Genomic DNA, 72,089 nt, shown 5'->3' on the forward strand with positions numbered 1-72,089 from the left:
ATTGAACTAATCAAAAAAAATACACTGGATGCAAATGCATTGAACTAATATCAAGAAATAATTAATGGAAAATCGAAAACTGGATGCAAATTCATTGAACTAACCTTAAACAATAATTAACAAAAAATCGGAAACTAGATGCCAATGCAACCTTATCGAATAATAAACGAGAAATAAAAAATTGGATGCAAATACATTAAAATAATCTCAAATAATAATTAACGAAAAATCGGAAATTGGATGCAAATGCATTAAACTGACATCGAAGAACAATTAATAGGAAATTGGAAATTTGATGTAAATGCATTGAACTAACCTCAAAAAATAAATAACGGAAAATCGAAAAGTATATGCAACTGCATTGAACTAACATCAAAAAATAAATAATGGAATTGAAAATCAGAAACTAGATGCAAATGGATTGAATTAACCTCAAAACATAGTTGTATTATATGTTGTGAGAATATCTCGATAAGTATAGTTTTGCATTTAAAATAGTGTTTACTTTATCTCTTTTCGTATGATTGAGAACGCCTTGCTATTCAAGTAGCTCCAATATGAACTTCGCCTTATTAGGCAATCTCACAAAACTTTAATCAAACTTCTATTATTAAACAACAAAATGAAGTTGAAGGGTTTTATCAAGAATGAGTTCTTTTTTTTTAATGGATAATGGGCTTTTCACGTTATAAGAAATTTGAACGAGTTATCAATATAATATTCATATATAAAAATTCTGCATATATAGTTGCAAATATTTTTTAGAATAATTAGTATAACATCACACGTTCGTAGATAATATTTAAAGATCCCACATAGTGAGTCATGTATAATTTAAAGAATAATTAACAGAAAATCGGGAACTAGATAATTTTTTATGATCCCACATAGTAAATGAAACATAATTTATTTTTATGTCCTGTTTGAAGTTGGTATTACACACCACAATGGATAATTAAAAGAAAATTAAAAACTAGATTCAAATACATTGAATTGAGTTCAAAGAGTAATTAACAGGAAATTGAAAATTTTATGCAAATACAATAAACCAGACTCAAAAAGTAATTAACTAAAAATCGGAAACTGGATGTAACTGCATTAAACTAACGTCAGAGAATAACTAACGAGAAATTAGAAATTGGATGCAAATCCTTGAAAAATATTTAACATAAAATTGGAAACAACATGCAAATACATCAAACAAACTTCAAATAATAATTAACGGAAAATTTAAAACTGGATGCAAATGCATTGAACTAATCTCAAAAAAATAATTAACAGAAAATTAAAAACCGAATGCAATTGCGTTGAACTAACCTCATAGAATAATTGGTGGGAAATCAGAAACTAGATGTAAATGCATTGAAATTAAATAACCTCACAGAATAGTTAACGAAAAATCAGAAACCAAATGTAATTGCATCGAACTAACCTCAAAGTATAAATAATAAAAAACTATATGCAAATATATTAAACTAACCTTAAAGAGTTATTAACGAGAAGTCAGAAACTGTATGCAAATACAATGAACTAATCTCAAAACTAATTAACGAAATATTGAAAAATGGATGCAACTGCTTTGAACTAATCTCAATGAATAATTAACGGAAAATCATAAATTTTGATACAACTACATTAAACTAACCTCAAAAAATTATTAATGAGAAATCGAAAACTTGATGCAAATGCATTGAACTAACCTCAAAGAGCAATTAACTAGAAATCGAAAATTGGATGCAACTACATTGAGCTAACTTCAAATAATAATTAACGAAAAATCAGAAACTTGATGCAATTGCATTAAACTAAAATTAGATATTAACTAATGGTAAATCAGAATTTGGATGTAATATCTTGAAGAATATTTAACGGAAAATCAGAAACTTGATACAAATACATTGAAATAACCTCAAAAGATAGTTAACAAGAAATAAGAAATCAGATGTAACTGGTCGAACTAACTTCAAAGTATAAATAACTAAAAATTTGAAACTAGATGCAATGCATTGAACATCGAACTAACCTCTAAAAATAATTAACTAAAAATCAGAAACTGGATGTAGATGTATTGAACTAATCTGAAATAGTAATTAATGAGAAATTGAAACCTAGATGGAAATGCAATGAACTAATCTCAAAAACTAATTAATGAAACATCGAAAACTAGATGCAACTGCACTAAATTAACTTTAATGAATAACTAACGAAAAATCATAAACCTGATACAACTGCACTGAATTAACCTCAAAGAATAATTAACGAAAAATCGGAAACTTAATGCAATTGCATTGAACTAACCTCAAAGAATAAGTAATAGGGAATCGGAAACTAGATGCAATAACTACATTAAACTAACCTCAATGAATAATTAACAGAAAATCGAAAACTTGATGCAAATGCATTGAACTAACCTCGAAACATAGTTGTATTATTTGTAGAGGGAATATAATATCTCGACAAGTATAGTTTTGCATTTTAAATAATATTTATCATAATTATTTTATTATGATTGAGAGTGTCTTGCTATTCAAATAGTTTCAATATCATTTTCGCCACATTGAGCATTCTCATCAAACTTCAATTATTAAAAGAAGTCGATAGGTTTTATCAAGGTTTGGTGTTTTCTTTTTATTGAGAGTTGTACAAGAAATTTAAATTAGTGATTAATATAATTTTCATATATATCTTATAGCTTTGTATAATTACTAATATTTTTTAGAATAATTTAATATAACGGCACCCGTTCGTAAGACGGGTTTGAAAACTAGTGTTAGAACTAATGTTTGTAATAATATATGTGAGTCCATTTGTACAGTAAAATTAAGCCGCTTCTCCCTTGATTTATCACACTGCTCTCTATTTTACAAATAATTACAAATTTGCCACTGACCAAAAGTTGTATTTTTGTGCTGCCCCACCCAAACTAACCGCACACGTGGCGTAGACACGTGCCAGTTAGCTAGTTACCTTTTAACACACGAGCTAGCATAAATTGTACAGTTCATCTCCCGAAACATTTTTTAGCAGCTATAGATAAAATCATAGTACAAAATATCAGGATATGAGTATTTATCGATATTCAATTTCTGGATATGTATCGTGGATATATCCTCTTCTTTGGGAATATTTGACATTAGTTCACATGCAAATATCGTGGATATATCCAAAATATCAACAAATATCGTAGATATTATAGATATTTCTTAATATATCATGATACATTATTTATATTTATTTAAAATATAATGGTAAATATTAAATAAGATTGTTATATATACAAAATATCGCCATATATCGCCAAATATTTTCAAATATCACAAATATCATAAAAATATCACCGATATTTGCAATCGATATATCTCTAAATATATCGTGATATTTATATATCTTTTTCTGAAATCTGGATAGATATCCCCAAATATCATGATATATCGGGATATTTTGTACTATAGATAAAACCACAAATCACACTAGCCAAATTAAGAAACCTTCTACCAACCCCGTTAGAATGGCCATTTGGTGTTTGGGATAGGCCTCCCATTGGACTTGCTCTAAGTGTTGTTTGCATGTATGCCACCGACTTTTTGCGGCTGTTGGGGCTGCTATAATTACGAAATTGGGCTTGTGGGTTGAGAAGAATTGTCAACTTGTACCTGACAGGTGAGGCCGAGTTCTGACTTGTCAGTGGGTGCGGAGGTGGAGGGGAGGTTTGTGTAGTGAGTTTTCTTACTATTGCGGAACAGACTAGACCTTTGTAGCCGGCTACGATGATTTTTGAGTTTTTGCCTGATAATAGGAATGAATCCATTTGGATTTTGAGATTGTAGATATGATGATTTAAAATGTGCAACAGTAGTTAGGCTGGTGGTCAATGGAATTGAAATTTTCCAGGGAACACCACTAAGCATTGGTTTCGATTCTGATTCTTTTGCCTTTTCAATTTTTCATTTTGAAACTCCCCAGTTTTTGTACCATGGTGCATGTATGTCTACAAATTCACACACACTCAGCTGATTCTGAGCTTTTGCCTTTTCAATTTTTCATTTTGAAACTCACCCAGTTTTTGTACCATGGTGCATGTATGTCTACAAATTCACACACTCAGCTGAGCTGAGTTATTATCTGAATGCAGAATATGCCCACCTGCTTCATTGCCAATAGTCTTCTTTCAGCAAGAGATTTATGAAATTCACGGACAGTTTACTATCGTCGCATCCCGACATTAGTGGATCAATAGTCTATAATACAGAGTCCGGATTTGTTCACAGCAATTATGCTGGTAGATTCTACCAGCACCGTTATTGGTCCATGTGTTAACGCTGTTATTACCAACAATAGCTACGCCTCTAGATTATAATTATGAAATTTAGTAGTATGAAAACACTAAAAAGTGCAATAAAACTTTGGCAAGTCCATAAATACGTTATTGTAGGAAGGTCACAACCACTGCTAAATGTAAACCACCTTAAATGATTAGCTCAATCTAAGAAATGGGAGAACATTTAAACAATCTAGGCCCTATCTGTAGATCCTAACAGCTGAGACATCCTATAGAGTCTCACTTATTCTTAAAGAACTCCAAACAATGCTCTTGATCCAAGTTCCTGCTCCAAAACTTTTTGTAATACTCATCATATGTAAATTTCCTGTAGACAGCTGGAGATTCATTGGTTGTCGCCGGGCAGATAATTGCATCATTAGCAGGGCATAGGAATGAAGCGACCGAGATTCTTTCAATTTCAGTGTTGACAATGGCTCGATGCCAAACGCTTTTGTACCTCCCATTGCTTAGTGCCTACACAATGGGAAAGTAACAGCCTTAGAATAAACTTGGTTCGAGTTCCATTACTTGCACAGCAACGAAACTAGTGACCTGATTCAAAAGTTGCTGTTTGCTTTCATCAGTTGCGTGTGCAGGTGAAGAAAACTGTTCTCACGTAGATCACACCTAAGAGTTGTTATTTTATCAAAGCTACATCTAACGTGTTTTAAACAACCACATCCAGATGAAAACCGAGTTTTCCCTTGATGTTGAAAACGAATCGTTTGTATTTTTGTATGTTACTTTGAGTAGCCATCGAGTCGTTTATACAAGAGTAGAAGTTATCCTCCATCTATCTTTGATCTTTCCATACGACAAAAAGTGAGAATTATTACTTTTGATCAGCGTCCATTATTGTATATATTAATCCAAAACTTGCAATGTAGCACGCGTTTTCCACCTATACGGGCATGAACCTTTTGCTACATTATACTTTAGATGAAATCAACCTGATTGATTGGTGATTGCTAAGTATAATATTTTGTTGATGACGTTGTGAATACAAAAATGCATCTTTCCCCGATACAATGACAAAATGTGTAAAAGGCTAAAAGACTACACTAATTTATGTGAAATTTTCAAAGGCGTTCGTTACCTCAAAAGATGCTTCCCCAATTGTGCAGGGAGAGATTATCAATGCGAACGAAGTCACCAACCACCATATACATGTCGGGACATAGAGTGAATATGTCAACAAGGTAAGTTGAATATTTAATCTATTGATTAATGTTGGATGCGAGCAACAATGCTGTATGTATAACACTTTATACCTACAGATGCCCATGTTCTAATCCCTATCTATATAACCATATCGGCCGATCAAATAACGTTACAAAAGGTCGACGAATTTTGCTTGCAGGTCTTGGTTCCTTGGTCGAAAAACTAAATTGACATCAAGGTGCATGGGAATGATTTTGTTCATACTGGGATTATGCTGGATGGATGTAAGTAGTTCAATATCTATTTTACCATACTGATGCATGTAAACAAAAAACAAATATAGCAAATGTTACCTGTACTTGATCACCAATGTTGACGACAAATGCACCTGGGTGTGGATTTACGGCCACCCATTTTCCGTTATGGAGTACTTGAAGTCCTGGTACTTCTTGACCTTGGAGAAGGATGGTAATGGTGTTAGGATCTGTATGGTGTGGTAGTCCATATGTCAGCTCTGGTGCCGGACATGGTGGATAGTAATTCACAGCCATATGTTGGCCCTGGTCACCCAATACCTTCTCCATGTAATCTTCTTCAAGGCCCAAGCTCATTGATACAAATCCAAGCAGGTTAAACCCAAGTTGGCGTACTTCTTTGCAATATGTACCGACAACATACCTAGGTAACAAACAAACAAACAAACATTTTAGGCTCCGCTTCCTTGTGACTCCAAAAGGTAGACACGACCAAATAGCATCAGGAGTCAATGTATGAATGCTTTGGTTTCATGTTTGATGGGTCTTGAAAATATCACCTGATTGTACATGTATCTCTGATACCTTAACGAATCGTATATGTGAAGGTACTTTAACACATATTTAAAAAATAAGTACATAAAAAAAAATAATAATAACGTGAAGGTACTGAAGATATAGTGCCAATTTGTCTAGAAACACAACAACTATGACTTATGATACGCCCTTAATTAAATCTTAGACAAATTGAAAGTAACGCGGAAAATTCAATTCTATTTTCCTAATTTGATTTTGATACGTTCTTTGCGTAAGATGATCAATAATTCAATACAAAATCCAACAAGTCATAATATAAAGAAAAATGTTTTTTCTAAACTGTTGTTTTTAACAATGTAGTGCACCTGGGCTAAAACAATTTTCCAATAACAAGAGCACTTGTTTAACATCTCTTAAAATATCAATCAGTTCAAGTATCTTATTTTGTAATTATCTTTACCCCAAAAAAAGGTGTCTTATTTGGTTCATTTAAGCTTCTTTCACACACAGGGCGTCAGCAACTAAACAACCTGGTAGGCGATGATGTGGTATGACTTGATTGTGGTGGTGGGTGAGTGAAGTCAAAACTTGAAAAATTGTAGACATTGCGCGAATGAAATTCTAGCCTTTACTTCAGATTTTTGTTTCATGTTTGCCTTGCAGGATCCAGATTTGACGTGATATAGAATCCTTTTAGATAGTTGGGAATTTGGGATTTGTGAAATGGGTGTAAAATTTGCCCACACCCCTGCCTTAAGACATATTAACAAATCCCATGTAGTCCCATTTTCTGTAAGGTGTCATAGTGTGTTCCCAATTTGCACTGCATATAATATTTGCTTGGCTACAAAATGATTAAAAAATGGGTGGCTTTTGAAAGGTGCCTTTTACTGTAGCCTCAATGACTAATGTTACTATTGCCATGGGACTGGTTCATGGTCATTTGAAGTTTTCAAAGCTCGCAAACATTACACTTTTTACACTTTCTTTCCAATTGGTGCTAAGTGACAAACTTTAAGAAAGTGATGGAATTGACCTCATTGAATCCATGTAGCCTTTTTATACTGTTCTTTTTAGCACAAAACAGTAAACTTTATGCAGTTTTTTTGTGTACGATATCACCCGTTCACCCCCAAACAAATAAAAAACTATGTACCCCTTTACTGTGATCTAATGGTATGAAAATCAAGAACAAAAAGAATAAAAGAGAAAATGAGAAGATGTTGTATTTCTAGACTGTCAACGGTTGGATGCGGCCCTCGTCCCTATGAAGACATCTTCGGAGTAGACAATCTCTACACGAAATCATATTGGCTGCTAGATACTTCAAGTCTTCAACGAAAATTCTTGCTTCCCCCAAAAAAGCTCTTAATTAAGCATTTAGACTTTAGAGTAATCTTCTAAGTTGAATCTCAGAATTCTGTCAAATATTTCAGTTGTTGTTGGACGAATGGAAATGGTGCCTAAATGACAACATAGGCTTGAAAAGTGTAAATTTCGAAATTTAGTCGGAAGATATCGAAAATCCGGTTTTTGGACTTTCGAAATTCTGAGATTCCCGCAATCCTAAACCATATGATGTAAATCTCGAGATCTGCATAGATGGTAAGTTGTGTGCTCCCCACCACACAAACTAAGTTTGAAAAGAACGTGTGTCTCCCAGGGTCATTTAGGAGTAAGGAGGCACTATTGTGTGTTGCATGTGCGGCGTCAATAAGGACCACACAATCATGCGTGATCCAGTCAGAATCCAGAAAACGGTTCTTCATAATCTTAATTCACAACTTTTAGAAAAAGTGAGGGGGGCTTACTTGAAAGCTGAGGGTACTGAAGGCCAATCTTCGACGTACTTCTCTAAAGGATGACAATGAAGTCTGAGATAGTCTCTCCAGTTGTTAACAGTTTCCTTCTTCAAATTGAAACTTGTTGACAATCTCATTGTCTTAGTTGGATCGTCAGAATAGAACTTCATCTTCACATCCAAGGGTAAATGAAAGAATTCATGAGCAATCTGCATCATCCCCTCCACTAGTTCACTGCTTATTCCATGATTGATCACCTGGTCAATATATTCACACAAACATATCGGGTACATAATTTTCAACTTGCAATACACTATAAAATTAAACTAATTTCTTGACACCATATCGACATATCGAATGAACATAGAAAAAACAAGGGGTCACCCCCTCAGCCAGAGGCTCGGCCCAGTCTTCATTTGCTACCACTTAAACGGCCACAAGGGCTACTAGGTGCCACATGCATAAGACTTGGGAGTCATTTGCTCTTTTTTTACCAAATAATTGAAGCATAATATACCTGGAAAAATCCATGAGATTTACAAGCATCCCCAATAAGTTGAGTAAGTTTGGATCTATCGAGATCATTTAAGTCGATAATTGGAACATTTTCGCAATCCGTGACCTCCAAGAGTCTCGGTCTCTCGGATTCTGGTCGAACATAATTTTCTGGGAGATTTGTGTGTTTAGTTCCGGAGGATAAAACCACAGACTCCATAGATAAATAAATTAAGGATCGGAAAAGGGGTTGGATGCTACAGATTTGTGTGCTGATAGAACTTCAAAGCAGAAGATCTTTATGTGTTAAGAGCAAGTGGCATGAGCGAATATATATAGAGAAGTAGAGAACAATGAAGTTGATGCCTTCATAATTGTACAGGTGACGTCTTATATATATAGATGGAAAACATCTTGTGATAGGAATATATCACAAAAGCTGACATATGAAGCAAATGCACAGATGACATAAGCATATTCGTTCAAGGAATTGCAATGGATGACATAGCCATGGTACATTGCGTTTGAGTTATCTGTGACTATTTTAGATAACAGGGTCTGACTGTTTTTGTGGGTACGTCAATGTAATCCACAGCCCCTTTATACGTGAAGATATAGCCAATATGGGATGATGGGGCGGTGCAGATGGGGTATGGTTTGATACTTTTATTTAGATATTTAGATATTTTGCTTGGAGTTCTTATCCTCCAATACAACAAACTAGAGGATAGAAACTCCAAACAAAGATGGGATTGGAATGAACGAAGGTTTTCCTATCGCCATAAAATCCTTAATGTTTAAATTAAAGCATTACTTCAAAAAATATGTGACACTGATTTTAGGCCGTTAGTAATGATATAGATTTCCTTTTCTTCAAAGATAACACCTCAGGAAAAGTTAACATGAGGTTACACATCATGGTTCTTACCTTAAGACAGGAGCAGCCCTGAGGACAGGCAACACAAGGAAGCGTCTTGGCCCCAAAGTTTTGTCCAAGATAAGCCCCCAATTTCACCAGTTCTATTTGACCATAAAGACTTATCCTGGAAAAAAAATTAACCAGTAAAGCCTATGCGACACAAAATCCATCCCATCTAAGTCCAATAGCCAATTCAACTTGTAACAAATCAAATTTGTTCAAACCCGAATGTGTGATCCAACAGTCTAGAAATATCCAACAGTCTAACTATAGATTGAATTAATCATGCCCCCTATTTTTTTGTGCTTTATATTTTTGGTTCTTTGCACTCTAGAAATATAAGTTGCAGGCTTCTTTAGTCGTCTTCCATTTTATTATAGTTTTTCTCATTTGTTTTTGGGTTTCTTGTTATTCCGTGAAAAAAAAAAAAAATTGGCAGAGATTCCACAAGACAAATCCAAAAACCGGAATTCCGGCCCATATTCCATTACATTCTGATTACATTTTGAAATTCAAGTTTTTTCGACTCTTGATTTGGAATTCCAAATTTCTCATAAATTGAAATATTCAATGGAATTCCAAAAATTCCATTGAAATCACAAACTATGATTCTACCAGGAAAAATGGCCCACACTTTTGAAATACACCCCTCCCTCCCAAAAAAAAAAAAAAAAAAAAAAATAAAAAAAGATTAATATTAGATCTAAACTTTGAGATCCAAATCAACTCGTTAATACTTCACCGTCGCATGGTTTTTTGTGAGAATACACGCAACAACTACGTATTCTTGTAAGAGTAATAGTGTCTCTCATTATATCATATACTTCAATGTAATGTATTGGGTGATGAACTGCGTATAAACATATAGTTATATATGCAGGGCTGGCTCAAGGGTGGATGTGGCCTTAGGCGACGATCCAAAGTGAGGCCTTTTTTTCTAAGCTCATTGACAAGTTGACTAAAATGTAATAGCAGAAGAAATCTATGACAATCAAAATGAATATCAGACATTATGCATCACATTAGACAATGTCTTATCTACTAAACAAGTGTAATCTCCTAACATAGAAATTGTCCAACTTAACAAATATTAAAATCGCCCTATATATGATAGAATCTACAATAAAGTATTTCAAAGAGCCATGTGATGTCCAACACAAAGAAAATAATATGTAAATAAACATATCAAAAAAAAAGTTATCAATTCCATATAAAAGAGTGTTTGATCACCTTCCAAACACAAAAGATTAAATACTAGTTTGTGAGATTGTGAAAATGTGATTTTAAGATATCAATGGTTGGGGTGAAATTGGAAGTTCAATGAAAAAATGGGAAAGAGATAATTGGTAAATTTGTCTTTAATTAACTTTAGAAAAAGTGAAAAAAGACACTATAGAATGTGGAGATTTTGCATTAATTGTGGGATTTTCCATTTTTATTTATTCTTTCTAGTTAAGAGGTTTAACTAGATGAGGACACTTCCATAAAAATTGAGACTACTACTATCGTTTGTAAAAATATAATTTTGAGATGCAAATTATATAGTGGACTATTGGATATTATTTCTTTTAAACCAATTCAATTCCCGAAATTTAGTGCGGTAGGGAGATTTGGAGAAAACAAATTGACCACATTGTCCCTTTTTGTGTTTTGTTTGACTTTTAAAAAAATGGTAATACCAAACATATAAAAGGAGAAACAAGGAAATTTTGAGGCTTTCCAAATCCGAGGCTTTAGGCGGCAGCCTAAGTCGCCTAATGGATGAGCCGGCACTGTATATATGTTTGATCCGTCTGATCACATTGTATCAAAATTATTCAAAATATCTCACCAAAGAGATTTCGTTTAAACTCAATGTGCTACCAATTTTAGGGCCCAACTCCAATATTAACATTGGCTTCATTTTGTTTCTTGTTTTGCATATATAAGAGCATCATCAACGCACTGTTAAAAAAAATTGCGACACATCAGCATTTTAACTCAGTCGAAATTGTTAAAACCAGTTTATGTACCAATGTGTTTTGTAGAAATTTTCGGTTTCCATTTCGGACAGCAGAACTTGTCCCATGCAAGTACAATTTTTTGTTAAACGGGACAACTTCTCCTGTTCCTTATTCCCTCTATTTTCTTGGCGCCAATTCATTTTGGCATCCATCGGTTCAAAATTCAGCCGTTTTAATTTTTTATTAAAAATAAAATTGAAAAAAATTTGGACGACAAAAGTTGACCTGTTCAACATCTGGACGGCTAAAATTGTCCCATGCGAGTGGCTGTTAAATTTATGAGTATTTTAGTTGAGAATTTAACAATTACTGAAATAGAAACGGCAGTTTAGCAATGTGTTGGTGAACGAAATTACTATAAAAATTGCTACATGTCACATTGGCAATAAAAAATAGTTCTGCGCGTTGATGATGCTCAAAGAGGATTATTAACGCATTGCTAAAACCCATTCTAATATGACAGGTGGCAATTTATTTAACAATTCAGGTCTTCAACGCATTGCTATAACCTCATTTCTAACTCAGTAATTATTAAAATCGAAACTATTTTCTTCAAAATTATAGAAATGGATGGAATGGAATAACTTTAGCCATTTCATTTTTTTGGTAACAAGACAAAAAAGGAAATCATTTTATATACTTAAAAAATCATCTTAGATATTATTTTAAAAAGGAAATAAACTTGTTTCTATGTAAGTTCTACTCATACTCCCTCTATAACTCTCTTGGGACTCCAATTCCTACGTGGCATCAAAATCATATTCTCTCTTTCCAAAATTAAAAAAAAAAAATATACATAGAAACAAATTAATAACAAATAACTGCCTAATTAAATTACTAAAATCTTAAATTAATTAATTAATTAATTTAAAAAAAATGCTTGATCAAAAAAAAAAAATTTACCTATATTTTCACAGACAAATCAAAGAAAGAAAGAAAGAAAGAATAAACCTTAATTAACACAAAAAAAAAGTTGAATTGAGTGCCCAAGTGCAAAACAAATCATTATTTTTTTTTTACATTTATATACACCATACATATGAACAATTTGTTCAAGTAAATAGATAGAGAACCATATGAATATTTTTTCCTCCATTCCAAATTAATATAAACTAAGTAATAAAAAGTATAATTTGTGACAACAAAAAAAGAGATGGAATTGAGAATGAGGAAGGTGAATTTTTTGGGGCGTTTTTATTATTGTTATTATACATTTTTTTCGCTTGATTTGTTTATGGAAATATAAGTATATTTTTTTGTTACATTTTTAGATTTTAGTTATTTAATTGGATAAGTTATTAGTTATTTGTTTGTTTCTATTACTATTTTTTGATTTTTGGAAAGAAAAATATAATTTGTATACCACGTAAGATATGAAGTCCCTGCTCCCTAGAGAATTATTAAGGGAGTCTAAATAGATTTTTTGATATTTCTCCTGACCAAAATTAAAAACATAAATTTAGACAAAATTGCATTGAAGCTTAAGATTAAAATAGCAATTTTTGGCAGCTATTTTTGCTGATGTGTCGCAATGAATATGGAAATTGCGTTAAGATTAAAATGGCAATTTTTGGCAGTTATTTTTGCTGATGTAATGAATATGGAAATTGCGTTGATGATACTCTAAATCAACTCATCATATATACATGACTTTAAATTAGAATATGTTATTTTGGTATCCCACATTTCCTACCAATCAAGAGGAGGTACTCCATAATCTGGGAGATCCCCACTAGTTTCTATTCTTGTGAGAACCCGTGAGGGGTTTCATTCTCTCAGTTTATCATCACCTCAATGTAGAGTTGTAGACACCAATAACTATCTTTATCAAAAAATAAAAAATAAAAAATAAAATATATAGAGACACCATAAATATGATTGTTGATGAGTAGTCGAGTTTAGGGTGGTGGTTATCGAAAAAAAAAAAGATGAGTAGTCGAGCTGCCAACTTTATATGATATCAATCGTATCATGATATGACTGTCGACGAGTACTGCCAACTTTATACATGAGTATGATATCAATCGTATTATGATATGACTGTTGATGAGTATTCTGTTGTCGAACTGCCAACTTTATACATGAGTATGATATCAATTGTATTATGATATGACTGTTGACGAGTATTCTGTTGTCGAACTGCCAACTTTATATGATGAGTATATCATAATATACTCCTCACCATAAACTAATTCCGGAGGCTATAGCGTCCAACAAGCGAATATGAATTAAAAAGTTATAATAACTAACACAATTAAACAGTTATTATTGTACGATAACTAAGGGTCAAACTAACCCAGGAATTTTGGCACTATCACAAGTTCTAATCACCTTATAAAAAAAAGATTAATTTAGCTAGAAAATTCAATGTTACTTAATTTAGCTAGATTAATTCAGTTTGCAGGGGCGGCCCTGAGTTGACGGCCCTAGTCGAATTCCTAAAGTAGAGGCCTAAATTTACACAGCATAAATTAAAACTTACAGAAAATTAGATTTGTAGGTGAATTACTATGGCTGGTAATGCTGCTATTAAAGAAGCTTGAGCTGTTGAACATGGTAATGGTGTGTGAAATTTATAAATGTGTGTCAAATGGACTTATAGTTTGGGACCCTTTTTTGGGTCAAAATTTGGGGCCCCAGACCCCTTCAGGGCCGCCCCTATCAGTTTGTAGTTTGTACACTAGTTCAGAATTCAAATTTAATTATTTTTTTATATATTGAGGTGTTACAAGCCGATTGTCGCGCACATACTCGGCAAAACTTAGGAAATAATTAAGAACAAACAAACGCATACTTACGAGATATGGATGTCGATTTGCCGACACGTATCACTAAGCAAAGTGTGTATGCCGACAACCAATTTCTTCTAGTGATTAAATATTTACTACGCAATAAAGAGGCTTTGCCGAGCTAGCCAGATAACCTGTCATGGTGTCCGCACTTTTTGTCTCTTTCTACTTTGGTTTTTTGTTATTTTTTGTCTTTTTCAGTTTTAATATTGGGTTTGTCTCTCTGGCCACGTGTGTAACACGTGCTCAATGCTAGTCACTACAATAAAAACGGGCTTCATGTTCGAAAATGGAAGTACGAAGCGGTGAATGTGGGTCATTGCCATCAATTTGCGGAAGACAAACAATGTAAGAAAACTTATTGCACAATGTCAGTAACTTTTACTCAAACTCTTAGGGACCTTGGCTTAAGCTAAGTCTAGTGGTTTTGTGTGCTATCCCACTATAGCACAGGGATAGTGTTAGCGGAATGGTGTAAGTCACACCCAATAGTTTCTAAACCATCCGTCAGTACGTGTTAAATGCTAGGAATTAGAGATCACACTAATCCCGACTGACGACAATTATCCTCAAGATTTTGGAAATCAATGACAAAACAAAAATACCAACATAATCACTAAAGCAATAATGAAAAAAAACAAATAATAAACGAACCACAAGAAACTTACGTGACTTGGCAATTCTCTATGTCCACAAGCGCACCAAAATCCACTATAATCAAAAAGTTATTTACAATATCATGAGCCTCACACAAACATCAATCTATCTCTCACATGTAATTTTAGTACTCACAAATTTATATTATTGCACTATCACAATGCACTCTCAAATTTGGCTATTGTCTTACACTAATTATTGCTCAAATAATATACTTGTTACGTGCTCCGTACACTATAAGCTCTCTTAGTTGTGTCTTTAATTATCATATACCCTGCAGTATTTATAGACTCATGGACGTGAGGAAAACCAAGCAATTGGTTTCCAAAACCAATTTGGAAATCCCATACGTATTGGACAATGAGAGATTGGTGGTAGTTTCCAATACCGAGTAATTCAACTCCATATTGAATTAGTAGTTGGCGGTTAGTACTTGGTTTCCAATTCCAAGCATGAACCACATCAGGCTCCACATACTTAACAATATCCCACTTGGACTGATAACCACTGTAAGTCAACTCCATGCATTTCCAATGCATAAATGGTGTGCTTCATCCACGATCTTCAAGCTAGAAGACCAACTGAAACTAGACACAGCTTCAGTTTCTCAATAATCATTGTCTTTGTCCATTGTGAGTCCGAGCTCACTGACAGTAGCTCTCACTGTAAAGACATAACCAGTAGTGCATTTCTTGCGATCAACTTCACCTCTAAAGTCTGTATCAATATACCATTGCAAGTACACATCATCCCTCACATAACAAATGTATTCATTAGTAGTACCTCTTAGATATCGCAGTATCCACTTCACCACTTCCCAGTACTCCTTGCCACGATTGGTCATCAACCTGTTAACAACTCCCACTTCACGTGTAATAGTTGGACACATGCAAACCATGTACCATTGCCTAAGGAATTGTGTCAAACTACATAAGCTCTTTCTCAGCTTGCATACCATATTCTCTCTACCCAATTTAATGAAACACTTACGTTGATGTACATACATCTTTTCCTCTTGATTACCTTGGAGGAAACCAATTTTCACATCTAAATCCTCAAGGTATAAAACTTCTATTGCAACAATACTCGATACTGACATCGTAGTATTCAGTTTTATAACTAGAGAGAATATTACTGTGTAATCAAAGATGAGGGACTTCATCTCATTCTTTAGTGCAAGCTCCCACCATCAACCTCCAATGCTTTATCATAACACTGGGGCATACCGCCATTAGTACGTAGCAATGATACTGGCGGTTCTCTATCGATCAGGTAAGCTACTGTGCTAATAGCCTCTGCCCAGAACTGCTTGGGCATCCCTGCTAGTGTATGCATACACTTAGCTCTTTCTGTCAGTGATCTGTTCATACACTCTGCCACCCCATTCTGTTAAGGCATCCCTAGCATAGTATATTCTATCTTCATTCCATTATTTGCACAATCAATCTTGAAACCTGAATAAACATACTCTCCTCTTTCACTGGATCTCAGCTCTTTCACCCTTAAGCCTATCTTATTTTCAACCTTGGCCTTACACTTCATAATCCTTCGATTTATGTCTCAAGAAATATGCACACACCTTTCTTGTGTGGTACGATCATCAATGAAAGTCATAATATATGACTTTCTGCTATGGGAGGAGACTGTAGCTGGTCGCCAGACATTTATATGGACTAACTTAAGCTTTTCTGCTTTCAGAGTTCCACCCATGTTCTGAAAACTCACCCGCTTCCATTCTTCAATGCAATTCTCACGAAAGCCAAACTCAATCAATTGTAATATGGGTAGCTTTCCAAATGAGTGTCTGAGTGAAGCGCTTGCATTCCTTTCTCACTCATGCGACCAGGTCTGTGATGCCACACATCTGAATCATCTTTGTTATACGCAAAATCAATTGAACCAGATGCATCTATGGTCCTATAGAGAGTATCATTCTTCTTTCCTTTTGCTACTATCATAGAACATCTAGAGACCTTCCAAGCACACCAGTAAAGGTTGTCACATAACCTTCATCTGCCAACTGCCCCATAGAAATCAAGTTCTTCATCAAATCAGGGACATGTCTCACATCCCTCAATTTCCATGCAAACCCTTTCAATTTGATATGCACATCACCTTTGCCAACAATGTTACAAGGTTGATCATCACCAAGAAACACCTTGCCTAAGTCACCTTTGGTGTAGTTCTTAAAGAACTTTTGATTTGAGGTAGCATGGAACGATGCGCCATCGGAATTTATCACCCAAGACTCCCAATTGTTCTTCTCCATAGAACATATCAATGCATCATCATCCACTTCAACAATATTAACATTTTGATTCTTGTTATTGTTATTATTTCTTGGTGTTTTACATTCATAACTATAATGGCATGACATACCACAATTGTAACACAAATCATCATTTGTATCTCTAGGTTCTTGTTCAACATCATCAAGGCTATGAGATTTTCATCTCCCCCTTCTATGTTCTGACCGATGTCGGCCTTTGTATGAACTCCTTCCTCTACTCTATGTGATCAATGCAGACTCTGAAATAGAGGCACTATCTGACTGCCTTTGAATCTCCTCGGTTAGTATCATACTAACAACTTAATCATATTTCAATTTAGATTTATCGGAAGAACTACTAATTGCAAAATCGTGGCTTTCCAACTCGGTTGCATCTGTCCAAAAATTATGCAAGCCATCACCCCATCACTAAAAGTGATCTCAATTGACTCAAGTTGGTATTTGGTCTCATTAAACAAATTGAGATGTTCTCTGAAAGAATCTTCCTCAGACATTCTCAATGTAAAGAGTTTAGTTATAAGATGCACCTTATTTGCCGCAGAGGGTTATTCATACATACTTGAGAGAGCTTTCATGAGAGATAATATAATTTTCTCGTTCTTAATGGTGAAGGCTACAGACTTTGTCAAACTCAATCGGATTGTCGTTAATGCTTTTCTGTCAAGCAAATCCCATGTTTCTTGTTCCATCACTGCATGCTTCTTTCCTACCAACGGTTCATAGAGATCTTTCTGATAGAGATAATCCTCTATTTTCATCTCCAAAAACTGAAGTTTAATTTGTAACATTAAACCTCTCAACCATGGTTGTCGTCTTCTCGGTTGTCATTGCTCCCACTTGAACCAAACTACAATGGAGTAATCTTCACTCAAAAAATTTCTTCAAACACCTTGTCTCAAACAATGGCGGAGTTCACCACTCAAAAATTTCTTCAAACACCGTCAATAATTCGATTCATAAACTAAAGCTATGATACAAGTTGTTAGGAATTAGATATCACATTAATCCTAACTAACGACAATTATCCTTAAGATCTTGGAATCAATGACAAAACAAGAACACCAATACAACCACTAAAACAATAATGAAAAATACAAAAAATAAATGAACACAAAAAACTTAGGTGGTTTGGCAATTGCATACATCCATAAGCGCACCAAAATCCACTATAATCAAAGAGTTGTTTACAATGTCACAAGCCTAACACAAACACCGACCTCTCTCTTTCACACACAATTTTGGCACTCACAAATTTATGCTATTGCACTATCACAATGCACTCTCAAATTTGGCTATTGTTTTATACTAATTATTACTCCAATAATGTATTTGCTATGTGCTCCGTACACTATGGGCTCTCTTAGTTGTGTCTTTAATTCTCATATACCCTGCGGTATTTATAAACTCATGAACGTGATGAGAACCAAGCAATTGGTTTCCAAAACCAATTTGGAAATCTAATACGTACTGGACAATGAGAGACTGGTGGTAATTTCCAATACCGAGTAATTCAACTCCATGTTGAATTAGTAGTTGGCGGTGCGGTAGTTGGTTTCCAATTCCAAACATGACCCATATCAGGCTCCACATATTTAGCACCAAAGGTGTCAAAAAAATATTTGAATTTCTAGCCACCTCTTCTAATGGCGTGTAGCCCAAATCAAGCAAGTAGTGGAGCCTAGTGGCATGTAAACACTTTTTATCCGCCATTTGTAGTGGCTTGCCAACAAAATATGTTTTACCCGCTTTTTAGAATAGTGTATAGATCATATGCCATTCCGCTAAAATTTGCACTATGTATAGGTAAATTAATAGCGGTGGCATTAATGAGTTAGTGTTTTGACGTACCATTGGATCAAGATTTTTACCATATTTAGTGGGATAAGCACTATTGGACTTAATCTTAGGGAGCTCTATTAGGGGCAATCTCGTGATAATACCACTGTTGCGAGCTAAAAATTTGGAAAGCCAATAAAATAAAAATATATAATATAATAAAAGAGAAAAAAAAAATTATTATTATTATTACATTTGGAACATCAAGTGAGACATGATACCATGACATGTATTTATTGGCGTGTTTGGGTGTCTACATCATGAGCCAAATCCTGTAAAGGGATTTTTTAGTGCTCGTGATTGCCAAAAATGACAAATACAGTGACAAAATCATGCCGTATCTTTTTACTGCGTTCCCATTACTATGCCGTTTAATTGTAGGTACAAGGCTACAGCCTGAAATTGTGGACCTATATATTACATGGACACGGCTGAAACACGGCATTCCACTGAAAAATTGCGTGCGGCGTGCCCAACATGGCACATATTCAACTTTTAACCTTCCACGGATCAAAGGGTTGTCCAGAGGAGCTGAATATCCATACTATCAGCCAATGCAAAACCAAACAATTCTGAAAGCAAGATTTTGATGGATAATATATTTTATTTTGTTTTGTTTGATAGTTGAGTTCACTTTGAATATCAGGTCCTATCTTTAGTCCAAGCTCTTTGATTGCTAAAAGATTACCTTTTTGAAGTTCTTTCAGGTGGTGCATAATTATATATGTTGGTGACAAGAGTCCACGATTAGCAGTTCTCTTCTCTTTATTTGTTAGTTGTTTTCACGTTGTCCCTGTTCTCATTTTTCTGTAGGATTTTGGCCTCATTGTATTGTATAACAGCTACTGTATGACTATCATAGCTAGTAAATTCGTGGAAGGCAAAAGTTCGATATGTTAATTATTTGTTTAAGATTCGAAATTTTCAATAATAATATTTTTAAATATTCGGTCCAATAAAACGCTAACGGTAAAAATACGATATATATGTTTTAAACGGGTATAATACGAATGTATTTCTTTAAAATTCGGCTATATATTTTACATTTAAAATTTTGATATATAAGTATATAACATTTTTATTTTTATTTTTACAATTTTATTCATGAAAAAATAATACAAATGTCAAATTTTTTGTTCTACTTACTATTACTAACACATTTATTTTTGGTTCCAATTAAGGCCCGGCCCAACCAATTCGCGAATTAAACCGTATTATTCAAAAATTTGCCAAATTATTCATTTTATTCGCCAAACCTTATAATTCGCAAATAATTCGGCAATTATAAGCCCGACCTAACCAATTCGCGAATTAAACCGTATCATTAAAAAATTCGCCGAATTATTCGTTTTATTCGCCAAACCTTATAATTCGCGAATAATTCGTGAATAATTCGGCGAATTATTAGTTATGATGACTATGTGATCAGGGGCGGTGCTAGGAGTGCGACTGCACAGGGCCCGGACAATGGCTGGTCGTGGAGCTAGTTGAGTTGATCATGAGTTTTAGTGCTCAAGCTAGGCTTGTGTGCCTCTCGAGTTGAGTTCAAATTTTGTTCAAACTCGATTTGTCAAGTATTGAAGTAGCTCAATGAGTTTAGATTTCTATTTTTTCAGACTACAAATGCAAATGCACTAATAGATTCTAGAGTTTGATTTGACTTAAAAACCATAAATATTTTATAGAATTCTGACATTCCATTCGAAATCACAAACTATATTCGTACTATGCCATCGAAATATCAACAATTTCAGAGTTTAAAACTTCAACTAGTATTGACTGAAATTTAGTTCTATGCTTGCAGTTTGAATGCATTTTGATTGGTTGTAATATATTTAAAAGTCTTATTGAAGTTGTATAATTTATAAATTCAAAAATAAAAATATGAGAAACACTTTCGTGTTATACACATATTTTTATCCTTATTATTTTAAAAATCCCACCTCTATCTACAGTACTACAATAGTAAATTTTTAATAAAAAAAATATGACTCTTGGTCATTTTGTGTGTACTGTTTTGTCTCCATAGTTTTGTTCTAATTAAGAGTTTACCCGTAATGAGTGTGCATAGCACCTACCCCATACTAGTATACGTTACGATTTCGGATATGAGCGTGCATAATACTATGATAGTTTGTCATTTATATAATGTTTGAAATACCCATCCTTCTAGATACCTCCGTCTTGCACTCTTACTAAAAGTTACTATCCCGAGTCCCAACGAATCAAAATGTGCATTTGCAAAACGCGTATCTCTTCACAGCAAGGTCAACTCCAGTGACGTCTAAGCAAGGTATCAATTTTCTTAAAAGAAGTTTTGTGCCGGGCTTTGTGGACTTGTGGTGATTCTAAATGTCATGCAATGCAACATATCAATTTTTGTTTGTTTTTTCCTTATACAAAAATCCAACAACTCCATCTTGTTAATTGGGAAAGTTTGTACTCTTCCAATCAGTGAAGGTGCGTCAGGAATTAGATGGAATCGATTCTGAATCGAAGTAGCATAGGTAGGCTTTTCGGCCTGGAGATGCTTTAAAAGCGATTCTTCCTTTGGGCCACTATCGTCCACAGCTAATAGAGAACAGGTCCAAAAGACAATATTGCACTTTAATTTGGGTTATAGTGCGGTTGGGTAGATAGTTACGGCTCTAGGACAAAACAATGGCAAAGACTATTGCATTTTATTGTTTTTGTTTTTTTTTTTTTTTTTTTTCAAGTCACAACCAATGAAAGCTAAAAAAAAATCATCATTGTTGGTTTTACATATTTTTATTACAACCTCACCACCCAACTAAACTAAACGTAATTTAATCTATTACTTAAGAAATCTATTATTTTCCAACCTTGATTTCTTTTAGTACCCAATTAAAACTTTAATCCACAAAATTTAAAAACTATAATTTCTAACAAATTGAGAATATGAAGATCAGATCAACGTATTGATAAAGATTTAAAAAATATTGAAGATATACACAATGAAGAAAAAAAATAATAATGAATTACCATTAAAGGCAACCCTGAACTATTTGATTTATTTGATTTACATTTTTATTGTATGTAAATATATGAGTTAGAGTGATTTGTACTTTGTCATTGGTATGTTGTTATTCAAATTTTACTTAATTTATATACAACTAATTTGATCAACGAATTTACATGCAAAGAGGTGTCTGCATGTTCTAACACACATACATAAACTTATTTACATATATGGTGTATTTGCATGAAATTAGTGAATGTATCACAAATTTTTCAAGATTATTACATTAAAAAGTTGATTATTTTTTTAGAAGTTTTCAATTATTTATGTTGTATTGTTTGTTGGTATAGAAGTTTAATAAGAGATTGAAACTCAAAGTTTCTAGAAAACAAAAATGAAGAAGACAAATAGATCGAAGAAGTTGGAAACTAAAGATCAAAGACAGTTAAGTGTCAAGAGAGAGACAAACAAAATAAACGGAACAAAGAAGTCATAAATGAAGCAATGGACAGAGATTGGTCAAGATAGAACATTGAGTATCTGCTTTTAGTAATAGGAAATGTTTGAGGCAGTGTTTAAGACAATGTTGTAATGTTTGAGATAATATTTCAGTTTGTTGAATGTTATTTTTTTTTAAGGATAAATACTTTTTTCATTTAATAGTGAAACAAATGTTTGTGAATTGGTTATACATGCATACATGTCTATGCATGTATATAGGTTTTATATAAGTACAATGTAGAAAAAAAAAAACACACACACACACATGCAAACTGATAGTATGCATGTGATGGTTTAGTACATAAATTTGGTCTTTGATGTGTATATTATGTGTATCACGTATATTATGGTGTGTGCATGTTGGTATACACATGTAATGCATGCCACAGATGCATAGTGGTGGTGTTTGCATGTATATCAGACTACTACTCCCAAATCCCAACTTAAAAATATCATTGACGATAACAATGTTAAAATTTAGATAAATCACACAATTGATTAACATAAGATTTGAAGATTTGAAGAGGAAATTCAATTGCTTGTCGAAATCGACCCAATTATTCTTCAATTAATAATAATATATAATTGAAAAATGAAAAAATAGATTGCAAAGTAAGAAGATTGTTTGTCATATATGAGAGAATAAGATGTTTTCTCATATCTTAAATCATTAATCACAACACACAAATCAGCTAGCTCAAAGATAGAAATAACTAGATCTAAAAAAAAAATTTACAGTCTAGTTGAAGTTTTTTTTTTTGCTAGATGAAGAAAAAGGTAGATGATTTCTCATATCTTAAATAATTAATCACAACACACTAATCAACTGGCTCAAAGATGGAAATAATAAAAGTTTCTAATTGGAATTAGTTTTTTTTTTTTTTTTTTTTTTTTTTAGATGGTAAATAAGGTAGATGATTTCTCATATCTTAAATCACTAATCACAAGACACTAATCAACTCGTTCAAAGATGGAAACAACTAGATCGATCTCAAACAAGTTTCTAATTGGAGTTTTTTTTTTTTTTAGATAGAGAAGAATATCAGAGTTGGTATTAAACAAAAATAACTTGCTGACGTCAACCTGAAAATATCATAGAACTGAAATTATTAATAATAACAATCTATTTTTGTCTTAAAACTGAAAGTATTGTTCACCCATTACTATAACCGAAATTACTAGCCAAATTATATTTATGGGCTTAATTTAATTTTGTGGATAGCTAAATATATTAGGCCCAATTTTAACATTGTGAAAGCTAGAGCAGACTCAAGTGCTCAACCACTTAATGGGCTTGGAAGAGCCTACTTGATCGAAAGAAAATTAGCAGAGTATATACAGAAGTTAGCCTAGCTCAGTTCGTTAACTCCTAAACTTTAAGGCACCCAAATGGAGAGATGTAAATTATATTCACATCTGGAAAGACAATTGGAACTAGGGGTGTCAACGGTTCGGTTCTTAGTGTTGTAAGAATCAAGAACCATTTAATTTTACGGTTTTGGTTTTTATGGGTCTTAAAATTGTGAAACTATACGCATAACCATTGGTTTCTAGCGGGTATTTTTGGTTCCGATTCTTAATTTCGGTTCTTAAGATATTCACTATTTACACACATTTTTTATTGATTTTATTAAAAACTATGTACTAAAAACACAAAAATATCACACGAACGAATCACTTTTTAAATATTGATATAAATAATTATGTCATTTAATAATAAGTTAAATAAAACCATATATATATTTAAGATTCTAAGCTTTATTTTTATATTATTTATAACATTAAATACTATGAAAACTACATATTACACTAATAAATAAAATTTAGTAATATATAAATGAAGTTTTGACTTTTATATTCTTTATTTTGATATTTTTTATATTAAAAATACAATAACGTTTGGTTTCGATCCGGTTCCGGTCTAGTTTTTTTCTTTAAAAAACTATTCGGTTTTGGTTCTATATGATCCGGTTTTTTTAGTACCCATTTTTAAACGATTCCTAAAAATAGGAACCGGAATCATGATTTTTTCTACGCACCCATCAACACCCTTAATTGGACCTCATTAGTCACTGCACCCCAAACATCACCCAAAGATTTAGACAAGTTTGGCTCCCTATACCGGGTATAGAGATGAGATCTCTATAACCGTTGTGAATATCAAGCCACCTATCTACTTCAACCATAGTTCGGGATTTCGGAATTCTCGGAATTCCGATAAATCCAAAAACTGAAATCCATTAAATTTCGACCCTATTATATTCGGAATTTCGGAAATTTCGACTTTATATTAGAAATTCCGTTTTTTTGGAAAACCGGAATTCCGCTTCCGGGGTTCCGTTCGGAATCACGAACTATGACTTCAACACACCCAATTAACTCGTTCAGTGTCATTTTTTATTAGCATTTTCCCCTCTTAATTTTTTATTAACTAGTATGGTGCACGTACAAAAGCACATGTTTTAGTGCATGTGAGAGTTACACGCGTAGCAAAAAATGTTCAGACAACTATAAAAAATAGCCGACCCTTATTTCCTTTTATACCCTTACAATACGATATATATTACATTTGACAAAAGCATCCAATGAAATTTAATAATTTAGATAGAGACAAAAATGTTTTAAAAAAGTGACCCAGGGACTCTGCTTTGGTTTTGACGAAGCACATGTTTACTATCAAGGACAAACCAGCCAAAAAAAAAACTCTCTGTACCACATTTTTTTTTTTTAATTAATCAAGAACCAGATGAAAGGTCAAGTATATGCTTGACGTGAAATAAAAAATGGCTAAAATAGATGAAATGTCAAGTATATTCCTGATGCAAAATAATAAACGGCCGGCCTAATCGAAATTTGTGTATATAGCATGTTTGGATATGAACAATCACTGTTCATACTTCAACACGAGTTATGAACAATCAATGTTTGTATGAACAATCAATAATCATTGTTCATACCTTAATATGAACTATGAAAAATTATTATTCACATCTATTTGAGATATAAACTCATACTTCAACAGGAGTTATGAACAATCATTGGTTATACCTCAACATAATGTATGATTAGTAAGAACACCTACTGTAGTATGAACAATCATTGTTCATACATCAATATAGTATATGAGGTATATTCATCTATTTGGATATGAATAATCACCAAATTTCTCTGCTTTATAAATATAACACATAGGGATGAAACTGGTATTTAAAAAAGCATAAAAAGGTCGGGCCAACTTATTTTGTCCTTGAGAGTTATTAAAATTGAAATAGTGGGTTTGTGGGTTACTTAGTGTTGGAATTTTTCCTTGTGAGTTAAAAAAAAAAATTGTGTCCTCTAGAATTGTTTTGGCTCGAAATTGAGTCTCTAGACTATTTTCTTGTTAACTTAAATTAGTGAAAATATAAAATAAAAATAGTAAAAATAAAGGAAATTGACAGAGTTAATAGGGGTGTCAAAGTGGACAGGTGGCTTGATATTTACAACGGTTATAGAGTTATCATCTCTGTACCCCGTTATAGAGAAGCTAGACTTATTCAAAACACATTTAGATATTTAATTGTTTAATCAACATATTTGTCTTGGGATTGCCTGAGACTCCTAAACTAAACAGTTAAAATTGGTTTTCGTAACTAATCAGTCGAAAAGCGATATGCGATTAATCACTTAATCGGTGATTTAATAAGTTATATCAGATGTATATATTTGACACTTTCAAAATATATAATAGAATAATTATATCAAATATTTCTAAATAGTTATCCGAAATACAACAAAAATATCAAATTCTCATAATCACATCTAACTAACTCAATTTTGGAGTACTACATAGATGTAAAACACAAAAATGAAGTTAAATATTTAAAGGAATAAAGGGAGAGAGAAACGATATATATTAGAGAGACAATACAATAATTTGTATATTTAACTTTCGTTAATGAGAGAAAAATAAGTAAACTCTTAGCTTTGTGTATTGATTAGGTTCTAATATTATTAATATGGTTTAAAAATCCAATTAGTTAATTTTACGTTTTTTTTGTGGGAAACCGATATTTTTAGTAATTTTTTTTCTCAGTTTAGCAAGAAATCTGTGATCTCGGCCGATTAATCAGTCAATTTAGTAATTAAATTGGTTTGGTGAGAAAATTTTAAAAATCGGGAAAAACTAATCGGTTTACAAGCAATACACGATTAATCGGATGAGATCACTGATATTGACAGAATAGCTCCTGAACTGAAGGACGTCCTGGAAGGCCTTGGGAATACTTTATCTGAAGAACAACACGCCCAACAAATTTAGCCCAAATAGCACTGATGGAGAGATTTTGCTGATCAGTACAAAAACTTGAAACCAGCATGAACCATAGCAACTAAACTTGCCCTCGCGTTTATAGAGAAGGAAACCTACGGTAGCTCGAACAAATTTGCGGGAAGCTCTACAAATCTCTCTATAGAGCATGTAATAGACCACCACTTAGTATTGCTAATCTAGTTTTCAATGATATAACTGTTGTATGTTCTTTCTGCAGTGTTTATAATAAATAAAGCAAATGGCAGTTACCCAAAAAACTAAATTTGCCCTCATTTGTTGGCACCATAGCCGTCTTTAATTGAAATACTTCGACTACACTCATATAAAATTCACCATGGAATGTGCTTTCTCACTTGAACGAAGCAGATCGAAACTGATAAATATGAGAATTAACTTTCCTGCATTCCCCCATGTTCAGTGGTGTTGCCTAAATAATGATGGAGCTAGCAGGGGATATCATGTCCCATCTGGTGGAAGAATTATCAGCAATCATATGTGCCAGATGATTTGTACTCGTAGCTATTTTTTTGTGGTCATACTAATAATAATCTAGCAGAAGCCATGCGAAAATTGTATGTTGCCGTCAAACAGGGAAATGAGACGCTTGTCATCCACACCGACTCAAGGGATTATCAAGCAAGGACCGATAACGGAGGCAAAGGCTAAAATGTGCGAAATTGGAGCAATGGAATGCAGGCGCTTAACAACTTTTCAGAAGTCAGAATCACTAAAATTTTCCGAGAAGTAAATGAACTTAGTCAGATTGTATGGGCTGATGCCATTCGTAAGTCTAAGGATGTGTAAAATCTCTATTAATTAACTACTGGAGGTTGCTTTTGTGTCTATATATGATCACCAAATCAAAGATGTGTCCCTTTGTTACAAAATTGAAGGTAAAACCAAGCAGTCGTCTCTTTCAATCATGAATGGTACTAGATTAAGAATTATGGAAATACAAGAGAACAACAAGAATCATACAGTTTACAGTTACCTACTTTTTGGGTTCAAGCACTGGTGGGTCAACGACAATGCCCATATTAGCAGCAGTTCCGGCTATGATTCTCATTGCAGATTCAATACTGGTACAATTCAAATCCGGAAGCTTTTCAGCTGCAATAGTTCGTACTTGGTCATTAGTGACAGTTCCCACTTTCTCTAACTTGGGGTCCTTTGAACCTTTCTCCACTCCTACACACACCCAATCTGAAGTCAGCAATGTAATTAATCATGCAAAAACATAGCAGAAATTATTACACGCGTAAATACAGTCATCCAAAATTCTATATTTGAATACGCCTACATCTCAACACTGAAGACTAAGGAGCTGAATTAGGCTGGTAAGAGTAAGAACATTAACAGACCCAAAGGAATTCGCACAGCATGACTCATGATATCATGGCTACAATGCACTCTTTACTTTCATTAGTACAAACATGCTACAGAAACCAGTGACATTCAGGGTAATAAGAAGCTGCCTTGAAAATATAAACACGAGTTTCTAACATAATAAGTAGACTTTATTGCCTTTTTCAAGATGTACCAGGCCGAATCTATTGCATACAAACATGATGCTACTATAGGAAGCTGAATGCAGCTCAGTAATGATTTTATAAGCCGCGTTAAGCTAAAATGATATTAGAAGTTACTTTTCCTTTGCAATATACAAATAATACTACACTACCCAATCTTCATTCCTGAACTCAGACACTCAAGATTGCAAGTGATTTAGATGTTGCTGTTGAACTGCTTCTTCCGATCACGTTTTGTCACTACAATTTATACATGTTTTTATTATGTAGCCGAAACAGGTGAGGTGCACTATATATATATATATTCCCTGTCCTTTACGTGATTTATCAGATGTTACTTGCGCTGTAAATCAACAGTTTCATGTTTTAGAAAGATGCTTTCATGTTCATGAAAGATGTGCTTATATCAACAAATCACACAGAGTTCGAGTAATTACGAACTCAAACAACTCCCTGCAATATAAGCAGTTAGTTTTTACAGTGTGCACTATATTAATAAACTGAAACAGATATACTTTCCAGAAAATGATGGAGAGAAAGGACAAAAATAAAACATAAATAATATGAGAAGACAATGGAAAAAATCACTTCATTCCAACAATGCTTAGCAAGGAGAGTTTTTGGCGTGGCCAGTGCACTTGGGTGTCTCCCTTTCTCTGTTACCTCTTTAGAGGATTTACCTGAATTAGATAGTCCTAGTAAGCATCTCATTCCATATATATTTGGAAGTTTTTACACCTTGTCTTGCTAAAAGTACTTTTTTCACTTGAAGAAGCATGCCTAATTGCAACTAATAATTTGGGGTCATCCCTAACTAACCCCAAACAATATCCACTCTGCAACAGAAACAAGATTATGTCATGATGTAACCTTGTTAGCTTCACTCAATGACCTACAATTTCATGCTCCTCGCACATCTCCTCCTCAGTTCTAACCCTCACAAAGCCATCTTATTTGTTTCTCAGGAGAGATTTGAGTTTAGCTAGAATGACATTAGTACTAAAATGACAACTATTTAGCCTAGGAATTGAGGATGAAGGTGATCAATTTAGGATGCTTTCAAGAAAATCTGATAATTTCACCTAGCGGCCAGCATGGGCACCTTGAGGCAGCCAATAAACTTCCAAGACCATAAAATGCCAACCATGGAGGTAAACTCAAATCCTTAAATCAACCACTAAAAACAAAAGAGTCAAAACTCCAGAAGACAAAGAAGACTTTAAAAGCATGGAATCAGAAAAAGACAAACAAAAAGAAAAGGCAAAGGTACAAGCCACTGCAACAAGTCACATTTTCATGCCACTAGAAGCCAAGACAAGTCTCATGCCGCTACAAAACTCATTCTCAATGGTGGAATCCAATTTGGATTTGAGGAGAGCTTGTTTATGGAGTGGTGTAGAAACCCCATTACTTTAGAACTTTGGAATCAGCTTGGCGAGTCATTACTCATAGATAATATAGTCAACCGAGCACTTGGATCTTAGTCTCTTGTCAATGACCTATTAGCAGTTATGCACAGCCTACATTCAGCTCCTGAGAATGGTCTAGACTCTAGACATGGAGGGAATGACTACTCAACGATGAGGGTTTTCTCCATAAAAAAAAACTGAAAAATAAAATGAAAAAAAATTGTATATAAAATTACAGTAAATATATTGTTGTGCAGTAGGCATAACTAGAGTAATTGACGAGACAAATTAGTATGTTCACTTGGTTTCACAAGTAAAGAGAGTGATTTCAACTCAATTATCTATCTAAGGGGAGGGATATTATACCACCAAAAAATGACACACGCTTGTGGGCACAACTGAAGAAGAGTTGAGAGCTGACTCTCTATGGGGATGATATCCTTGTTATGAAGGTCAATTGGTGTTTACTAATCAAGCAAATCCAGCAGCGAAGTAATAATATTTAGAAGAAACTCAAATGTACAAAGGTGTTCCAAGTATGTAGTATAGATATATTACTAGAATGTGAACTTCAAAATTTTTACCTGGGGCACGTGCCCCATTCCCTGGTATCGTGGCTTTGCCAATGCATTGAAGGCTAAACTAGGGGAAGGATGAAGCCTCCATGCTTAGTGCATCCTAAACATCTGCTCCTGTTTGTTATACTCTTCTAAAGGTAGCTCTTAGCAGCCAAGACCATGGGAAAGACACAGAGTTGATCATGAGTCTGCAAAGAAACATCTAGAAATAACCATGTTTATGCTTCTCTCCTTATTTTCCCTTTGTTCTACTCTAACCAGTGCTTCTAAACAAAAGAGATAAGGTTAGAGCCATGTTTGTAGTGTTCCTTGAGAACTTATATTATTGCATATGGATAAATGTCTTTATTTGACAAATACACTATAGGAGAGTTTTTTTTTACCACAAAAAGCCATGGCAAAATTTGGGATTAGATCACACAACATTTTTTGTAAAAGGACCATGGATCAACCATACACCCAACTACCACACAAGCAAAATAAAAAAAATAATTTGTAAAATTCAAAAAGTACATTGAAAACCTCCTAAAGAATAAGAAAGACCACAGGTTCTGACTCATTGAATATCTACAAACTTCAACTGTATGTTCTAAAGATTACAGCCTGGACAGGCAATGCTCCCAATTTCTCTAGAACACAAGTTAATTCTCACCAACACTCTAACCCAAAAAAAAACCTTTTCTTTTTGTTGGAAAACAATGACAACCCCCACTCAGAACCTTCTCAGTGTTTACGTATTCTTCTCTGAAATCACGTTGGATTGCTAAACAAACCCGCATAGATATAAGCCAAATTGCCACTATGCAAAGAATCCTAATAAAAAGTGAATCAGTATTGACCACAAACCAAATCTGAAATTTCCCTTAAAGAATTCATGAAGTTTATAGAGTATCTGCTTTACAATGAATTAATACTTAAAAAAGAAAGTGAAGCTTCAAGGAAAGTACAGTTGTAGAGAAGAAACAAATCCAAACTGGAGACAACCTATGCATAGGGAAAAAAACATAAGAAGATGTGAACTGAACGAAAGAAAGAAAAGAAAGTACCAGCAGCCTTAAGTAGCAAAACCGATGCAGGAGGAGTCTTCAGTATGAAGGTAAAGCTTTTGTCCTGTGAATGAAGGTGGATCGTCTTATAAGGTATTCAAAATAAAAATAAATAGAAAATCGCAAACATTCAAATTAGAAGAAAAACAACCAAAAGGACAGAACATCAAGACAACAAGTTAAGGTCTCTACAACTTGATGCAAGTACAGTAAGCAAACATAAAACAAATGAAGATTATCTCATTTCAGTAAAGCAATTCACTCACATCATATACAGTAATTTCTACAGGAATCACATAACCGGCTTTGTCAGCAGTCCTTGTATTGTAATCCTTACAAAAAGCCATGATATTAACACCCTTGGAACCAAGGGCTGGCCCAACTGGTGGGGCAGGAGTGGCCTTTCCTGCCTCCAGAGCAAGCTTTATCATTCCAATTACTGCACATTATAAATAGAAAGGTTAAACAGAAAGAAACAAAAAAGATCACAGAGTGAATTAATAGTAGCATATAGCAAGGTTCACAACTTCGACAAAACAAGCATTATGTAATCCAATTTCCTCACATTTTGAGTCCATAAAAGCAAGTAGAACCACAAATTTGAACAAATAAATGAACTGCTTGTAAACATGAAGAAACACTTATCACTTCAGTTAACTCAACAACAAAGAAACCATATGGTAACTAAACAAAAGCCAAAAGCTGTCAAGCTAGTATAGTGTAATGTTAGAGATTTTAGTCTAACTAGCTCAAACTCAATATCAACAAATTAACACGAATAAAACACCACCAATTTGACAAAATGCAAAATTTAAAACTTCAACCAAGAAAAATTTCAACTCCAACACTCATTTTGACAAGTTCTCACACCCATTATAACAAAACTCATAGTGTTCATATAAAAACTGAACAAGAAACCATATTTAATAAAACTAACCAACAAATACATAAAGCAGCACATCATTTACTCATTGCACAAAACTAAAAACCAAAAAATACATACAATTATGTGAAAAATGAGGAAAATAAGTATACCCTTCTTAGTTTTTCCAGACGCTTTAGGAGGAGCCATAGCTTTAACAACAAGAGTCCTTCTTGGAGTTGAAAAAGAAGATGAATGTTTCTGGTTAAGAAAGTGACGAGAAGAATGTGTGTTTGAAGACAAGTTAAGTGAAGAAGAAGAAGAAGAATGAAAGAAAGTGGTGGAAAGCTTAGCATTGTTCGAAGAAGAAGAAGAAGAAGAAGAGTAATGAGTGAGAGGGAGATGATAAGTGCAGAGAGAAGCCATTTTTTTTTTGAGAAATGAGAGCAAGGCTCAAAATGAAGAAGAGATAAACTTCTTCGTTTTCTATATGGACCTTTTTTAGCGCCAACTAGATTAGTGGGTAGTTTTGATTTTGGGCCGTACTGTTATGGATACCCAAATACTTAAAAGCCCATACTTAGCAGTGGAGGCGTGAGCGGATAATTGAGGAGATTTACTTTGAAGGAGCCTACCCGCTTCAAGCGTGGATAGAGCCCTTCTATTTGATCACCACGTAGTAACCATGTATAACTTTCTCAATAAATACCATCTGAAATCAAAATTAAGTCATTTCTCTCTCTTTCTCCCTATTTTTTATTATCTATATTTAATACCAAAACCTTTTTTTTTTTTGCTTTCGATAACCAATCCGAAGACTTCATCACCATCTCATCAGTCATCACTATCTACTATCTGTTATTCTCTTCACCCATTTTACATAATCATACGTCTCAACCCATACTTAGAAAGTGAATATTGTGTGTTATATTCATTAAATAAATAAATACAATTTCAAAGTAAACTCAATTTCTAATTTTCTATTGCCAACAAAAAGAGTGGTAAGATGAAAGAGTCAGGATACGTGTTTCTTAAATGATAATTAACATACTTTTTCTTACTCATCACAACATAAGAATTACACATGAGAGATTTAAAATTAATCAAGTTTATTCTTACTCAAGCAAGAAACTTAGCGAAATTATTAATTGCCGTATGAATGATTTTACAACCCAATAAATAATACAATCCACCATCTGCAATCTGCATCCTCAACAATGGATTGAGCATTACCACTAACTGACTAATTGAGAAGGAACTAATCGAATTCAAGTCCTCTCATCATCTCTTGATTTTTAAATTTGCAATAGCATTTTCAAATCTACAAAATAATAAAGATTGGGTTATAACAAATGTGTTTTAGCTTTAATCTTTCAATCAAATTCTTCTTGTATATTGTTGTTCAAGGTAATTTGTGAAACACAGTTATTTTGAGAAATTGAGAGAAATAAATTATTAAATGTTTCCTTAAAAAATCAGGAAATAGAGATAAAAGTTTAATAAAGGAATAAAAAGGGAAAAGAGAGATTTTTTTTTAGTAATAGAGAGAAAAGAGGTTAGTTTAAAGTTTAGACAGGTGTTGCCTGTTAAGTCATTTATTAAGAAAGTAATAAATGAGTGCTACGTGGTAATCAAATAGAATGGCTCTATCCACGCTTGAAGTGGGTAGGCTCCTTCAAAGTAAATCCCGTGTGTGTGATCTTCTTATACAATTTGTTGTGTTCACACTAAAATTCATGTACTATGATGCTTGGAGTAGCCAAATTAAGATGTGGACCTACTTCCAGCATAGATTGCTGATCATGTGTGCCAAGAGGCAAGAGATGTGATTACCGTGATCAACATTTTTGTTGTGTTTGGGTCGTGGAATTCCTTTTTTCATAGAAAGCTCAGCCTTACTTTTTAACTTTACTTCTACCTAAGTGTAAGGGAGTGATATCCTCCTTCAAGAATATCAGGCGCGTACTCAACATGATGGAAATACCACACCGACCTATAGAATTAGATCGCGTCCCAAAGCTAAGAGAATGTTCGAACAGTTCGCGTCAGCACGCAAACTAGGCTATAACGTAACTCAGCTTATCTTCTAAAAACAATCATGAACAGAGATGCACATGTACAAATCAACGCCACCATCTTATCGCTACCACCCGGACTAATAATCCACATCATCACAGCAGACCTATAAAGACAAGATTTTCGCGCCTCCTTAATCGAGACCCTCATTTGTGATACACTTTACACGGGTGGGCGAGGATTCACTCTCAACATCTATAAATACCCTCCTATGAACTATATAATGGACTTTCTTCTCTCTCTCCCGAATCGAGAGCAAGATACGTAAGCAGTTCACTCCTAAGCCGAACTCGGTCCCAACAATAGCCCTTTCCAGTTCCCATCCAACCGTATTTGTAAAGGAAAGCTGAATCACGCCTTTACAACGGCTATATCTCAACTTGGAAGGGTGAACACAAAAAGAAGCAACATCTTGAAACTATAAAAAGAGGTGACAAAGGTAGCACCCTTTCCTTATTGCTCCAAGGCAATACATAGACGAAAAATTGCAAAAGCAAGCACGCGATACAGCTCATTGGAAACCCTTAATTTGCTTAGTCTCTCTCTCACCCCAACAAAGACTACATTAAAACTTATATTCATAATTCCATATATATTTCAAAAGCTCTGCACTTTATCCTCATTTTGTATATAAATTTTAACCAAATCTACTTATAATCAAAATTTTCATTAAACATGATGTATTAACAGCAGATACCACATATGCATGGGGGTAAAAAAAGGAAATCATATATCTGGCAAGGTTGCAATCTGTGTTTTCAAACATTTTGAACACACCCTAGCGACATTTTGAACACAACACTCAACAAGAAGGTCTTGCCCATCCCTGGCGACACGAACATCTTGTGGCAGCATCTCCTTAATAATCTTAAACATAGTCACTGCCCAGAAATAACAAACACACATGAATATCACCTCACAAATTATAGCCGAAATAAACATAATGTCACATCAAATATTGCACCCTTATTGGTCTGATGTATTTCTTATAAGATGCATATAAGAGTCGCAATAAGTGTCACCGCCGGCAATACTCATCACTTTTGCTTCTAGGTTATCGAAAATTTGAACATCATGATATTCAAATTTATTGAGTCCAGTTCATACGGGATTTACTTTGAAGGAGCCTACCCGCTTCAAGTGTGGATAGAGCCATTCTATTTGATTACCACGTAGCACTCATTTATTACTTTCTTAATAAATGACTTAACAGGCAACACCTGTCTAAACTTTAAACTAACCTCTTTTCTCTCTGTTACAAAAAAAAAAAAAAAAAAATCTCTCTTTTCCCTTTTTATTCCTTTATTAAACTTTTATCTCTATTTCCTGATTTTTTTAAGAAAACATTTAATAATTTATTTCTCTCAATTTCTCAAAATACCTGTGTTTCACAAATTAACTTGAACAACAATATACAAGAAGAATTTGATTGAAAGATTAAAGCTAAAACACATTTGTTATAACCCAATCTTTATTATTTTGTGGATTTGAAAATGCTATTGCAAATTTAAAAATCAAGAGATGATGAGAGGACTTGAATTCGATTAGTTCCTTCTCAATTAGTCAGTTAGTGGTAATGCTCAATCCATTGTTGAGGATGCAGATTGCAGATGGTGGATTGTATTATTTATTGGGTTGTAAAATCATTCATATGACAATTAATAATTTCGCTAAGTTTCTTGCCTGAGTAAGAATAAACTTGATTAATTTTAAATCTCTCATGTGTAATTCTTATGTTGTGATGAGTAAGAAAAAGTATGTTAATTATCATTTAAGAAATACTTATCCTGACTCTTTCATCTTACCACTCTTTTTGTTGGCAATAGAAATTGAGTTTACTTTGAAATTGTATTTATTTATTTAATGAATATAACACACAATATTCACTTTCTAAGTATGGGTTGAGACGTATGATTATGTAAAATGGGTGAAGAGAATAACAGATAGTAGATAGTGATGACTGATGAGATGGTGATGAAGTCTTCGGATTGGTTATCGAAAGCAAAAAAAAAAAGAGGTTTTGGTATTAAATATAGATAATAAAAAATAGGGAGAAAGAGAGAGAAATGACTTAATTTTGATTTCAGATGGTATTTATTGAGAAAGTTATACATGGGTGCTACGTGGTGATCAAATAGAAGGGCTCTATCCACACTTGAAGCGGGTAGGCTCCTTCAAAGTAAATCTCAATTGGAAGTGCATGGAGAGTGGAGGTGGAGAGGGAGAGGGAGAGAGAGGAGTTACTGACGAAGAGAAGAGATGAGGACGAAAGAAACCAACCAAATGACATTTTGGCCACATACCCCCTTCTGCCCAAAACGTTCGCTCTGCTCACTTGATTATCTTGCACGGCAGCACAGAAGCCTGAAATCCAACTGTAGCAATTTTGACTGTGTCGTACTTGTGATTCTTGGAGGCGCCTTGAGGAGTTGAGGTCGATGTGTGGATTAGTGGTTGAGCTAAGGTATTTTTTGGTAACAAGGACACAAGGTAAATAAACACTTGAGAAATGAATTTAGCTGCATCACTTGCTAGCTTGTAAAAGAAAAGAGAATAGATAGACTTTGTCGCGTGAATGCGCAACAGAGTAGTAGTAATGGCACTCACCAAGTTACTATAATTCACCTCGAGTAACAAATTCGTACAATAATGTCATTATCACCATTGTACGTAGCAAGAAATCAGGTCAGGCTTCTAAGCATACCAAAAGTCCAACATTTTGTTCCTTTTAGTTGGATTGCGACTCTAAGCACACTTTTATTTGATCACCTCAGACCAGAATTGAATCTTGTCTTGCTCAACACTATACAAGTATAATTGACATCATATCTAAGGCTACATCAAAGTGCCGTATGTGTCTCATAGAAACATATTATCGTAAAAAAAGGGTCTAATAGAAGCACTAGAACTAATTACCGATGAAGACAGTATTCTCGGACAATGCAATTGAAAGTCCATAATGGTTTATCCCTGTAGGCGGCATGTATGAACCGATCAAAAAGGTTCCAGGCAGCTTCTAGTGGAGTGATAAGTTGATAACTGATAACTGATAATCATGAGCTCTAACCAACGTAAGTGCAAGCTCATGCAGACCGACCAGGCCAAAATTCTCTTGTTCACGATATATATGGGATGAAACACATATACATGCAAGATACTCGTTTAATTTGTCAGTGTGTGCCATGTTTTAAGTATACTTCAATAAATAAGTCACCACATGATGTTACACTCAGCTTCAATGAACTAGCTAGTTGTGACTTGTAACAGAGAATTGAGGTAGAAAATTTTGCATAAAATTGGACAAACCGATGCCCAATCTCAACTTGAATCACCTATGAAAATAAAAAATTGAGAGAGATGAAAAGTGCAACTTTATTTTTTCAACTTATCATCAATGTTTCTTGACAATTTAATTTGTCATTAACTTTCCAAGCGGAGAAACAGAGAGATGAAGATTGAAGAATATCTCTTTACAAAGATAAAACCACTTTCTGTAACAAGAAACAAAATTTCATAAAAAAAAATGAATCATTCAAATTAAACTCAAATGTCAACAGTGCACTCTGGGGCTCCAAGCAAAGGGACTTGACCAACAACCCCTTCCTTCAAACCTACAGTCACATCACATTTCACGCATAGAGCATGTTTAGTCGTAATAGCAACAGCTTTATATTTCACTCTCCCCGTGAATATTAACCTAAACGGCACCACTCCATTAGCTTGATCCATCACTAGACCATTAGCCACTTCCACCGAAACCGGCATAATTCCCCCTCCAATAATAGGCGAAAAGCCCACAGTAGTCTTAGTTTCTTGAAACAAAAAAGGAAACATCACAGTTGGAGTAATTTGCTGATTTCTATATGTTACGTATGCCGACAAAGGATCATAGTAGATCCCTACATATTTGTTAGGATTCCTAGTAACAACCGTGAACTGCATTTTGGCGGACATCATCATTGGAGTTGTCGTGTTGTCGGTGTTGAGTTCATAGATAGCCACGCCTTCTACCATGAAGTGTGGTTTATGAGGACGGAATACAAGATATCCTGCAAGAGCTGCTGCACCAACTAAGACTAGTAAAATGACTACGTAGATAATCCTAAGCCTATTATTGGGTGCCGTGTCTTTCGTTTGGGGGACCTCTGCTGTTGGGGTTGGGGGTTCATCAGCCATAATGGATTATATACGAAGTTCAAATTGATAAGAAGTGATTTTATAAATTCTAGGTAGGTTGATCAGAGGTGACAAACCATTTGACCTAGGCTTATATAGATTTATATATCCAATATAGCTTACACTTCAAATAGAAATAAAATCCAATATATCCTAAACTTTCCTAGTCTAGAAAATAATTAAACTATAAACTTTCCATACATCATATATTTGATATTATTTGACAAGAGATTTATTGATATAGTCAAATCTTCTTAATTATCCATTTTGACAATGATTCCGTGCTCCTAATCACATCATATACTTCATCAGTTTCCCTCAAGCTCGTAGATAGTGATTGAAAATCAGTGGTCAGCTTGCACAATATCGCAACTCCCAATGGAGCAAGAAAATATGTAGATATATTGGATTTTTTTTTGCTAAAGGATAATTGATTAATAAAAGACACCTTTGTAGATATATTGGACAAGAAATAGCTCAATCTAAGTTCACTTGCGGCTCAAGCATATTGCATTGGATGTCCTTACTTGGTCTCAATGTGGCTCCGATCCTTTTTGGACTAATTGGTAATGGTCGAAAGTTAATTGGCTTGATTAATAATCCGACAACAAGAAATGATATGTTTTTACAGAATACGTACGATTATGGGTGAAGGAGTATGTAAGGAGTTTGTGGGGCGTTGAGGCCGCCGTTCCGAAGATGACAACTTAGTACCTAAGACCCTAGCTCTTTATAGAATTATAGTACACCGTACCTCCGGCCACTTTCAATTTCAAGAGGTCTCAAGTTCCAGGCTCCCAGCATCTTGGAATGCCCATCGTATCGTTTAGGGAATTGTTGGTTTGAGCAGGCGAATGTCGCAGCTCATTCTAGTAACCTTAGTTTAATTTGAAGTCCCGACCTAGTGGGACTTCAAATCTCATTGGATGACAGCATAATTTTGGTGTTGAAATAGTTCGGAGATGCCTTCTAAAATATATTGCTGGACCAGGAACAACACTAGAATAATGAGTAATGATCGAATCAGGTACCCTCATCCACATCCAATTCCATTGGATTTGGTACAAGATCAGATGCCATGCCCATTCTTTATTAGTTGGGATAGATTCCCAACTCTACACCATCCAATAAATTGACCATATTTAACCAACTCAAAGGAAGATTGAACTGATGATGGTTGACTGTTAATTACTTAGAAATTTATAACAGAACATAGGAAACCTATAAAGACATCAATATGATGAGATCTATGTCAATAGTGGTGCGATCTTGTGTGGTAAGAACCTAACACACAATACACACCATAGACATAAGTTGGATTAGTCTAATTTTTAATGATTCAGTGTCATGTAAAAAAACAAATCTTCATGACATTTAAGACCGATCAAATTTCAGTTTAACACCGTACCACTAAAAAATTTCCAAAAGAAAGGCGAGTCAAATGTGTCGGTGAGTGACGGTTTTGCTTTGTAATAAAGAGGATAAAAGTAGGGTGTGGCACTGAAAGTTCTATGCACAGAAATTCTCAATCCTTATCATAATTTGTCATGGCCAAGTCATTTTGCTCCATCTCCTTTAGATGGATTGCGACACTACATTCGTGCACTAATTTAGAACATTTGTTTTAATCACTTTAGAGTTTAGACCATAACTGAATCTGCCAATCAGGTTGTATTGAACACTGCACAATTATATTGACACCGAAGTGATGTATCATGTATGTGTGCTGTGTTTAATAGAAACATTAGAACTTACCAATAACGACAGTTTTCTTACCATGAAAAGTCCATGAAGCATGATTTTTATCTCTTTAGGCGTTCGTGATTCGTGAACCGATCAAATTAAAAAATGAATGAATAATCCAAGCAGTTTCTGGTGGAGTAATAACTGATAAGCATGAGCTCTAACCAACGTGCAAGCTCATGCAGGCTATGCCAAAAATCTCTTGTTCACGTTACATATGGGATGAAACACATCCAAGAGACTAGTTTGTCAGTGTGTGGCTGTGCGCCATGTTTTAAGAACTGAAAGAGATAAGTCAAAAGATGATGTAGAAGCTACACTCACTGACTCACTCATACTAAATAGAACTCAAATAGTTGTCAGTTCTCATACTACATGAACAGATAATTCACTTTGAACAGCAGAGAAATAAATTACAGAATTTTGCATAAATTTGTTTGCCCAATTTGCATAAAAAATTGTCTGTGAGAGAGAGATAGAGAGATGAAAGTGTAACTAACTCCTTTTCTTTATTAAACTGATGATCAATGTTTCTGGACACAATAATTTATCTCTGATCAGCCTTAATTTGTTCAAGGAGAGGGAGAGAGAAAAAGAGCAACTCTTTTCCAAAGCTAAAGCCACTTTTGTATCACAAGAAACAAAAATTCAAGAAAAGATATAAAGAAGGGAGTACTAAAAAACCTTACAAAACTCAAATATCGACATTGCAGTCTGGGGATCCAAGCAAAGGCACTTGACCAACAAAGCCTTTCTTCAGTCCCACCATCACATCACATTTCACAAACACTCCATAACGTTTAGTCTTAATAGCACCAGCTTTATATTTCAGTCTTCCCATCAACACCAACCTCAATCCTACCACTCCATAAGCTTGATCCATCACTAAACCATTACAAACCTCCATTGAAACCGGCACAAACCCGCCTCCAATTATAGGCGACAAGGCCACTGTAGTCTTAGTTTCTTGATACAAAGGTGGTAACATCACTGCTGGAGTAATTTGTTGATTCCTATATGATACATATGCCGATAAATGATCATAGTATATCGATACACGCTTGTTAGGATTTCTAGTAACAACGGTGAACTGCATGGTGGTGGAAATCATGGTTGGAGTGGTCGTGTTGAGGTCATAAATAGCGGCACCTACTACCGTGAAGTGAGGTTTATGAGGACGGTATACTAGCCATACTATAAGAGCTGTTACACCAGCTAGGAGAAGGAAAATGACTATGAATGTATACACAAACCTACGCATATCATTGGGTGCCATGCCTTTGTTGGTCATGGTAGTGTGGAGGTGCTCTTCTTGTTTAGGTTCTTCAGCTAAAAAAATGGTTTTATGGTTTATATATAAGGAAACTAAAGAGGAGAAAAATTAAAGGCTAGGAAAAAAAAGAGTATTGTGTGAGTCAGTGAGTGTGAGAGTAAGGAAAGGTGTTGGGGGAAAAGAAGAGGGGGTGGTGGGCATGGCAAATGAGTGTGATAAAAGCTGAAGAAGAATCTTTGAGACATTTGGATGAAATTTTAGGGAAAGAAAAAATAAATGGGCTTTTCGCAAAGTTGTTTCTTTTTTGTATGTTTGTGGAATTGTTGAAAGGGTTGTTATACCCTCTATTTTTTTGGTAGCCAAATGGTGTATATACCTTGGAAACGTACATATTAAGGCCCACAGACTAAATGTTTGGTCCTATAAAATTTGAAAAAGCAGCCCAGAGGAAAAGCAGCACATTAGAAAGCTTATGCATTACTCTAAACAAAAACGAAAAAGAAAAAGTTTGGTATATGGGTATTTCCACTTATGACTTGATTATTTATTGTCATTAATTCAGCCAGGCAGCCAGCATTACTGTCAAGAGTAGATCTAATCAAAGGTCAATCCTCAGTGGATAAGAACTAATTCAAATTTAAGCCACTGTACTGGTAATGACAATGGGATTGAGTTACTAATAAAAGTCATTCCAATACATAAGCTAATGGATCTTGCCCTATTGGTCCATAAACATAAACGCAATATAATGCATTTCAGGTACTATTTTTAACGAAATGCGATATATTCTCTGTTTTTTGTTCAATTTCTACTTAAAAATTTGTCGTAATTGTTCAATTGCAAAACATTCTTGGTAATTGGGATATTTTTTGGACCATAAACCTCACCTATATAAATTGGCAAAATAATACCCATAGTACATACGCATTGCCCCCGTTTTCATCAGGGAATGGATGAAAAAGTTTATTTTCCTTTTATTGGTGGACAAAGTACATTTTGCCAAATTAACGCGTGGAACAAGAAATATGTTGGGTTTGGGCTTGAGCTTGGGCTTGATTTTATTTGTTTCCCAAGATTTAGTTGGGCTTAAGCCCAATGATTAGAAGAGTAGGGCATATATATATATACTCACAATTTTCTTCGATTTCAGCAGCAACTCTTTAATTTGCGTGAACACTGTATCATAAGAAAGAAGTTCAATGAAGGTGCAATCTGTACATGTACATTAAGGCAATTTTCACACATATTAGTTAATTATGAAATTTCAATAACAAAAGGCAAATTCATCCATTGCTTCGAGTATGACCTATTACAGAAATTCATATGGAAGGGAGCACCAACCCTGCCATGAAAGGAGAAAATTGCCTTATTGCCTTCTTGGTAATTTGGTTGACCAGTAGTTTTTGGCTCATGCATCTGCTGGTTAAGTTTTTTTGTCTTTTTTGAACAAAGTTATGGGGTTACGCCACCCAGTGTACTCAAGGCGCGCGCCTAGGCGCACTTTTAGTGTCTCGCCTTGACCAAGGCTCGAGAGATAACATAAGGCGTGCGTTTTTTGTGTTTTTTTGCACTTTTTGTCGAGGTGCGAGGCGCACAAGGCGCGCGCCTTATCAACTTTTATAATTTTTTCGTTTTTTTTATAATTTTTGCTATACGTGATACATTTACACTCGATCCAATTATTGTATGATATAAGAAATTGTACAAATTTAGTAAGTTTTATTGTGGAGTACACTTTAAACTTAATTTTGACTAGTTTTTGTTAAGTTGTATGGATTGAGAGAATACACAAAGATAGATTAAATTTTAAATGAAGTTTTAAGGGATTCTAAAATTGAATCACGTGTTCTATTTTATGAAGAACTCATTTGGCTCAATTCGATCGGTTCATTATTTTAGTTTATTGAAGTTTAGCTAGATTGTATTAAGAGATACGAGTTTTATTTTGTTCTTTACTTATTATTTAAGATTTTTCTTTTAAATAACTACAATGGTTTTATGTTTACAATCACATAAAATTAATTTTAAAGTTTGGCTAAGCAAATCAGTGATAATTCATGTCATATTTAATATTTATTTTATTTTTTATTTGATATATCTATTTTTTTTATTACTATGCGCCTCACTTCAATCAGGTGCACGCCACGCCTCGCGCCTTACACCTAAGGCACAAGAGGGTGTTGCGCCTTAGGTGCGCTTTAACACCTTTACTACACTGAGGCCACCCCTATCTGCATTAGAAATAAATTCTTACATAGATAGCTCCATATGCATCCTCTTTTACAAAAGAGTCAAGATTGGCATCCAAAGGAGGAGGAAGACACAAAACAAGGAAATGTTTCTCAAACTTAGAAATGTAGTATAACAACCCCAATTTTTAAACAACATAAATTATATTATTTGAATTGAAAATAATTATTATATTATGAAATCTAGTTTGTTCTAGAATTTGTTTGGCTGTTGTTGATTTTTCAAAATTATTTTTAGTTGAATTATTTGTTAGAACTTGTGTGGGTATTTTAGAATCATTTTTTTGTGCTTGAAAACATTGTTAAAATGTACCCATTCATATATGTCATGGACCTTGGGTGTTTTTAGACTCATTTGAGGCCCATAGGTTAACTTAAATAGACTTAAAACATTGAATAAACAATACTTGCAAATTTCCTTTGTAAAAATTTTATTATTCAAAAACAAAACCCTAGCCTCCATTAAAAAAAATATTTTTTATTGAAAAAAAAAAAAAAAAAAAAAAAAAAAAAAAGAAGAAAAGAAGAAAAGGAATTGGTATTCTTTTGAAATTCATTTCAAGTGATTCATATTTTTATCAAAATATATATATATTCATATATATATATATATATATTTTATATATATATATATATATATATATATATATATATATATATATATATATATATATATATATATATTGTTTGCTTCATAAATGCTTCATTATCATTTTATAAAAGTTTCATATTTCATTATGAACGTTTGCTATTTGTTTTGAAATTTTAATTGTGGTTTGGAACGATGATATGTTTAATTTGCAGAATTCTACATAATTACTGAGTTGTGACTTGAATTCGACTAATTAGATGATGTAACTAGTTTTTCGACAGAACTAAACAATTTTAGTTCTCTGAATCGTCTTTCATTTCCAATTGGCCTTGTCTGATTCCAGTTTATATTCTATTTTATGTGAATTTTACAAGAAAGTATGTCAGAAAATTGAATAACATAATTTAAGTTGTTAGGTCTGTTCCATCACATAGTTTAGGGTACATACTAAACAAATTAGTGTTTAAGAATTTTTGTATTGAAATGGATTTTCTGTCTAATTTTCAAAATAGTATAATTGATTCAAAACTTTAATTATATGAATTCTCTAGAATTTTTAGAATGGACAAAGGTCAAACTGTCCTAACCAATTTCTCATGCATAGAACAATATACGTAACTTATTAGTATAGGTTTTAGTTGTACAAGAAAAATAAAAATATAATGATCATGCAATTTGTATCGTATTAATATTTCAAATAAATGTGTATTGATTGGAGGAGTAATTATTTTATTTGTCAAAAGAGTTCTATTACATGTATTGGAATAATAGTTGCATGCATAATTGTTTGATGAATATTGTATGTATAGAGTGTATATTGGTAACTAAAGATTTGGCAAACTGTCACACCCCAAATATAAAATTCCAAGAATCTCATATAACAGTACTCATCATTCTCACTATCCAAAATAACTCACAACATAAATACCACTTACATTCCACTTATTGAATGTACATATAATAACCTAATTAAATATGACTTTGATATACCTTATTACCTTTAAGCCAACACGTCGTCTTAGGGTAGGATATTTACGTCGTCTCTACATAAAAGATTAATATATCCTACCCTAAGACATTTAAGACATTTAAGTCTAATTGATATTTACGTCGTCTTAGGGTAGGATATCAGCAGTCAAATTTCCATTCATAATCAAACCTCATTTAAGACATTTAAGTCTAATTGATATAACCTGGTTCGTTCCGCATATTCGGAAAATACCACTTATCATAATACCTATATCAAAGGTAGTCATTCACATGATATCATTACGTCATAAAGTTTCTGCGTGCATAACCATAGATCTTAGGCTATCACAAGTCATTAATATTTTCGTAATAACATATCAAGTTATAGTCATTTCGCAATCACATAAATGATCACCAGTATTCACTAATATTATTCACAATCACACTTCACATCCATAACATCACACAAATTCACATACTTTTAGTTCATTAAATTCCATAATGTATCTTGTTTATTAATCACTTATTTATTGACCTCGCCTTTAATTCCTACTCCACGATTTGCATTTCACACATTTGCCAAATCACACATACCCGTGTGCCTCTCTCACACCGAGTACCACTACAAGACATATGTCCCAAGAGGGGATATCGCCTCTAGGAACATATTTACATCTTGCAAACTCGTAACTTGTGAGTCACAACCATCTCTGGGCTTTCCATGCGCATAATCACAGCCTCTTATATGCATTTAATATCTCAGGTCATTTATGGCACATTCAATGAATATCTTGGGTCATTCCCACCACATATATTCAAGGAATACCCATCATAACACTAACAGGTCATTCATGGCACATTCAATGAATACCTTGGGTTATTCCAGCCACATTCAAAGAATACCCATCATAACACTACCAGGTCATTCATGACACATTCAATGAATACCTTGGGTCATTCCCGCTACATTCAAGGAATACTCATCATAACACTAATAGGTCATCATTCATGACACATTCAATGAATACCTTCCTATCACATGACATCTCAAGTCATAGTATATCATTACCAAATTCTGAGGTGTGGAGAGTTCTAAAGGTGTGGTCGACTCGTTGAAAATATTATTCTCAACTCACTTATCATTGTACTAGCATTAATCATGCACAACTATTGATCACACGTGTAGAAAGTTATTTTCACTCATCAATGCAAATCAATTATGCATTTAAATATCATTGAACATAACACGAATGGTCATCAATCAAATACAATTCAAACAGTCACAATCACGTATACAATTAAATACTAACATTATACATATATAGTTATCACAAAAACTAATATATAATATATAATATAGTGGTTGCACTTTTACTCAAAGCTGCCTATGTATCCAAATATTTCAAGATTGGAATCAAGCCTTCATAGTTCTTATCAGCCACATAGTCAAAGTCAAAGTCCATCAGTTCCAATATATATAATTGTATAATGCCACGCCAAATCTTTAGCTACCAATATACGCTATATACATACAATATTCATCAAACTATTATGCATGCATGCAACTCTTATTCCAATACATGTAATAGAACTCTTTAGACAAATAAAATAATTACTCCTCCAATCAATACACATTTATTTGAAATATTAATACGATACAAATTGCATGATCATTATATTTTTTTCTTGTACAATTAAAACCTACACTAATAAGTTACATATATTGTTCTATGCATGAGAAATTGGTTAGGACAGTTTGACCTTTGTCCATTCTAAAAATTCTAGAGAATTCATATAATCAAAGTTTTGAATCAATTATACCATTTTGAAAATTAGACAGAAAATCCATTTCAATACAAAAATTCTTAAACACTAATTTGTTTAGTATGTAACCTAAACTATGTGATGGAACAGACCAAACAACTTAAATTTTGCTATTCAATTTTCTGATGTACTTTCTTGTAAAATTCACATCAAATAGAATAGAAGCTGGAATCAGTCAAGACCAATTGGAAATGAAAGATAATTCAGAGAACTAAAATTGTTTAGTTCTATCGAAAAACTAGTTATATTATCTAATTAGTTGAATTCAAGTCACAAGTCAGTACTTGTGCAAAATTCTGCAAACATATCATCGTTCCAAACGACAATTAAAATTAAATTTCAAAACAAATAGCAAACGTTCATAATTAAATATGGAACTTTTATAAAATTATAATGAAGCATTTATGAAGCAAAGAAGATAAAAATCACAAAAAAAAAAACGATTTATATATATATTTTGATAAAAATATGTTTACTCACCTGAAATTGAATTTGCAAAAGAACACCCATGCTTCCTTTTCTCCAATCATTTTTTTTTTCAATCAAAAATATTCTTTTTAATGGAGGCTAGGGTTTTGTTTTTGAATAATAAGATTTTTACAGAGGAAATTCGCATGTATTGTTTATTCTAGGGCTGCAGACGGATAGTTTCGGATTCGGATATGCCTACATCCGAATCCGAATCCGAAATTTATTACTAACATCCGAATCCGAATCCGAATCCGACCGGATGTGTAAAATAATGTCCGAATCCGATATCCGATATCCGAATCGGATATCGGATAATATCCGATCCGATCACTAAACATGGGCTTTTGGGCTTTCGTATTTCGATGGGCTTATCACCTGGTACCAAAATCATGTTCTAAATTAACCTATTAAAAACTGCAGCAGTACCTTATTCATCAAAATCAACCTATTAAACACTAAATTAACATTAACATAGCAGTTCCTGTTAAACAAACTTCAAGTCTTCAACAATTCAACCTCTTAATTAAGAAAATACTTCTAACTTAAGAAAATACCCTCATAACCTATTACAAACATAAAAATCTATTACAAACTAGAGATCATCTCTATTACATAACATAGAAATCTAGTCCCTGCCCATACAACACTTTTCGCATCCAAAAGACCAAAACGGTTCCAATCAATTAACACATTAACACCTGCATAGAGGTAAAATCACAACCAACTCATTTAGAGATTATATTTGAAAAGAAATAATTAAATACTTCACTTTAAAGAAACATATGTATCACTAATTACTTAAAAAGTAGACAAGATATAAATTAACCTTACTAGTCTTATTCTTACCTTGTTTCATAGTGTCGAGACTAAAAGTTGTTCTATCACAAGTCAAGCATCCAAGCCAACAATCGGTACTAATGCATAAATGAATTAAGATATAAATAAAGTTAGACATGATGTAATTCTTGAATATATATATATATTCTTAAACAAAGTTCAAGAGAAGGAAATTACCATTAAGTTTAGGCAACCAATCCTTCAAACATACCAACGCCTCCACAGAATCAACACCTAATGATGAACGAGTCGGTAATTATTCTACCACCGAACTAAATGCAGATTCTGAAGCAACACTTTTACCAGAACCTAGAAGATCACGTGCCATCCTTGCTAATATAGGAAACTTCGACCATTGTTTTTCCACCAAATCAATATGTCACAACCTTTCCCATTAGCATCAAATGGGAATAAATCTTCTTCTAGATACTTCTCAACTCTGTTTTTGGAACTTTTGAACTTTCGAACGTTGTTTCGCGGAAATTTTGGAAACCTTCATCCATCTTAGAACTCCCTTGGTCACCAAAATGAATTCAACAAACTAGAAGATGATCCGACATCAACCATAGAAGAATCGGACATTGCATACATGGTGTACAACTCATTCAAAGAATTTTTCACATCTTCTTCTTGTGTAGACTCCTTACCATAAATCATAGTAAAGGCATACTCAATAAACTCCATCTTATAACAAGGATCAAGTATAACACGTAAACTCATCAATAAATTACATTCACTCCAATATTTATCAAATTTTTCTTTCATAGCCTTTGCCATATCAATGGATATAATAAAAATCGAGTCTAACCACTCAAGAATATCATGATGAATATCATAAACATATTTAAAATGCAAATTTGCAGTTGGGTATTGGGCCGGAGAAATGAAGTGTAGCATCATTGAAAACTTTCAAACACTCACAAATTTTAGTTCCCATTTCCCACTCTTCGAGAGAAGGTAAATGCTTATAGTCGGAAGCTAACTCCTCGCCAAACGCCAAAGGCTCTACGACTCGGATGGCACTACAGAGCATGTCATAAGTAGAGTTCCATCTTGTAGGAACATCCATAGAAACCCCTTTCCCAGTTAACCTTATGCGAGCTAATGCATTCAAAAACTTTTCATGCCTACTCTGAGAATTCTTGCCATACCTAGCACTCTCTCGAATCTTAACAATAAAAGGAGCAATCACATTCAATCCATCTTGCACAATAAGATTTAAAATATGGGCACTACATCTTATATGAAACAAACTACCATCAAGACATAAAACCCCTTTCCTCTTAAGCCAATCCTTGAGCTCCACTACCATAGTATTATTGTTAGAAGCATTATCAACGGTTATAGCAAATAACTTTCTATCAACATTCCATGCCAACGCTTGAGCCTTAATAACCTCACTAAGAACAACACCACTATGTGGTGTAGGAACAGTAAGATAAGCAATGATTTTTTTTTGCAACACCCACTCATCATCAATATAATGACAAGTAACACAACAATAACCAATATTTTGATAGTCAGGGGTCCACATATCAGTTGTAAAACTAACTTTTGATGGCAACTTATCAAAAAAATCTTGTAACTCAGTTCTTGACTCATTGTAAAGTTGCATGACATCCTCTCGAACAGTGGTTCTTGAGACCCATTTGAACATAGGACAAATACCATTTATGAAAACTCTAAAGTATTCATGCTCAGCCATAAGAAAAGGGTAATCATGCTTAGCAACCATGCTTTCAAGTCTACTTGTATTGGGTCATATTTCCAACTTGCTAATTTTGGAGCTTCATTTCATGCTAAATGAAATTACACAAAAAGCTTTTGACCAAGTAGAACGTTTCTTTATCTTGCAAACTTTCAAATGATTTCTCAAATCGTGAGTACCCAACTTACTACTAGGATCAAAACTCTTTTGCAATGTTTACAATAAGCTTTAGAGGTTCCATCTCCTAATTTTTTTAATTTCAAACTCTAGCCACACTTTTGAACGCTTTACCTTTCAATGGATCAAAGACTTTCAGCAGAGCTATTTCTTCATCCGGACGATATACTAGCAAAAAGCGATGATCGCATCAATAGGCGTAGGCTCGTTGATAGGCGTGTGACTCACACTACCACTAGGTGAAGGAGTATGCAAAGATGCTTGGGGTTGGGGTAGCCATTTCCACCTAGATAATACAATAAATAGAGTCAATATTAAAGACGGACTAACCGACAACACTTTTAGATTCTTCAAAATTCGAAAATTCAAAAAATTCAAAAAATTCTTCAAATGGTTTAACTGTTGTACGTTTGTTATTACACATTTGCCACATTCTTACAACTATATCAGAGAGTAATTGGGTTGACTTTCACAATAACAAACACTTGTTTAAATCATTAAGGGCATACCAATATGTTAAATGCATTAATAACAACACAAGACAAGAATGGCAAATATTAAAAAGGTAGAGTTTATAAGATTACGGCAGGTCCCAATGCCTGAGCAACTGGACTTGTAGATGGTTCTCAAAATGTGCATAGAATAGATATCACACCACACGAATCTTGAGAACCCGTTTCATATTATGTGCTTCAGGCATTGAGAACTGATGTAATTTAATCAGGTCTCTACTATTAGTCATCTAAAAGTGTAAAATGTAGAGTAGTATATAAACAAAGACAGGGTGTATACTGATAGCAAAGGCAACAATGGCAGATGAGAGAGCAAGAAAGCCATATTTAGCCATGCCTTCAGAGAGACCAACGAAAGTATTAGCAATGCCAAACATTAATCTCCAGAGAAGCATGCATACACCAACCCCAATCTCCAGAGAAGCATGTCAACATTAATCTCAAGATTTCACAATTGATTACATAAGAGATAGTCAACAACTGAATGGTGACAAACTGACAAAGGGACGAAAACTATATTAAAGAGTTTATTAAAGAGTTTGATTCGATAGAGGTAAGAGTTTAACAAACTGGTGGTTCTTTGATTTAAAATCGTTTATACAAGTAGCACTGATTTAAAATCGTTTACTGATGTAGTGATTTAAAATCGTTTACTGATGGTTCTAGAAGATGTGTTTGGGACGAGTGTAGTAAAGACATACCTTTGCGTGTTGAAGAGTGGTGGTGCTTTGAGGAAGAAGAAGAGGAGCGGTGGTGGCTGGTGGTGCGTTGAGACTTTGAGGGGATTTTGAGATTTGAGAATTTGAGTGGTGGTTGCGGGTTGCGGCGCTGAGAATTGAGAGAAAGAAAAAAAACCCTAAACTAAATTAAATTTGTATTTATATTTTATAGTTTTAATATAATAATATATTTATATTAATTAAATTGGATTCGGATATTATCCGACGGATAGTACCAGCATCCGTATCCGTATCCGAAATCTGTTCGGATGTGAAAATTTATCCGAATCCGAATCCGATATCCGAAAATTTCGGATAATATCCTATTTTTCGAATACGAATACGAATCGGATTCGGATATTCGGCTATCCATCTGCACCCCTAGTTTATTCAATGTTTTAAGTCTGTTTAAGTTAACTTATGGGCCTCAAATGGGTCTAAAAACACCCAAGGTCAATACCTATATGAATGGGTAAATTTTAACAATGTTTTCAAGCCCAAAAAAATGATTCTAAAATACCTACAAAAGTTCTAACAAACAATTCAAGTAAAAACAATTTTGAAAAATCAATAACAACCAAACAAATTCTAGAACAAGCTAGACTTCATAATATAATAGTTATTTTCAATTCAAATAATATAATTTATGTTGTTTAAAAATTGGGGTTATTATAGGAAGTCAGCTACCCTATTTGTTTCTTTGTAGCACTGGTTGACTGTACAAGAAACCATTTGATTTACACATCTAACTACTTTAAAGAGAATGACTCCGTGAATAGTATCATTTTCCAATTATACCCCTAAATAGGTTCCATTATTACGGTGTGTGTTAGAAATTAGGTTCGTAATAATGTATTTGAGTGAAGGGTAAAATAGGCAGTTGACCAGTCAATTTCAGATGCTTCTCCTCAATTTTAGCACACTGCCATCTATTTTGCAACAAATTACACTGTTTTGCCACTGTCCAAAACAACTAACCTATCCTCAGTTTTGCAAATATTTGCAAAATTGCCACTGCCCGGTTTTTAGACTTTTGTGCTGCCCGGACAAAAAATTGACCGAAAATTGTATTTTGTTGCCCGAAAAAAAAATAAAAAAAATAAAGAAAATAAATGAAGAAAATCTGACCGCACACGTGGTGAATGCAATCTAACTATTTCAATTTACAAAACAGCCCCCTATGCTTTACCTAAATTACATAACAGTCCATAATATTTATATTAATTAGTGAACAGTCCCTATACTTTATGATAAACTATATAATAGTCCCTATATTTTGTCTAAATTACAAATATACTCCTATATTGTAAATTACGATTTTTTATTATTATTATTATTTTTTTTTTTATTATTTTTTAAGAATATAATGGCGCATCGCGCCGTGCCAGAATGCTAGTCATAGTAATAGATTTCACTTTACACTACGTTTTAACAATACCATGGTGATTGGACCAACCCATTAACAATACGTATTGCAATTAGAGAGTCAGAGTTCATCTCTACTCTTCTAAAGCAATGGTTTTGACAACCTTGTAGCCTTTTTTCAATAGACTGAAGCTCTTGGAAGAGAACAGACCTTCTATTATGGTTTCCACAGTATGCAAATATCACTTCACCATGGTGGTCTCTTGCAGCACCTCCAAATCTAGCACTAGATAGACAAATTGAGCCATCTGTGATTACTTTTATAGTCCCTATTCTAGGTTTATACCATCGACACAGGATAGGTGTTTCATTTTGTATTGTCCATCAACACCAAGTCTCTCAAGTAGGATTTGAGTACTTTTTTCTTTTTGATTGGTAAGTTTGTTTTAAATGAGATCAATAACTCTTTGATGATGGTGAGGTTCGAGCCCCAGACCTCTGGTATCATCACCTAAAGGTTTTACCGACTTTGCTAGTCGACACTTGCAGGATTCGAGTATTGATGCTATCTGGAACTTCTTTGAGCAGTCTGAGCATGTATAATCTCATTTCTTCCAAAAGTTTAACCATCACCAACTGAGGGGGCTGAAACTTACCTCTAGAGAGTATGTTGTTCCTCTTATGCTAGATAGCATAGATCATGGCACAGACATAATCCTTTCTCACCTCAGTCTCAATGTTACTACCTTGACAAGCCCGCAGTATACTCGGCCATTCTGTAACTGAGCAATTGGAAGCATAACCCATACCAAGTTTGGCCTTAACACCATGCCAAATAAGCGTTGTGTAATGACATTCAAAGAAAAGATGCCTAGAGTTTTCCCTTTGCATGCCACATAGACTATAACATGAATGATGTATAATCCTTTTACTTACCAACATGTCTTGTGTGGGCAAACACCCAGACAAGAGTTGCCAAGCGTAGGAGTGTTTTGGTACCACAAATTTGCCCCACACCAATTTAGACCAAACTACCTTACATTTAATTTTCTTTAAGGCAATATAGGTTGATCTAGACTCAAACAAATTTACAAGTTTATAGTTAGAGTATTTTTGTTTTTATTTTTGCTAAATGGAGAAGAAGGTAGATGTTTTCCTATATCTTAAATCACTAATTATAAATTCCCAACACACAAATTAGCTAGCTCAAAAATGGAAATAACTAGATCTCAAAAACATTTTATAAGTTTATAGTTTGAGTTTTTTTTTACTAGATTGAGAAGAAAGTCATAATTGGTATTAAACAAAAGAAAATTGCTGGCATCAGCACGAAAATATCGTAAAATCGAAATTATTGTTCACCCAAGCCTAAAACCGAAATTCTTGGTCAATTTATGTGTTTGGGCCTAAATTTATGTTGTTAAAACCATTTGTATCTATCCTTCTATTTCCAAAATCCGAATTGAAATACGTTGAAATTTGACACCCCGAGTTGACACCCCTACCAAAAAGTCTACTTCCACAATGAATTAATGGCTGATTTTTTGTGAACACAATCTTCCCACCATGGCTAAGATCTTCACAAAAAATTAGCTCAATTAGATATGTGGAACCTTGTCAAAAGTAATGTTTAAATTTGCAATTTTTTTAACGGTCTACATTTGTTCAATTTTGTAAAACACATTTGACAAGATTAGAGATATCGAATTGAGCTAATTTGTTGTGGAGATCTTATCCATGATGGGAATATTGTATCCACAAAAAATCAGTCATTAATTCATTGTGGAAGTAGACTTTTTGGTAGGGGTGTCAACTCAGGGTGTTATTTAGGGATGTCAATGTAGTCTGACCATGTGTGTGTGTGTGTGTGTATATATATATATATATATATATAGGGGTAGGTTCTGTTTACAACACTTTTTATACAACATTTTATACAATACCCCCCACCGGACCCTTCAAGATATTTTAAGGGCTAATTTTTTGTGGATAAGATGTTCTCAGCATGGATATGACCTCCATAAAAAATTGGATCCTTTGAACATTTCTAAGTTTGCCAAAATTGGGTTACAAAATCGATATTTATGGACCGTTGATAAAAATTCATAGGTTGAGAGCAATTTTTCTCATGGTTAGGAGTTTTCAAATGAGTTGAATTTTTGTGGAGATGATCTCCATGGTGTGAAGATCATATCTACACAAAATCAAGGCTTAATTCATATTTTCAAGGGGTATTGTATAAAAACTCTTGTATAAAAACCATGTTGTAAAATTCAACTGAATCCTACCCCATATATATATATATATATATATATGAGAATGATTCTTCATGGTAGGGAGATTATCTCCAAAAACCAGGGTTCTTTTATATTCATTTATGCACAATGATTAGGGTTTAAATGTGGTAGGTATTGCAATAAGAATGTGGCTCTATCATATATATATATATATATATATATATATATATATATATATATATATATATATATATGATAGAGCCACATTCTTATGCGCACATTATAGCCACATTTTCGACATACAAATGAATTAAGGCCTGGTTTTTTGTGGAGATAATCTCCTACCATGAAGATCATTCTCACAAAAAATTATAATATTTTGATGTCTAACCATGTAAAAATTAGTGTTCATTTTTTAACTTTTCATCTAACGGTCCAAAATTTTTGTGAGCATGTTCTAAGGTTAGACTTCTTTGAATGAGCTGAATTTTTGTGAGCATGTTCTTTATGGTGGGGAGATCATATCTACAAAAATTCAACTTTTAAGTACACGATTTTGCTTTGATTTGTATACAATGTGGCTACAGTGAATGTGGCTCTATCATATATATATATATATATATATATATACAGCTTGGCTCCTAAATGGACCGTAAATAAGGACCAAATCTAAAACAACCACAACTTCACCTACAAAATGATTTAGAACCTAATCTTTTGTGCATATGATCTATTAACCATAAAGAACATCTCTACAAAAATTCAACTCGTTTGATATTTTCTAACTTAGATAAAAATTGTTGCCTATTTTTGAAAAATATCTAACGGTCCATAAATGTCTAGTTTTTGTAATAATCTTTTGCCAATGTTAAAAATTGTCAAACGAGTTGAATTTTTGCAGAGATGTCATTTATGGTTAGTAGATCATATGTACAAAATATTAGGTTTTAAATCATTTTATAGGTGAAGTTGTAGTTGTTTTAGATTTGGTCTTTATTTAAGGTCCTTTTAGGAGTCGGGATGTATATATATATATATATATATATAGTGTGTTCATTTTTTAACTTTTCATCTAACGGTCTAAAAGTTTTGTGAGCATGTTCTAATGTTAGACTTCTTTGAATGAGCTGAATTTTTGTGAGCATGTTCTCCATGGTAGGGAGTTCATATCTACAAAAAATCAGCCCTTAATTCAACTTTTAAGTCCATGATTTTGCTTGGATTCATTTATAATGTGGCTATAATGTGCACATAAGAATGTGGTTATAATGTGCACATAAGAATGTGGCTATATCCCTCCCCATATGGTGTATATATATAAAAACAACGATTTAAAAGTTGTAGATGCAAGAGTAAAAGCTAAATACATAAAAATCAAAGATACCTCCTCATAAGGATCATCAAGAACTCCATTGTAAATCCAGGAGTCAAGCCCCTCCATATAAGGTAGTGAACTCCCAACAAGTATATATAGTAGCATCAGGTATGCTTCTTCCTGGAATTAGGGATCTTAAAGTGAAAATGAAAATCACAAAAATCAATAGACAATGAAGAAAACACAGAGAATCAAGGATGATAATTCTACTTCCTACAACCTCTCCAAATTTTGCAGACTAATTTTTGGTAAATTTGATGTAAAGGTGATCAAGGATATAAACAAATGATTTCAGCAAAAATTGAAAAGAAGGTTGATCAAAATAGTTACCGAATTGGTCCTTGCACTTTTTTGAAGCAAATAATCAGCTTTCGGGAACACGACCGTTTCAACCACAAAGTTAACAGTTAATTAGCTCTACATGAAAGCACAAATGCAAAAGAAAGTAAAAAATCCCCTGAAGTTGATTGAAACAAAAGCACTCTTCAAGTTGCTGACATGTATATGTGCAATCGATGCAGATGCAAACCATGATAAACTACTTAAACTAGATCAAAGGTGAATATCATCACTCGTCAGGGAACCTTGTAGGAAAATATCCACTGTCTTACTCCGATGTACCAAATAATACTTTTCTATTGCAAATAAATATTTGGTAACATGATCATATAATTAGCAAAAAAAGCACTTGGGAGCGTTGGGGTACTAGATTCCGCAATATTTTTTTCTTCTTCTAAAGCTATACCCCGCAACCTCTTTTTCATAAAACAAGGTAAGTTATTTCCTGATAAAACTTAAACCAAAAACTAGTATAAGAAGTTTAAAGATACCTTGAGCCACACAGATATAGAATTCCCAAATGCCCTCAATGTAGGAGGTGAAGTGAAAGATAACATGTCAACATTCTTGATGAAAATCTCCACCAAGTGTAAGCAAGTTACAGTAAGTCCTATCACGCCTCCTTACCAAAGTTGAGAAAGAAAAGAAGATACATGGAGTAAAGATCAGTCGAAGTGACACACCTATATCTCACCTCCTCTTTGCCGACGACAATTTCATCTTTTCCAGAGCAAACCTCTTCGAGACTAATCATCTCAAAGATACTTTGGAAATTTTTAAAAATGTCTCTGGGCAAGAGATAAACTTCCAAAAGTCGGGTATTTTCTTCAGCCGCAACACTCACCACTAAAACAAACAAGATCTCAAAAAAATCCTTGAAATTGAAAAAACCATCACCCATAAAAAATATCTTGGTGCCCCCTTGATTCTAAGCAGGAAAAGTAGAATTGATTTTGATGAAGTCTTACAAAGGGTTCTTCAGAGAATGGAAGGGTGGAGAGTTAAACTCTTATCCCAAGGGGGAAAACTTACCCTCATCAAAGTCGTCACTTCAGCTATACCCTCATACATCATGTTTATCTCCTCGTTACCCATTTCAACTTGTGATAAACTAGACTCTTTGAATGCAAATTTCTTTTGGGGAAAAACAAAAGACAATACAAACAAGATTCACTATACATGTTGGAACAAGATTTGTAAACCTAAATCTTGTGGTGCACTTGGAATCAGACTTGCTTCGCACCACAATACCGCTTTACAAGCAAAGTTATTATGGAGAATAGTAAAAGAACCGAACAAACCATGGGCCTCAAGTTTCCTAAAGAAATATGCAGGAGGGAAACCAATCATTTCAGTTAAATGTCCAAGGGGCGCCTCAAAGATTTGGAGAGGCATTATCAAGGCAAGAGATGAAATCCTCCCTCAGTTATGCTGGCACATTGGATCAGGAAATGAAATAGACATATGGATAGATCCCTGGATACCTAACTTGCCAAACAAAAAACCTTTTGGCCCCCCGCCATCAAATAACCCTTACAAGAGAGTAACCGATCTAATAGATTCGGAAAACCGCACATGGAAAACAAATATTCTGGATAGCCTCTTTCTTCCTAACATTGTGAGGGAAATTCTGAAAATACCACTCAGTCAGAATGAACATGTAGACACCATCAGATGGATGAAGGAACAAAATGGGGAACTGAGCGTAAAATCTGTCTACAAATACCTCAGCACAAAGACAAATGAAAATGAGCAAAATCCACACCTCTGGAAACAGTTATGGAATACGGATACAGCAGAAAGAGTCAAGTTGTTCTTCTGGAAAGTTGTCACAAACAGTCTTCCCACAAAGGAGAACTTGAGGAATAGGACTATTACTAACTCTGCAATTTGCCTGCGCTGCAATAACCAGGTGGGATTTACTTCTCATGCACTTTTCCATTGCAATATGCTAAGGCATATCTGGTATGCTTCTAAACTTTCCAGTAGAACGGACCACCAGAACCAAACTGATTCAATCAATACTATTATTAGTAATATTTGCTCTAACTTACACGATAAAACCATTTTAAGGAACACTATAAGTAATTTCGCCACTACTATGTTTTCCATTTGGATTAGTAGAAATGACATTGTTTTCAACCAAAAACATACAAATGTTTTCAGCATTATACGTAGAGCTACAACTTTCATTACAAACAATGAAAAACCTTTTTCCAAAAATAACCATTTACACATGTGGCCACAAATAAACAACAATTGGCACTACCTCACCACAGATGCCTCTTGGGATTGTAACACAAACCAAGTAGGAATAGGTTTTTCCTTATGGAATAACTTTGGTTACTATATTGGTGTAGGACACAGTAAAGACATGACCTCTGACCCAGAAGAGGCAGAGGCACAAGCTATTCGAGGAGGACTAGAGTTGACTAGGCGATTGGAGATCCGATGTCTCACTGTTTTGTCGGATTGCAAAAACTTAGCCGAAAATTTGCTACCTCAGTAGCACATGATATTTATGCTTGTACTTCATTGTTGAATGTCTGTACTTTTCACTTCATCCATAGGGATTCTAATTTTGTTGCTCATGCTCTGGCTAGAAGGGGTAGGCGAGTTCCTCCTTATTTTAGTTTAAATCCTGCTACAGCAAGATCTTTGATTCAAATATGTGTGGATGATGTAAACTCTGTAGGAAGCTCTTCCTAAATTTCGGAAATGCCTTCCTTTTATCTAAAAAAAAAAAAAGTTTGGAACAAGAGACAGTTTGGAAATATTTTTTGTGAAATAAGAAATGTGAAGAAGAAGTTGGAGAGTTTGATGAAACAAGAGATGAATTAGAGGAATTATAAAAGAATAAAATAGCTAAAGGAGAAATTTTGTAGAGCTTTTTGAAAGAGAAGCTAGCCTGTGGAGGCAGAGATCTGGTCAAGTATAGGTGAGAGATTATGCAAGAAATACCAAGTTCTTTCATATATCTACCATTTATAGGAGAAGAAAAAACAGGATTGAGAAACTTAGAGAGGATGATGGCTCATGGAAAAAAGGAAGAGAAGAAGTGGGTAAAACCATAAACAATTTCTTTACAAAACTCTTTGAAACACAATACCTTCAAACTGATCATTCTATCCTAGATTTTTTTCCAGCCTATTATAACCAACAGGGAAAATGATTTGTTAGGAGTTTGTCCCTTTGATGAAGAGATATGGAGAATTATAAAAAAAAGTTACATCCCTTGAAAGCCCCTGGACTTGATGGCTTTCAAGGGATTTTTTTATCAAAGATGTTGGGATATAGTGGGCATCACTATTATCAAAAGAGTGAAGGATTTTTTCTTATACAACACCCTTCCACCAGATCTAATTGAAACTTTAATTACCTTGATCCCAAAGATACCTAATCTAGATCACATATCCAAATTCAGGTCAATCAGCCTGTGTAATTTCACATACAAAATCATCTCAAAAATTCTAACTAATAGACTAAAAACCCACCTACACAAAATTATCTCACCCTTTCAGGAGCTTTTGTAAAGGGGAGATTTATTGGTGACAACATAGGCTTAGCAGTGAACTGTTTCACAATATGAAAAAGATGAAAAAGAAAAAACAAGGATGGTTAGCCCTAAAGTTGGATATGAAGAAGGTGTTTGATAGAGTCAAATGGTGTTTTCTGTATCAGATTTTTGAAAAAATAGGATAGCTATGATTAAAGTTTGTTTGGAATTAGTATCCTTCTGAGTTCTTTTAAATGGCTCCCCTTTAAGTCAATTGTTTCACAATGAGGTCTAAGACAGGGAGGCCCCTTATCTCCCTACCTCTTCATTCTGGTCACAGAAGCTCTCTCTAGAATCCTCAAACAAGTTGAGGATGAGAAAGTGATTAGTGCCATAAAAGTGAGAAGAGGATCACCCCCTATCAGTCATCTGCTATATGCAGATGATCTGATCATGTTTTGCAAGGCAAATTTGAATGAAATAAACAGTGTCAATGATATCTTATAGAAGTATTGTAATGCATTTGGTCAAGAGGTCAACTGGGAGAAGTCTAGTGCTTTTTTCAGTAGGAATGTGCATAACACACATCAGAAAATTATTCTTAGGAGATGGAAGGTAAGGAGCTTCACAGAAAAGGAGAAATACTTGGGAGTACCAATCATATTGGGAAAGAAGAAGGGAGAGGACTTCGAGTATCTTTTAGAAGGTTTACAGAGGAGAGTCGGTGGTTGGAAAGCAAAAATCCTTTCACAAGCTAGCAGAACCACCCTAGTCAAATCAGTAGGGCAATCAGTGTCTATCTATACCATGGGAGTTTATACATTACCTAGCAGAATCAATGAAAGGATAGATAGACTAAATCGGGATTTTTAGTGGAATGGGACCACAAATTTTACCTCTTGACACACTATGAGTTGGGAGAAACTATGCAAATCAAAGGCAAATGGAGGTTTGGGTTTTAGGAAAGCCAGAGAAATGAATTTGGCCATGTTGGCTAAACACAGTTGGAGACTTATTAAAGATGAGAATTCAATATGGTCTAGAACTTTTAAGAAAAAATTATTCAGATAGGTACTGAACAATAGTGGATTTTACATTATAGGTATTGTATTATTATTTTTGCTAAATAGGATACCGTAGATTAGAAATATTGCTAAAATGGGTACCGTCTATGTATTTTGTGAAGTATGTATACATATTTGATGATTTGGGGAAACATAATTTTGCAAACACAAAATGGCAACTCAAGTCTCCACATGGAGTAGCACATGCACGAAACAAACCAAATTCGTGAGTCTCAATCTTCACCTCATTCCAATATTCTTCAATTTACCACTTATTGCCCCTTCCCCATCTTAAAATTCCCATTATGTCCCAAACCCATTAAAAGAAGAACATTGATTTTATCAAAATCAGCTGAAATAGAACTCTCAATTACAGACCAAAACAAATTTGAAGAGAAGACGAGGAAAAAAATAACATAACCAAATCTCAAAAGATTCTATTAATTGCAATGCCAGGTCGTAAAAAGTAACCATAATAGCTCGAGCTATTTATCAATTGATAGCGAGATGGGATATTCCCCACCTCCTCTATCAACTAATACTCTATTATCTACGGTATACCACCTCCATTGGAAATAGTGTTTATATATTTGGAATGTAAACTTTACACTCTATACGGTTTACACCCTCTATTGGAGATGCCCTAATAAGTTAACTTTTCAAAGCTCTCAGCTCTCTATTCGACCACCCGCACCCGGAACCACGTTTTAGTTAGTGCATTTTGTCCCCAAGAGCTCAGTTAGTTCTCAGCTAATTTCATATTTAAAAAAAAATGATTGATATGGATTCAGAATTTGGATATATTGAGCCGTCCAGATTTTTGTTTGATGAAATGCCTAAGAGAAGTAAGTCATCCTGGAGTACTACGCTTTCAGGTTATGTTGGAGCTGAATTCTATCTGAAGGCTGTTGACTTGTTTCACAAAATGTGGGTTAAAGGAATTGAGCAAAAAACCAAATATATATATATATATATATATTATTTAAAAGGGCATACAAGTCACTTTAGCACCAAAACAAACTTGGGAACAAATTTTTTTTATTTAAAAGGGCATCCAAGTCACTCTAGCACCAAAACAAACTTGGGAACAAAGTTATCACTGGTTCAAAGTCTGGGCTTCTTACAACCCGAAACGATACCAAAGGCACGTCTCATCAACCGAAACACCCCGATACTACTATTCCACGGTTCGTTCTTCTTCTTCTTTCCTTACTTGCTGCTATGGTAGCTCTCTGTTCTTCATGCATTTCATTTAATCACGCACTGAAAATCTCTTATTGGGTTCTCATTTGCTCTGTTGTTCTTGAATGCTTGTAATGACCCTTATTCTTGGTATCTTTCAGATATTTAATGCATTCTAACTTAGTTTCTTGCCACAGTTTCAATCTTGTTTGTTGAATATGCATGAACAAAAGTTAGTTTAACTCTGTTTCTTGCATTCCTAACATTTTCTTGAAAGTTTTGTTACGGAGTTCAGTTGTTCTTTTGCGATTTGGTTCAGTTTGTTGAAAATGTTCTTGAAAAACTTAGTTATGTTGATCAGAATTGTGTTCGTTAACTTGTTCTTTGAAGTATATTATGTTGTTGTTCAGAAATTTTAATGCTGAAAGTTTCTCGTGATATTCTGCGTTTGAATAGTGATCGTATGGTTTTTGTTTAGTTGATAGGAGATAGGAGATAGAATTTATGATACTGTAATTTGAATCACATTGATCTTGTCTTGTTGTATTAATATTTTCTCAGAATATTGAAGTTCTTGATGATTAAAGTTGGTTATCTTTGTATTTTTTGTTCTGAGAATCTTGAACATTGTTTTCCTGGTTCACAGAAATTGTTGCCATATGGCTTAGAATCAAAAGAATTTTAATGTCATTGGTTGTTCTTTGTTTCTTATTTGGTTGAAAATCTGAAATGTTCTGTGCGTTTCGTTGGATATATTCTTAGTGGTAATGTCATTGGTTGTTCTATGTTTCTTATTCAGTTGACTAGTTTATAGTTTCATTCATTTGTGTGTGTTGGGCTTAAAGAAATTCTACAGGCATTTAGTCTTGAATCATTTTGAATCAAAAAGCTGAAGGAGCTATAATCTCTTTACTGCAACACCTTATGCTAGTTTCCATTAGATTGTTTTTTTAGTTTTCCTTTTTCTTTCAAATGTCACTGATTGCAGAGTTCTTCCTAGTCGAGGCTGATTCTCCTAGTGTCTGGAAAGAGGTGCTGAGAGGCTCTAGAGCTTATTTCTTTGTTTTTAAGGATGGATAGGTCAAAAGAATCTGCAACTGGAGATGCAACTAATAACAACACATCACAGAGAGACCACAATTATGGAAGAGGACGTGGTAGACCGCCTAGACTGCCCACAACATATTCTCAAGGGGCTGGTGGACCTTTACGTACTCAAAATACCAGTCCACGCCGCCGTAATGAACCCAGAGGCTCCAGGAGTCATCCTTACAGTTCTGTAGTTCGTACTACTGCCCACTTCGTAGAAAGTGTTGGTTTCACTGCAGGTCAAGGTGGTCCACTACTCTCTGCTACTACTGTTGAAACGGGTCATGCAGAAGGATCTACCACTTTACATCAAATTGGAACACAGAATATGATCTCAAATACTAATCAGGCTATCTCAAATGAAGCTAGAAGACAAAATTTAGCACCGCAATTCTATAGTCAGTGGGATGGTCGAGGATTTCCACAACAGGACGTTACTACTCTTCCAACTGCACAAGGTTGTTCAGGTTCTCCGTAGCAGTAATAATATGGACTTCAATTTTCCTGCATTGTAACCTTTGTTTATTCTAATCTTAGTTTATTCGTGTAGGATCTACCAGTCTACACCAGTACGGAACGCCCAATGCTCCACACCAAGGATGGGTTACTCCAGTAGGATATACCTGCTTATCACTTCCCGACGGAACAGCCAATCCTTCATTGCAAAATATTATGTCAAATACTAATCTGTTAAATAGTACTCTAGCAACCTGGGCTTCTGGCCAATGGAATGGTCCAGGAGTTCCACGACTCGATGCTACTAATACGCTTCCAACTGCACAAGGTCACTCAGGTATTCGGCGGCAGTAATACTGGCCTTCCATTCTCCTTGCATTCTAATCTTTGTTTATTCTAATCTTCGTTTATATATGAAGTAGGATCTACCAGTTTACATCATTACGGAACGCCCAATGCTCCACACCAAGGAGGGGTTAATCAAGTAGGATATACCAGGTCATCACGTTCTGGCGGAACTGGCAATGCTTCAATCCAATATATGAGCTCAAATACTAAGATTCTGTTAAACGAAGATAAAGGACAAACCTTAGCACCCCAGTTCGGTGGTCTGAGAGATGGTCGAGGAAATCCACGACTCTTGCAACTGACTACCAAACTGGGGTGCTAAGGTTTGACCTTGTGCAGATGCCAATATCCCACGCATTAAAGCTATTTTACCCTGTTTCAGGATAACTTTCATATGGTAGGATGAAATGTTAAAATATTATCTGTTTAGGGCTTTACGCTTACTATTTGTCCATAATTCATGATGCTTAAAATCATACCTGCAAGTGTAACTGTTGCAGATGTTGATAACAAGGAATATGATATCCTGATGAATTCTCTAGGACAGATTGACCAGAATATTGTATCTGCATCCGAAATAACCACTCTACAGGTTGGTGCTCAGCAACGAAACAGTGGTCCTGACACTGACACACTTTCATGTCAGTTTGTTGCTGAACATAGGAACAACAGTGTGGTATCTGAAGCACACTCCCAACAGGTTGGTCAGCATATATATAGGCAAGTCCCTGCGTCTGTAGAAGATTCACAACAGGATGTTGGTCAGCAATGGAACAGTATGATCTTGTACCTAGAAATTTCTTTTGTGGAATTTTACACACAACTTTTATGCCTTTTTTTCATAGCTACTTATGCTCGATTGGGTATTTGAAGGCCCAAGAGTGAGGTGTAATTTCTGTGATGGTGCTGCGTGCGGTCAGGAAGTTGCGAAGAGACATGATTGTGGCCATTTCTACAACTTGCGCTGTAATTCCTTTTGTAGTCGTCCGCATTGCATCATATGCTCCTCCACCGCAAAATTACCATCTTATGCTCCTCCACCAGTACCTTCAGCAAATGTACAAGTTTACGCTCCTCCACCAATACCTGCAGAAAATGTACAAGCTTACACTCCTCCAGCAATATCTGCAGGAAATTTGAGCTGTATTATCTTGCCCCTTGAATATATATTACCTGGATTTTTTAGATTGTTTTACACTTAATGCATTATTACTTATGTTTGAAAGTCTCTATACTTAACAACTTTTAAGTTGTTTTTCTTTTTCATTGTTACTTATGCTTGATTGGGTATTTGCAGACCTGGCGGTGAGGTGCGCTATCTGTGACGGTGTTGCGTGGGGTCAGGAAGATTTGAGACGTGACTGTGGCCATTACTACAACTTGCGCTGTAATTCTGTTTGCAGTCATTTGCATTGCACCATATGCAGTGGATCTGCAGCAGACTTACAATCTTATGCTCCTCCACCAGTACCTGCAGAAAATGTACAAGTTTACGCTCCTCCACCAATACCTTCAGCAAATGTACAAGCTTACACTCCTCCAGCAATATCTGCGGAAAATTTGAGCTGTATTATCTTGCCCCTTGAATATATATTAGGTGTTTCTCTTAATGCATTATTACTTATGCTTGAATGTGTATTTGCAGACCCGCCACCAAGGTGCAACATGTGTAACGCTCGTATGTGGGGAATTTGGAGTCACGACTTTCGGCTATTTAACTGTGGCCATATCTTCCACACGTGGTGTATTAAATCCAATTGTGGTGATATTCTTCATTGCCCAATTTGTGGAGGTTCAGAAAAGTTAAATGGTAAATAAATGAACCTGTCGATAATTTTCTCCTCAAAATTGAAACAGCATAGGAGAAATTATTCATAACGTAGCCAATGTCTATTTCAGTTTCATGTATTTGGAATAATGCAGCATTGCAGCTGCTCTTGGTCCCCACATCACTTTATTATTCTTTCTATGCCTCTATCCATCATATAACGTCATTAGTTGGTGATATTTTGCCACATTTTCGGCCTCACTCTGATGAGGTTTGCCAAAGTTCTCTTGAGGCGGTAAGCCAGCTTCAAAGTAATATAGTTTTAAGAGAACTAGCATTAGCAAGCTTTAGACAAAGTGACGCCGTCAAAGAAACCAAATGATTCCCCTTGAAGGGTAAATAAATGTTCATTGCTTGTATTTGTTGTTACATTGGTATATACACTGAAACAAAGAAAAAAACAGAGGAACATACTACTTCAGAATTCAGAGCACATGCTCCTCCAGATGCAAACTAGAAATCCCCAATTCCTTCTGTGAAGATACCCCTACACCCACCAAGAAATGGGGCCTAAACCATCGAAGTCAATTGACGCCTGCCAAAACACGTTAACATGGTTAGTTTTCAAGGCTTCACACAGTATATAAATGGAATCCCGCGTTTGTTGTTTTGTTCAAAAAAAGTTTATTTTCATAAGCATGTCATAGTGAATCACGCAGTCCTTGGTTGAGTTGTGAAACTACTGACAATAACTTGAGCATCATCAAAATGATTGCTTGAGTATTGAGTGGGGAAACAGTACATTGGTGACATGTACCCGAATACAAAGGATAAGACTATTGATGGTAAGTTGGTAACAATGATCAGACATTTGTCTCAAGATTGGTGCGTCTGTGTGTGCTTCTGGGGGGGTTGAATTCTGATATAATGATATTTGACCAAAAAATGGCAAGAGTGAACAGTAAAATCATGTTCCTCATAAGTCGAAACTAATAATGTATAAAGTGCAGGGTTGTTTCCTCTAAAATGGTCACTATTTTCTCCAATATAATATTGTTTATGTTTTGTAAATTCAGCTTTAGGGAAACAATCTTTACAAGCAATTACCATTTTAAGCATTAGCAATAATACAAAGACAAACAAAAAATACTGTATTAGGTATTTCGGCTAACACAAGAAGCGTACAATAGTAATTCACATAAATATGAATGCTGTGTACTTACTGTAATCACAATAGGAGCAAATGGCTTCGCATCTTTTTCTTGTTCAACTGGGATGTCTGCAATTGTGCCACATAAGTTAATGCACACTCCTTTCCATATTCTGGTAAATTAAATTTCAGAGAAAACAACACACAAAATTCAGACCTCATCTTCCTTTTCTATAGGAAGCTCAGTACCATTAAAATCCCAAGTCCATTTGCCATCTTCACCACTGCATTTTTCAGAAGAGCATGCATATGCATATTAAAAGTATCATTTTTTTTTGTAAGTAAGATTTTGTAACAGACCATAAACGAAATCGTATTGCAAAATCAACTGAACTTCAAGTTGCAGGGGTCCTTACAATTTGGATGGATTGGGCAAAAGATGGGCAGGTAAAGTTATGTCTTTGAAGAAACCAAGAGACACTGCCATAAAATGAAGTCATTGAACCATCAGAATGTAAATATGCATAGATGAAAACTGTTCATTAAGAAATTCAAATACAACATATTAAACTAAAGAGTCAGTCTAAGGCGTTAAAATAATTTAAAGGTCAAGAAAACTCAAGATTATACATGAAAAGAAAATTGCACCATTGAGTGAAAAATTGCCTAAACTTCATGCAAAGAGAAAACTCAACTACAATATTCAGCAACAAGAAAGCCATTTTCTACTATGAAAATGTTTACAATGAGAATGTTTACAATGAGAATTAGCTATTGTTATGGACGTGATTCAATTTTTAGCAGAAAAAAGTTTACTACCGCCTTCAATATCTTTGAGCAAACACATAAAAAAGAAGCTCAAAGTTATAAAATTGGCATGTACATGAGTCTTCACAACTACTTGAAATGTGTCTTCTCTGAAAGCACGCTATTTGTATAAATATGTATAATGCAAAATTTCAACTATAAGCTATCTGCAACACATATGATACCATGGAAGTTATCGCCAAGATCCTCCAAAGAAAATCCATATCAATACTTATATATCGAAATGTATATCATTTATAGGTTTTAGTAGTATTTACAATCTTTTTAATGTGAAAAATGCGAAAAGAGGAGCAAACTAGGGCAGTTCCCCGACCTGGAAGAGTATAGAGTGCCCTGATATAACAATACTACAAAGACCCATCGGATCGGCTAACTAGAACCTAAAAACCAAACTAATATAAACTTAAGCAAAATGTGGATAAAGCACACTGCGTTCTCTCAATGGTGTCTATTAAAAAAACATATGCAAGTTGCAAGAGAGGGAGAAATATGTCAGTCTCGCTGAGAAAAAGATGTTTTAAGGCTTCTCTATAAAGCATACTCCATTCTCTCAATGATGGCCATGAAATTGTTATATTATTTATCCAATTGCTTTTTCAAGTATTGTATTTTCAAGAAAGTTTACAAACTTTATTTTAAGTCATAATATCTTTTATCTAGTACTTCCCTTTGATATTTGGAAAAACTAAACAAAATGAAAGGAAACACTATACATGTGTGTGGTGTGCGTGAGAGAGTCTACCACAAACTCGAAATGAAACAAGTGAAAGATCTTGTAGAACATACAACGTAATCCCTTAGCATCAGATTCTTCAACCTCTCCCGAAAGAACTTCTCCGACAAATGGACAAAACATAATCAACCTAAAATTTACCTGCCATAGAGTACATGTACAAAAGTAAGCTTAAAAAAAAAACAAAAAAAACTGAGTAGTAGGAATTTCTTCGAGTCTTGTGGAAAGACACAATTATTTAAATATTTTTTTAGCAAGGAGAGGATATACAACATATTACCCTAGAAATGAAGGGGGCTTTACTCGAGTGGGTACCCGAGAACCTTACCCTTGGGAGACTCAAGTTTCAAAAATATGATTGCTTATGGTCAGGTAACTTGTTGTCCTTGGGTCGTATCACTTTCCTCAGTGCCTTGCTGAGGAAGCAGTAGGAGGGACAGCACATCATGTGTGGGCTAAGGTGTGCAAACCTAGTATCGAGACAGCTTAGTTTCCATATAGATGCCCCCCACCCCTCGGATCTTACTATACTTCTTTTTTAAAGGAATTTCATTTCATCAATAATGAAAGGCTAATAAATCAGTTTCACTAAGCTAATTTACATCAACAACTATACAGAACGAAAACAGGAAACACAAATAAACCTAACAAAGCAGAGAAATAGACGTAGATACACACCGTAAACGTTGAAGCACCATCTCCTGGAAATATGAACCCACCATCAATATTCCTAATATCGTAAACAGACACGCAAAGTCCCAAATTTGCAATTACCTTCACCAAAACAATCACACACGATTTAGTCAAGCCAGTAGCAAACTCCAAGAACATGAAGGTAACATGAATTGATCATTAAAATTACCTTATCCAAAAACAGATTCTCGAGCTCTCCTTTAATAGCTTGATCAAGAGGAAGATTAAGGAGATGAGGAGGCAACCTCAAGGTGTGCTCAATTAGGCTAAGGAAGAACATTGGGCCTTTCGTTCAAAAATCAGAACTGAGAATCAAGTAAAGCATAACTTGTTAAAAGTGTTGTATTAAGGATGCCATAAAATAAAGTATTTTTTGACAAAACATAAACAGGGAATAGAAATACAAAACATAACTATCAAAATGTCATGCATTTAATAGAACTTCTTAAACACCAAGAAAAGCATATCCATGCAACTCACTCATCTGAAATCAGGATTTTTAGATGTGATTAATGGGGGCTATCTAAGCATGCAATGGGATAACTAAATTCCCTCTATTTTGTTTGGGGAGAACATTCAAGAGGATTTTTTTTTTTTTTTTTTTGAAAAGGATTAATAGGGTTAGGCAGACCCTTACCTGCATTAGAAGATTATAATCTTACATAAACTTCTCCTCTTACATCATTTGTGTTTATCTCAGTTAACACACTAGTGAGAGGAGGACCATTACAGATAAAAACTCTCATCAACATGTAAAGAAAGCCTTGCTAAATGATCAACACTCTTGTTCACTTCTCTATACACATGTGTATGTTACCTCCTGCAACTGATCTGTTGTGTGCTTTATGGCTGCCCGTAGGTTGCTGCAGTACCATGGGGCATTCTCCTGACCTGTTAAGATACGGATAGACCCTTGTGAATCTAAACACACCAAAATCTTGTTGAAGCCGTGCTGTTGACATAGTTGTAGACCGACTTCGATTGTCATGAGCTCTTGGTATAATACCGATCTTTTGTTTCCACCTCCAGTGAATGTGAATATCACAATTCCATTATGGTCTACTGCTATACCACCATAGCCAACATACTGATCAGTCATGACTCACGAGGAAAGTTTCTTAGTAATTAACACGATTTGTAGGACTCTTACTCTTTCCGTCTCTTTCTATTTTCTCTGTTTGAGTTTAGGATACATTGAGAACAACAATAAACAAAAACCAGACTAATTTTAATTCCTAGATCAACATCTCTATCGTCACATAAACATCCACAATTGTGCTTATACCCCACCGGCCCACCCCAAAACCGCGATCTATCTGTATGCTATAGTAATAAAACAATCTTCTTCAACCGAAAGGAACAATTCATAATTCACAAACTAGAGCTCATTTTCAGAATCAAACAACAATCAATCAAAAGACAAGTAACTTTCTGAACAAAGATCACAGTCAAAAGCCCATGGAAGTTCTAACAGATAGATAAGTATCCCAACCAGAAACCAATTTTCTGCCCTCCCACCTATAATATAACCCCTGTTTTCTACCCGTCTTGATCGAAACAACATGCTCTAAACCATTTATATAGAACGAAAACCAAAAACGAAATGACCGGGGATTGCTAAATTCTTTTCCAACTAGTAAGATCGCATAAATGACTGTAAAAATTAAGCTGTAGTATAAAGGAAGACAAACTTTGATGAAGGTCCAGGAAAAACGGAGTTTAGCAATCTTATTAACAAAATAAAGAAGTCTGACTTCTAGAACATTGCGGATGAGTTATCTCATAACCACCACCTCGGCATTCAGAAGCCTTTAACTAAATTTACTGCAGGATCCATCAAGTAGCACGAGCAATAGAAACAATAACAGTATTATTAAGAATGACAATGATAAACGAATCATAGTTGTGTCTCAAAACCGGAAGTTGTTAAAGAGGTTGACTCATAAGACCATCTATATCATATGCTCCTAAGAAAGTGCTTAAACTACCAAAGCTGGCTTGAACATGATCCTCAGAGAAAGAATTCGCAGAAAACGTTCTAACTATTAAAAAAGAAAAAAAAAAGATTCTCAGACGGTGTATTACCTGTTTTGTGTTGTCGGTGCCGTTAGCACAATATTTTACATAGCTTTCGACTATCATTTCCTATAAAGGTTAAGAAATATATGGCACACCCCATCCTTGATGGTATAAAACATGCTCAACTCAGACATTAGATGTAGGTCCAGCAGGCCAGCACACACCAATAGCTACATTCTAGGCTGTAACTAGATGTAGAGAATTATGGGGGAATGCAAATGCAATTAACATGCAAGTGGGTATTACCAAAAGTCCCTACAAGTGCAAGATCCTCCAATGA

General features: G+C 34.4%; 5 protein-coding genes, 2 long non-coding RNA genes and 1 pseudogene across 12 annotated transcripts in view; 2 read left to right on the top strand and 6 right to left on the bottom strand.

Moving 5' to 3' along the window:
* Positions 1 to 4,391: 4,391 nt before the first annotated feature.
* Positions 4,392 to 9,347, bottom strand: DMR6 (2-oxoglutarate (2OG) and Fe(II)-dependent oxygenase superfamily protein). 2 transcript variants are annotated; one of them, XM_086564786.1, is made up of 4 exons: positions 8,593 to 9,347; positions 8,085 to 8,332; positions 5,836 to 6,160; positions 4,392 to 4,795 (listed from the first exon to the last, which is right to left on the bottom strand). In XM_086564786.1, exons 1-4 carry the CDS (start codon positions 8,788 to 8,790, stop codon positions 4,559 to 4,561), a joined length of 1,008 nt encoding a protein of 335 aa, XP_086420912.1. In that variant the 5' UTR covers positions 8,791 to 9,347; the 3' UTR covers positions 4,392 to 4,558. The 2 variants fall into 2 exon arrangements, with proteins under 2 accessions (XP_086420912.1, XP_086420913.1); XM_086564787.1 differs by having other exon boundaries at positions 4,392 to 4,873.
* On the top strand, positions 6,160 to 8,336 carry LOC147496001 (uncharacterized). The gene is made up of 2 exons (XR_015197911.1): positions 6,160 to 6,844; positions 6,937 to 8,336. It is a non-coding gene; the product is annotated as an uncharacterized LOC147496001 (long non-coding RNA).
* An 18,313-nt stretch (positions 9,348 to 27,660) lies between the features above and the next one.
* Positions 27,661 to 32,751, bottom strand: PRPL11 (plastid ribosomal protein l11). Its single transcript, XM_086564789.1, has 4 exons — positions 32,455 to 32,751; positions 31,686 to 31,858; positions 31,420 to 31,483; positions 27,661 to 28,045 (listed from the first exon to the last, which is right to left on the bottom strand). The coding sequence occupies exons 1-4, from the start codon at positions 32,705 to 32,707 to the stop codon at positions 27,849 to 27,851; spliced, it is 687 nt and encodes a 228-aa protein (XP_086420915.1). The 5' UTR covers positions 32,708 to 32,751; the 3' UTR covers positions 27,661 to 27,848.
* A 5,063-nt stretch (positions 32,752 to 37,814) lies between these two features.
* LOC147496003 (NDR1/HIN1-like protein 1) lies at positions 37,815 to 38,740 on the bottom strand. The gene has a single exon (XM_086567093.1). It carries the CDS (start codon positions 38,531 to 38,533, stop codon positions 37,901 to 37,903), a length of 633 nt encoding a protein of 210 aa, XP_086423219.1. The 5' UTR covers positions 38,534 to 38,740; the 3' UTR covers positions 37,815 to 37,900.
* Positions 38,741 to 40,760: 2,020 nt separating this feature from the next.
* On the bottom strand, positions 40,761 to 41,752 carry LOC147496004 (NDR1/HIN1-like protein 12). Its single transcript, XM_086564790.1, has one exon. It carries the CDS (start codon positions 41,565 to 41,567, stop codon positions 40,971 to 40,973), a length of 597 nt encoding a protein of 198 aa, XP_086420916.1. The 5' UTR covers positions 41,568 to 41,752; the 3' UTR covers positions 40,761 to 40,970.
* A 6,556-nt stretch (positions 41,753 to 48,308) lies between these two features.
* Positions 48,309 to 48,736, bottom strand: LOC147496005 (uncharacterized). The gene is made up of 3 exons (XR_015198702.1): positions 48,669 to 48,736; positions 48,501 to 48,568; positions 48,309 to 48,352 (listed from the first exon to the last, which is right to left on the bottom strand). It is a non-coding gene; the product is annotated as an uncharacterized LOC147496005 (long non-coding RNA).
* A 15,953-nt stretch (positions 48,737 to 64,689) lies between these two features.
* On the top strand, positions 64,690 to 66,921 carry LOC147496006 (uncharacterized). 2 transcript variants are annotated; one of them, XM_086564796.1, is made up of 5 exons: positions 64,690 to 64,955; positions 65,059 to 65,334; positions 65,432 to 65,701; positions 65,856 to 66,125; positions 66,204 to 66,921. In XM_086564796.1, exons 2-5 carry the CDS (start codon positions 65,088 to 65,090, stop codon positions 66,374 to 66,376), a joined length of 960 nt encoding a protein of 319 aa, XP_086420922.1. In that variant the 5' UTR covers positions 64,690 to 64,955; positions 65,059 to 65,087; the 3' UTR covers positions 66,377 to 66,921. The 2 variants fall into 2 exon arrangements, with proteins under 2 accessions (XP_086420922.1, XP_086420921.1); XM_086564795.1 differs by lacking the exon at positions 64,690 to 64,955 and having other exon boundaries at positions 64,980 to 65,334.
* A 2,977-nt stretch (positions 66,922 to 69,898) lies between these two features.
* The window catches only part of LOC147496007 (putative pentatricopeptide repeat-containing protein At5g40405 pseudogene), a 5,290-nt pseudogene continuing 3,099 nt past the window's right edge, over positions 69,899 to 72,089 (bottom strand). Inside the window, exons 1-2 of one of the 3 annotated variants that reach the window (XR_015197916.1) lie at positions 71,816 to 72,089; positions 69,899 to 70,035 (exon numbers count right to left, since the gene is read on the bottom strand). The exon at positions 71,816 to 72,089 is cut by the window's right edge and continues 3,099 nt beyond it. The product of XR_015197916.1 is annotated as a putative pentatricopeptide repeat-containing protein At5g40405 pseudogene, transcript variant X1 (transcript). Of the gene's footprint in view, positions 70,036 to 70,548; positions 70,796 to 71,815 lie in introns of those variants that run through there. The other 2 variants (XR_015197917.1, XR_015197918.1) reach the window with 2 other exon arrangements.

This window comes from Coptis chinensis, chromosome 6, assembly GCF_015680905.1.
Source record: "Coptis chinensis isolate HL-2020 chromosome 6, ASM1568090v1, whole genome shotgun sequence".
Classification (NCBI taxonomy): Eukaryota; Viridiplantae; Streptophyta; class Magnoliopsida; order Ranunculales; family Ranunculaceae; genus Coptis; species Coptis chinensis.

What these genes read in the sequence shown, in the direction of transcription:
- DMR6 (XM_086564786.1), bottom strand. Translation starts at nt 8,790, where the DNA reads ATGGAGTCTGTGGTTTTATCCTCCGGAACTAAACACACAAATCTCCCA. An exon ending in AATCTCATGGATTTTTCCAG is followed by an intron (nt 8,333 to 8,592) that starts GTATATTATGCT and finishes TATATTGACCAG; the next exon opens with GTGATCAATCATGGAATAAG. An exon ending in ACATTGGTGATCAAGTACAG is followed by an intron (nt 4,796 to 5,835) that starts GTAACATTTGCT and finishes CCCATTGTGTAG; the next exon opens with GCACTAAGCAATGGGAGGTA.
- PRPL11 (XM_086564789.1), bottom strand. Translation starts at nt 32,707, where the DNA reads ATGGCTTCTCTCTGCACTTATCATCTCCCTCTCACTCATTACTCTTCT. An exon ending in GTCTGGAAAAACTAAGAAGG is followed by an intron (nt 31,859 to 32,454) that starts GTATACTTATTT and finishes TATAATGTGCAG; the next exon opens with TAATTGGAATGATAAAGCTT. An exon ending in TAGAAATTACTGTATATGAT is followed by an intron (nt 31,484 to 31,685) that starts GTGAGTGAATTG and finishes CTTCATTCACAG; the next exon opens with GACAAAAGCTTTACCTTCAT.
- LOC147496003 (XM_086567093.1), bottom strand. Translation starts at nt 38,533, where the DNA reads ATGGCTGATGAACCCCCAACCCCAACAGCAGAGGTCCCCCAAACGAAA.
- LOC147496004 (XM_086564790.1), bottom strand. Translation starts at nt 41,567, where the DNA reads ATGACCAACAAAGGCATGGCACCCAATGATATGCGTAGGTTTGTGTAT.
- LOC147496006 (XM_086564795.1), top strand. Translation starts at nt 65,019, where the DNA reads ATGATGCTTAAAATCATACCTGCAAGTGTAACTGTTGCAGATGTTGAT. An exon ending in TGTTGGTCAGCAATGGAACA is followed by an intron (nt 65,335 to 65,431) that starts GTATGATCTTGT and finishes GGGTATTTGAAG; the next exon opens with GCCCAAGAGTGAGGTGTAAT. An exon ending in ATCTGCGGAAAATTTGAGCT is followed by an intron (nt 66,126 to 66,203) that starts GTATTATCTTGC and finishes GTGTATTTGCAG; the next exon opens with ACCCGCCACCAAGGTGCAAC.